Here is a 72,089-nt window from a genome sequence, read left to right on the forward strand (position 1 = left end):
TAGGTGATTAGTTTTATTTAGTGAGCTGTTATTCTGTATGAAGGTGATTAGTTTTATTGAGTGAGCTGTTATTCTGTATGAAGGTGATTAGTTTTATTGAGTAAGCTGTTATTCTGTATATAGGTGATTAGTTTTATTGAGTTAACTGTTATTCTGTATGTAGGTGATTAGTTTATTGAGTGAGCTGTTATTTAGTAGGTACGTGATTAGTTGTATTGAGTAAGCTGTCATTCTCTATGAAGATTATAAGTTTTGTTGAGAGAAAAAAAAATATCAATAGCAGCTCTCCCATCCTACAAGCAGCATGTACTGATTCGGTCATCACGATTTTATTGATACCTTTGTTTAGTTTTATTGAGTAAGCTGTTATTCTGTATGTATGTGATTAGTTTATTGAGTAAGCTGTTATTCTGTATGTAGGCTTCGGAACATATTGATTAGTATGGCAAGGCAGATAATTTATGACAATCTAAAGGTACAACTACGGGTGATAAGTTTTATTGAGTAAGCTGTTATTCTGTATGTAGGGGATTAGTTTATTGAGTAAACTGTTATTCTGTATGTAGGCTTCGGAACATATTGATTAGTATGGCAAGGCAGATAATTTATGACAATCTAAAGGTACAACTACGGGTGATAAGTTTTATTGAGTAAGCTGTTATTCTGTATGTATGTGATTAGTTTATTGAGTAAGCTGTTATTCTGTATGTAGGCTTCGGAACATATTGATTAGTATGGCAAGGCAGATAATTTATGACAATCTAAAGGTACAACTACGGGTGATAAGTTTTATTGAGTAAGCTGTTATTCTGTATGTAGGGGATTAGTTTATTGAGTAAACTGTTATTCTGTATGTAGGCTTCGGAACATATTGATTAGTATGGCAAGACAGATAATTTATGACAATCTAAAGGTACAACTACGAGTAGCCAGATGTTTGTGGGGGTTATATGTCACATCAAATAGCGCAGTCATAGGAAACACTGGCTAGGCTCCTCCTATTGTCAAACAATTACAAGTAGTTATTTGAAACAATTTCTTCAAGTTGGTAAACACGGATCCATGAAATTTAAAATACATTTCAGCAAACAACACGACACTTCTATTACGAGTTCATGTTTCGACTTTTCTACGATAACCCTTATTGTAAATAGAATATTTGACGTCATTGACTCTAAGCCGCTTTAAATACATAGTATTATGATGATAACAAATCATGGAGTACTAATTTTGCTTATAATGCCGTGTTGGCTTGACGCTGAATTTGAAACCCTTCCCGTCGTGAGTCGTCACTATCCAACATACATCGAAGATTAGTAAACGTTTTATGGTAAGCCGTGACGCAGATCAATGCAAAACTTGATTCTAATGTACGTTTGAAACAATCAACCTTTATTTACCTATTGTCGGATTTGAAGACCTACATGTAGTGATGCTATTATTGTTTCTAGTCGCTATAAGGCTATTTTAAAGCGTTTGAAGCAAAACAAATCATGTGACGGCGAACTCATTTGTTCTGCTATAAATGTTCAAAGATAAAACATGTACCAACTGAAAAGATTGAGATGAAATTCTTAATAACATATCTATATAAACAAAATCCAATTTCCAAAAAGTACACACAATCTAATAAAATATCAACATAAACTTTTTTTTCCAATTTCCAAAACGTTGATATGAACGATAGTGGCATTTGAATGTCTTTTTCTTTGCAATTTTCAGTTAATTGCATCAGAAACGAAAAATACTGGTTGTTTTACAACATACCTTTCGTTACACCTATATACTATTTGATAGGTCAAATGTCAATTTTATTTAGCTGAACTTTAAAAAAGATACTGAATTCAGTTCTTATGGGTAATGGTATATGGAAAGGCTGTCTTGTATTAATGTTTCCCTTCTATACATGAAAGTTGCATATTTACCGTGCCCTCGTGCCTTGCAATGCTTTAGTAAGAATATTCTAAAGCCCCAAAAGGGCAATCGAAGGGCACACATAGCGATTGTTTGACAGGCTAGATACAGTCCCAACAGTGAACTTTGTGTGACTATTTCAATAAAGGGTGGGTGGTGTCTCCTCTGGTCTTTTCGTTATGTGCTCGTATCAACTTAGAGGTACACTCATTTCCCTTGTGTATGTTTGCTTTTAAGAGACCTATGTATTGGGAATGCAAAAGATGTTTGCGTCAGACTATAAAACTAATCTTCGGTGTACTTTCTCGGAGTTTTTACTAGATGTTTAACCTTTTAACAAACATTTAGTTCTCAACATGCTTAGGATACTATTTTAGGACTCTCGTTCATTTGGTATCTGATAATGTCAGCAAACGACAACTTTATGCATGGATTAAGTACATGTACACTGTTTAGCTACGTATACGTACTTGTTTACTTGAATCGTGCTTGTAGGGTATCTCTAAACATTTTCGTCAGGTTAGTACATGTAAGTATGGATTATGAAATGTTTCTTGTCACACAACCAAAACGTGTTTCTATGTAACGTTTCGATGACTAGTACTGTATGTACTCTGTCACCTTCATCAGACAAATGACCAGTGAAGCGTATATACACAAAGGTGTAAAATGTTACAGCGTAGCCGAACCGACATCGATTTGTGGACAACTCGTACACATTTACACCTTTGTGTGTATACGCTTCATTTTTCATTTCAACAAATTTTATTGACAAAGTTGATACAAGTCAATTGGATGGAATAACAGGCAAAGCCTATATAAATTCTCTCCAGCGGTGGCTAAATTAACGGATTCTGTTATTTTTATTTGATTTAATTAATACATCAATTTTGAAATGAAAATTATAAACAAAAAAAATAAGGGATGAACTCCTTCTTAATTAACATAACTGAAAAACAAATACATTCACACCTCTCACATCACACACAAAACACTTCCACAGGTATCATTTATTGTTATAACATTTTACAATGTATATAAGCCATATAGCTTTCAAATCACACAGATATTGGCAGACATTGACCAAAAATGACGCTTCACTGGTCATTGGTATGATGGGGGGGGGGGGGGGGGGGGGGGGACGTGACAGAGCGTCCAACCTTAACAGAGCATGTTTTCATTTCAAACAAAAAATTATATAATGTTTCAGTGACAATGTATCAGCGTCGATGAACCATTCCGTCACAAAATCGACTTCGTGAGAAATTGATAATTTACATGAAATGCTTCCTACAATGTACCAGATATAATGACTCATTTTTTTGTTGGTACACCATTTTATGTTTCATTGGTCGCAATTTCTTTCAGTGCTGTCAGTGTGTGAAATTGTTTTGTCAATCATTCTCATCGTGACTTTTAAATCACGAGAAATAATAATGGAAATTTCAATATATGATTGAATGTAGCAATCTGTCAACTTACATCAATTATGTATTTGTGTTTACAGTAATGAAGTGCCTGTCTGTCGTACTGATGCCTCGGGCGTTTAGCGACGCACTCTGCTAATGGTATATTGATTTGCTCTAATCTGGCACATGGAAATTAATTAGCAAATGGTTGATGTCTAGGCGATTGACATTGCTATACTATGTGTTTAAATTGTAGTTAACTGTACATTATGCGATTAAACGTCAGAGGTCTATATTTTTAATAAAGCAGTTCGTTTAAGAACTCATACGATTGTAATCCCTACCAAAAATGTGTTCCGGTTTAATACAGTGCCTCTGAGTTATTTAAATAGGTAATTGTTGACATATTTTACATTGAATGAAATCTACAGATATTGGACTTCAGAAAAATGTATAGTTTTAGTAGATTTTAAAATGTGATGGCGGATTGATATGGGGTCAAATGTCAGAGAGTGTTCCCGTCCCACTTCACCGGTTTGGCTTGTAAACTTCCGGTTGTCAAACGCAGACGCCTGTAGCGCTCTTATGTCACTAAAATCACCAAAAATGCCCTTTGAAGCCTTTGTCAGGTATTTATCTGTGAATCTAGACAGTTGTCACTAATGTTGAACTTCAAATAGTAATGCTATTAGCTCAAAAACTTAGTAACAACATATAGTAAGTAAATGATTTAGTTGTGTGAGTCCTTAAATCGTCGTGTGTTTACATTTGACAATAAACCAAAGCAATTTGTTTCAATTGTTGTAATATTTACAACAGCCTACAAACAAAAATACAATTCTTTCTCCTAACAATAAACTAAAGCAGTTTTGCTACAAATCCAAGTCAATAATATAAATTATCGTATTGTTTACATAAATCAGTTAACCCGAGCAGTTTGTTTAAACGTTTACCTGATGCATTTCAATTTATAGTTTGTTTTGCAAATTGTTCAATGACATATCACTTTTTAACAAGCCTGTTGTCTTATCATGTACGTTTCAGTCAACGCAATCACATTTTAGCGCATTGTCAAATTATGATAGATTAGTGCACGGATGCCGATCTTGAATGCAAAAGAAATTAACATTACAAAAACTTCAATAAGCGCAATATTTAAATTACGAAATGTGCTAAAATCAGATTACCGCTAAAATATTCACGCGTACAGTATTTATACGTTTCGTCATATGCTTCTGTCTGCCTCGCTTATCTACATGTCAATCCTTATACGGTATAATAGTCCTCTCTTCCATCACCCGATGTTCTAGCAGACAATATGTCACACCGATCAGGAATATATTTACATATATTTTGTGTCCGTAAAGGAACGATATGTTTACTGATATCTCCTATGTTATGTGTTTGTACTCTTCCCTGTGTCTTGTCATCTGTTCCAGCCAGAGAGCACCGCATTCTTTTGTTTCAGCAGTTCTTTAGATCAATTTAGATTTCCGCCCTTTTGGCCCCTACGATCTCATATAAGTCCCCAAAGTACAAACAGATGTATGGTGAAGTGTATTTCATTTCTGCATACTATATCTAATAGCAAATTGTATACATGTAGCTCTGCAAACACGAGTGTGTCTCCAATCCATATTTTTATGTTCGTATGTTCGAAATCTTCTGTTTTATATTAAAAATGTTTTGTTTTTACTCAAAAAAAATTGTATACGCCATGTAACTGTCTTTATCTAAAAATAATATTAGGGGGAATAATATTGTTATTTACTAACTGGTCAAACGGAATCTTGTTAATGACGGCAGGAAATAAATTAAGGAAAGATTTCCAACGAAATGAATCGAAATAACAAAATACGCAAAAACACTGAGTAGGTTACACCATTTAGATTAATTTGACCGATTAAAACCATCTTTAAGTATAACCACTGGTTACAGAAACAATGCGTTTTACAAAATACAGAACGAAAATTATTAAAAGACGGTAAAAGTCAGTAAGGGATATACACCAAGGCTTAGAAATAAACGGTAAGACCAAAAAGTGAGCCTTAATGTATAGCCAAACAAATTTAAATATGATGGCCTAGATGTTCCAGTGAAGGATAGAAAATTATAGCTCAATCAAATAACCAAAAATATTGTATCGAAAGTATGTATACAAAACATCTCTATTCACAGATATTTGATTACCTTATCTATTTTGTTTCCAAAACTGATTTATCCGCAATATTCTGAAATACAGGTTTGACAATGTATAATTAATCGAAAGAAAATCTGTCTGTCTTTCTATCTATCTACCGTTCGTTCATGTGATGCCCTTAACAGTTATTGAATTATTACAAGAGCAATGTATGCCTATGGTGTATTACATCTTAACAAGACTGTCAACCCTGACGAGTATCGTTGGTCCTGTTTACGAGGAAAGATCCATTCTATTTCTGACAGCTCCGCATGGATTTCGTTGAAACACGACTATGTTTTTAATGGAAATAAAACGTGACAGCAATCCTGAAGGGTTCCGTGTTTTATTTTTCAAATATACGGTCACTCACTTATTGATAACAACTTCCAGTCTCCCATTTAAAAAGCCTTGTTAGCTCACATCATCATTTTTTTTTATTTCATTTTCAAAAGTATTACAATTCAAAGACGATTTTACTTCCGGTCGTTTAACACGATTTTTTAGATAGAAACTAAACACATTTTTGTATATTTGATGAAATTGTTTTCTCAAAATTATAATTTTAAAGACATGCTTTAGCGATTCGTTAGGCTAACCAAGCTTTAAACAGCCGAGCCAGGTCGACGCTTGTTACGTCACAAATCGTCCAATTCCCTTGTGATATGGATTAGCGAATTCCTATTGGTATATTTTTATGGAAACAAAGAGATAATTCTTTTGGATTTACTTTGAAACTGTCTAGTAAATTCAAACGTACATTTACCAGATGTTGTTTCATGTTGGATATATATTGATTTGCTAATGGAATGGTGAGGACAGAATAGTCCTTCAAACAGCAAGATATATATTAGTCTCCGTATTCAATGACATATGTCTTTTAAATCAGCTACATGAACGAAGGCGAGTTTTTTATTATAAGATTTGTAAATTTCCATTTTCAAAATAAAATCACTTGAATGTTCTTACAAGTTCTACGTATTATTTAGTAAAATAGATAAGCAAGACGGACCAATCGCCTCAGACATCAAACACGGATTGTTTTTTTTATAATATTTGAATGACATCAGACAAAATGATGTGGCATCGTTTGATTCCACGGTGGAAAAATTAGGTAAAAATCTTAAATAGTTGTTATCAAGTAGGGAAATGAATAGATAAATCAGAAAGTAAATGTAGTCAAGTACAGCGTACAGATTGTCAAAGAAGGTCTATTTTCGGAGATGATTTCTTAAATCCTGATTATAAAGATTACGTTTTGAATGTTTTTAATGACGCTTCTTTTCATAGGAGTTTTGTCTTCTTTGCATTCTAATACTCGTTTCCGTGCTCACGCTTTCTGCCACTATCAGCTGAACGCTACTGTAACAACTAGCTCAATGGACTACAGACGATGTAACGGTATTTAGTTCCACGATTTTCTAAAAAGTGAACTGCTTTCGTGCTACCCAATTAAAAGCCTCAGTTGACTTATTGGAATCGCCTTTTCCGTCGTTTTGAGCTATCCGTTGTCCGGACATTTCACATTCGTCGTCAATCCGCAAACGTTTCACATTTTCGCATCTTTTGCAAGATCCCTAAATATATTCACTTTTTTTTTAAACATGGTAAAAGGCAAACCAAAATAAAGAATTATGTTCATCTTACTTTGAAAGGGCCGGATGGGTGGAACCACATGGGTGAAATAGGCTAAAAGTTCGTGAATTATAATTCTCAGAACCAGATATACCGGAATCAAATATTCTTCGTTAATAAAAAAAAAAGGGGGCAAAAGTTGCTTCATCAAACTATGAAATGCATTACACCTTCTTGGTAATTAAATGCAACAATTTTGAGAGCCACCTTGTTTGAATTACAAATTATTGTCATGTGATTTGTTAGTCGATATTCTGACTCAAACCTAGGGCCAGAGGGGCATGACCCAAATGGGTCATACGGGCTAAAATTTCAACAATCTTCTTCAAACCAAAAATAGTCTTGAATTCAACACTACACATGAAAATATTCGGAGGTGATTCATCAAATTTATGAATATATTACCCCATAAGCCATATTTGGATTGTATGTACTAATTTTGTAACATTGAAATAACAACTAACCATTGTTAAACGTGTACAACTTAGTTGACCGTTATGGTGAAGGGGCCTCTTGTTGTTGTGGTGCTGACGTTAGCGATGACGGTGATTTATATCGCCTACCCCGCTCCTTTGTATTGCTCATACTATATCAATATGTTTGCAGCGCGACTAGTAATTTACGCAAAGGTCTGACGATCGCCAAAGATAATCAATTGGTTTCAACAACAACAACAACAACAACAACAGCTATGGGAGAAGAAGGCGTGTCCAAATCAGATTGTTTACTTCCGCAACAAAGGGAGTGTCCAATGTATTGAGCGAAGATGCAATCGATTGAAAGACGGAAAATGAGTGGGACACCATGCCCCACATGACGTCACATGATATAAATTGTTAGAATCACATCGAAATTCTTTTCAGATCTCAACCAAGCCTCTTATTCATAATAATACATTGACGTACTAAATTGTAACCAAAGAGCATTGCTGTAGACAACGGATGCAAATGGTCCGTATCACGAGCCTAGACCGCCTAATGTAATGTCAAACTGCCTTTGTTGTTTCTATTGTAAGAGAAAGTAGCGGTTAATTCACCTCACTAATGACTGTGTTGACTGTTTATCGCTTTTGATTCTTATAAATTAAATGTTTAAAATTGCGATCAAAATACATTTTGTACCTTCACACATGTTTGATGTTGCGAAAAATGTTTTATAATTACTTGAGCTTTTTTTTCTAACCTTTAAAATAGTGCAATAAGTGTATAAAATACTTTATCCACACGAGTTCCTTCTAAAAGCAAACACTAAAATTCTGTGGTAATACAGTACGGTAATATCTTATTATATTTAGTTATGGTGTATGGCAAGCTTATAGTAAAAGATGGTTTTCCAGGTCATGACGTGACGATAGCTGTTCAGCCTATACTTTGAACATCAGTAGTAATGTATAACAAATGACGATATCTGGAATGTAATGTGAAAATCTTGCTATAGTGTATGACCTAACCATATCCGACCTGCTCATAGAGTGAGAGTTGAAATATGATAGAGTCATCAGACCCGTTACTCATACAATAGTATCTTGTAAAGTCGCTGTGCAGGTTGCTAAATTATCATGATCGGAGTTATGCGTTTAAGATTTCATTGTCTGTCATGGAATGTAGTTTTGGAGTAACCCTCCCCCTCCCCCCTTTAATCCTCTCAGAACACTGCTGATTTTTCTTCTCCTTCAATTCTTATTAGTTTTCTATCATTTTAGTATAACTTTTCCATATGGTGTATGTTTCTTTTCAGAAAGGATGAAATAAAGCTAAATATTGAAGCAGTAGCAGTTAAATGGATTTGACGAGTAATATGTTGTATAGGAAACAGACAAAGCACAAAACGTAAGACAATCGATTGTCTCGAACAATGTCTTGCAAATCATGTAACAGAAATAAATGACCTTTAATGATATCTAGGAATATTGGGTTTCGATGTTTTGCTGACCAACTCTTATTCTAAATATTTCATTTAATATGTTGCTGATTGTTGGTTAAAAAAGAGTGTGAACAAAATAAAATTTTGTGTATGTTTAAGCTGACATTTTTCATTAGTTCAATTTAAAGGTTTCCCTGACAGTACAGACTCGTTTTTCTTTTCACATTTCTTCCCACATAAATATCGGTATTTTTATGTACATAATATAGATCGTTTTCTACTCAAAGTACCTAATATTGTTACTATTTAAATTCGGTAAAATCAACAGTAGGACAACCCGACTGTGTCAATTTTGGAAAACGATGCTTGTGCATGTCGATATAAATATGTACATTGATAATTCAGGTGATAAAAAGGTCCCATAAAGGTATTTTTTTACTTCTCAAATTTTGCTTTCAAACTTGGGTTTGGAAGAATATGCAAGTCGTTGTCTCCAGTTTAGAGAAAATTGGAAGCACCAAATAATTTTCAGTTGAACAATTTTGGAGCGATATCTTTAGTTTTCTATCTTATCTATTCTTTCTAGTGATTGAAAGCATTGCCTTTTTAGGTACCTGTCATCAAATAACCTAGGCTGATGTGATGACCCGTATAAACACGAACGAACAAACAGGTTTAATACTGTGTTAGAGTTCAGAGTCAGGTCAGTGGGTGTTATTCTGTATAAGTGTATCTGTGAAATTTGATAGAACATCCGGTTAACGTGCGTCATACCTGGTAATAATATTTAAGCTACTTTCTGATTCTATATACGACTATAATAAGGGACTTGAACATTTAAGGATAGGGATAATAAACGTCCTTATTTTACCGCACCCATATTTATGCGTATTATCAAACGTTGGCAGATTAATTAGCGCATTGCTGAATTGACGCACCAACACCTGCAGGAAAGAACAGTATTTAGGAAGTTTTTGCGCACATTCAGAATTAAGCGCAAAATTTAAATCTCGATAAGTCTACCTCTAAAATGTGTACGCTAATAGTACGCAGATTGTCTGATAACTATTATAATAAACAAAAACGACGATTTTTAATTTCACTTTTTAAGTAATTATTTTGTTTTTATCGAGATTATGGACTAGTGTAGTAATGCTTAACTAGAAATGAAACTCTTACTCTCGCTGATATGTAAGTCACAATTTACACAGACGTGGTCCCTAATTATATTAGAAGACTAACTTCTATTTTTTGAATTTGTTTTATTTCTTCTTTTAAATTCATTTGATAAACATGTTGAGAGTAATGTCTTTATACATGTAACTATCATAGTCCATTTGTGATGAGTTAACATGTGTCACATAAGGTTTGGTAATTACATGTATTAATAGCTTGCGAAGCTTAATATGATATTATAAAATATGTAATGTAAATATACTACTTGTTTATACTATACTACGTTGCACTAAAATAGTCAGTCAAGCTTTTGATGTGTTGCCTTGTAAATATAAATACACAGTATTTAGTGGTTTTTAAGTATTTACTTCTCCTAATATGACTTTTATGTAACAAGTCTATTATGTTAATAATCCATTTTCTTCTTCCATTATTGAATTGCACTTTTCATTAAAGGTTACCTCATTTGTGTTGGACATTAAATTTATTTTATATAAAGTGTATAATGTACATGAATTAGTGCGTTATATTTGGACAGAATATCTCACTACAGCAAAACATGCATACAGAACAAAAACGGCCCATATCACGAACCTAGACCGCTTATCATGTTAAACTGCCTTTGTGGTTTCTATGGTAAAAGGGAGTAGCGGTAATTCCGCCTGGCTAATGGGTCTCTAATGACTGTTTACCACCTCTGATTCGATCGATTATTTGTCGCAAACGATGCGATCAAATTACATGTTGTACCTTCATACACGTTTGAGGTTGTTAAAAAAGTGACATAATTGTAGTTTTATTTTTTAAATATTTTTTAACCTTTTATATATGCAACTAACTTGGATTTATCCTGTAACCAAAACAAATATTACCATAAAAAATTAATGCAAGTAAATTATCAAGTAAATGAATTCAAATTTAACGCGGGTTGGAAGTCTCCCCGAGTTTTTTTCTATAATTTGAAACTGATTTGTACCCCTGCATACATGTATCATATGCCATTCCCATCAATGAACAGCGATTGTGTATAACACGAGTTTCAATCAACCGGTTATATAGGGATTGAATGGAATTTTTTTCGTGTACATTGCGGCAATGAATAGCAGTAGCTGATCTACATATCCTGTGGAGCGCGTTAGCGCTCCTCAGAAGATATGTAGATCAGCTACTGCTATTCATTGCCGAAATGTACATGACAAAAATTTCCATTGAATTCATATATTTACGTTACGATGAACAATAAAAAAAAAGTTGTAACACTTTTTGTAAATTTAATATTTTTGATATCAGTATCGGACAGAAAACCATAAAAAAGGAACAGCCAGAACTCCAGCCTGCACACAAACTTCAAAGGTTCGACTTGCGCCGATCAGCTGATTTGTTAAAACGAAAAAAATCCCTATAATCTCATAATAAACAACGCTTGGTATTTCCTTTCATTTTTGAAAGTTGATCTTATTTCATGTTTTTTGCATTTAACGCCGCAAATTACATATTTAGTAAAAGTTTATGTCCGCACTATTTCAGACAACGGTCACCATAGTAACTATCCAGGGCATTCGTCGGCCGAGCATCCCGTCGGCGGTGGGCAGTGCTCATTTAAAGTTGAATGAAATCCGTGGGAATGGGCTATTTGCCTGAAATCCTGCTGAGGTAAATGAAGATAACTTGGTGAATGAAGTGCCCTGTGTCATTACAAAGTCCTGATGTACTAGTTGATGTCACGGGGACTACCCAGCCAGACGTGTCGGTGTTCGAAAATTCGTGACCACGATCGCGAGGAACCGATGGCGAGTCGCCATTACACATTATGATTATGTCCCGCGATGGAGTAGCCAAGATAGTGTGAGGCACTTGTGATACCCGTAGGTGTTCTGGATAACCGTCTGAGTGCATAGATAGTGGTTGAATAGTTTTGCAGCGACCGAATCCGGTTTTATTGATCAACATTTGAAGCCAGTGGAATACATGCGTTTTGTTGGGGCTTCACTAGAGGAAAACCCACCCTGATTTTGTTTTTGTTTTGTGTTATGATTGATTGTTGCATAGGTCGTCTGAAATAAATTCAAAAGAATTAACTCGCAGCTGTTCGTGGAACTCAAGTCCCCTGGTCACAAAATGGATAGCCAGGTTGTACCATACGTTCTGTCGGAGGATGTAAGGGGAGAAGGGGAGAATACCAGTTCTGTATAACAGAACGTATTACACGGATCGACAAATTCAACCATTTCCAAATCTGATTTTTTAATCCATTTAACTGTTTAATAGCTGACATGATTCATTTATCTTGGAATATTTTCAATTCCCAGATTGTATTTCCCTTAGTGACGGCAGATTGGTTGGCCCCTTCTAGCCTTTTCTGTGTCTCAACAGAAATAGGTTTAATGATAGTACAATGGTGCACCATTTATGATTTTTGTAATGTTTATTAGTATTTCTCGCAACTACGTTATCTCGGAGAAAGGGATATAACTATTCTCAGAAACGGTACTATGCGTAGTAATATCAAGTGGAGTTTGTGTGTAAAATCAGCTGACCGTTACATGTGACTGGTTGTCATTCATGATGTTTTCATGATGTTTTCATGATCTAGTGCATGCTGTTTTGAGTTGGTAGGTTCATGTAGAGAAGAAACATTGAGAATGTAAATATATTCCGTCACTTTGATTGGTTAAACTCTTGAACCACGGAATGCGTCTGTTTGAAAATCGGCGCCCCTCAACTTCATGGTTCTCTATTGCGTTTATTAATTTACTATGAAATACTGTGATAAATACTTATATTTATCAGTGATCAGCTTTACCAACACTCATAACGCATAGGAGTCGAGCAATATCAAAATAGTATTATATGGTCAAGGTAATGGCTTTAGAGATGTAACAAGTGTCTGGCTCCCCAGGAGGTCAAGTCAGTACAAGCTCTGCCCACCTTCCACTTGTCTGTTTCGTATGTGTCAATGTGTAAGTTACATGTTATGCCAAGAAATTTACTCTACATCCCTCATAAAACTGACGTGTGATTTAGTCAGGAGTGGTTTACATGTCGCAATGATACACGCCTGTACACTCACTCCCCGGGTAGCAGGTTATGAGGGATTGGGATATACTCAATTAAACAAATTACGTTATACAAAACAAATGAAGTAGATTAAAATAAAATCAAAATTTGGTAAAGGGATGTAAAATCGCTGTCTGAGTATTTTTGCTGCCAATAATCAAATGTATCACCTAAAAGAAATACAAATTCGTAAGCGGATTTAATCGTTATTTGTAACACAATGATATTAGTCTCCCAAAATTTTCATAATTCAAAATGTGTTTGAAAGAATTTTACAACTCTGGTGATTATGTTTGGCTTACACCTTTTAGTTCTTATACTTGTTACACTTTAAAAACAAAAACAAAAAGGAAATATTTAAGATGAAAACAGAAAGTGAAGTATCACGAGGGAAATAACCATAAACAGTAATTTTCTGTGAAAGCTCAACATAATTTCTGGCTGGTGTTCTCTCATTTCACCACTTTGAGTGGTCAGGTTGAACTGTAGATGACACAATATCTTTACAAAGACGACTGGGGTTTGTCTCTCGGATCGGACCGTGAAACAAAATCAAGCTACCTGTCAGACAACGTGAATTTACTTCCGGTACTCCGGGTTCTCCGGTTTCCTTCCATAACTATACACCGTGCGATCCTTCACCCGGTGATTCATGTAAGTAAACACTTATTTCATAATTGTTGTAAAAAAGTTTAGTAAATCAATGTATCAACGCTTAACTGTTAATCTCCCAATGGGTAGAGTACACACAGTTAGAGACAACCTTATACCAACTTACCCCGGTTCATATTACACTTTGCGTCACGTAGAACGATATTTTGATCCATATTTTTAATACGCAAGGATTTAATTCGAAACATATGACTACACCCCACACCTCAGTTCACACGACAATATTACAATCCCGATATTATGTAGGAAAACCTTAAACCACCATATTTTAATCTTTATCATATCTATATGTTTGACGCATCCGTCATGAGTGTGAAAAACATCATATACTTCAGTGTAACACGGGTGCGTATTCCAAATGCAACATTATTGCGGTCATAACCTGAAAGTCTCTGTATAATCACCTTACAAAACATTTAGGACGGTGAACGTAACACACGTTTACGTAATGGGCCAAAAAGTTGTAAATATCAATTGTCAAGACTACTGTTGAAATAGAAGGACATGTGCACAAAACTGTTTTATTTTAGATAAAATAATCTGTAAAGTGTGTATACTTTTAACCATTTCACTACTCAAAAACGTTAACTGTGGCTATCAAAGTTTAAGTAATCCAAGGGCAGAAAAATCCACTAGCAAAGTGTATCATCTTGTATAATGACAGATAAACATAGCACAAACTGAAGAAACACAATAATAACTGGAATCATCAGCCTACATGTAAGCTTGTGTAACAACAGGACATGAAGAATCACATATAAATGATGAAAATAATAAGGGACCTAAAATTGAATCCATGGGTATCTTTTAAAGTTTATCCGATGTGAACTTTATATCATTAATATGTTGGATGAACAGGTTAGCTGTGGCTTTAAGCCTTCTACTGAACATTAAAAGGGTAAGGCACCAAAACAAGTAGAACTAGTACGACTTATGGAAAGCGACTACATTTGATACAGCTAGGTCTGCTGGACCCCAGTAGGGGATCTACTGGGCAAATACATTTGGAAGAACACATGTTTAGGTTATAATCCTTTGTTAAACCTCAAACGTAACCAGGACCTTTGCAACTGCATATTTCTGTATGTGTTAACAGTGCATTTACTTGACCATATTTAGTTAAAAGATGTGCAATTAGTCCTTTGTCGTAATCTCAGATTAATCCACTACACTCAATTGTACTGCGAACTATTGTAAGGAAAAACATTTTATTAGATAATATTAAATTTAGAATTCCAAAACTAGAACTAGAAAATGATTTGATAAGGTGAAACGGTCCACATTTAGGATTAGATTTACTGACGTAATGTAGAACACTGTACACGGAGAAGGCTTTCTAACGTAAACCTGTACACAGAAATGGCTAACTGAGGTAACGCGGTACACATAAAGGTCTTTCTCAAGTAGAACGGTACACTGTAAGGGCTTTATGAAGTAGAACGGTACACTGTAAGGGCTTTATGAAGTAGAACGGTACACTGAAAGGGCTTTATGAAGTATAATGGTACACTGTAAGGGTTTTCAGAAATAAAGCGGTACACAGAAAGTGCTTTAACTATAGTAAAACGGTACACAGAAAGGGCTTTTAAAAAAAAGGGTTACACAGAAATACAGCGGTATATAGAAAAGGCTTTCTAGAGAAAAGCGGTACACAGAGAAAGCTTTCTGAAATACAGCGGTATATAGAAAAGGCTTTCTAGAGAAAAGCGGTACACAGAGAAAGCTTTCTGAAGAAAAGCGGTACACAGACAGGCTTTCTGAAGAAAAGCAGCTCACAGAAAGAACTTTCTGAAGAAAAGCGGTACACTGAAAGTATAATAATAGTTCCGTCGATAAGCCGTATCATGAAAGAGTTTTATGCCATACATAGCTAGCAGAAAATCTTAATAACTGTATATAAAGGGGTTTCCATCACAACAAGCATACTACATCAGCAATACAAAGTATGTGTCTAAAGGTCGACAAAGAATCTGGTATACGCGAAGAAACTTCCTGGCTTAGAGCTTTATAAAATTGGTTTACGGACCTGGAGTAGTACCAAGGGCTTATGGACATATAACAAAGTTCAGAAAACGCTTATTGAGATATCGGAGAGTAGAGAAAGAGCTAAAGTATATGAACATTGAACGGAGTACAAAAAAACATATACCTTATGAAAAGCAGAGTACAAAAAGGTCTTACCTATGTTAAGTAGTATGAAGACGGAGCTTATTGACAAAGCATTGTACAGAAAAGGATTTCATATCGGTTAAACTAATGCTGTATACATGAAGAGCGTCATATCTGTTGCTAAGATATTGGCAGCAGAGACTTCGGTTTTAATTTCAATAAAAAAAATCTCGTTAGATAACATGACGACATTGCGAGTGTTCTTATGTAAGAATTGAATTGTAGATTTATATTTAGTTTTCAAACGTCAGATTTACAAAGGAAATAAGGTTTAACAGTAAAGTTTAGTAATGTATAACGTACTTCTGTGATTGACAGACTGATGACACGAGACAATAGCTTATTATCGATCTTGAGGCGCGAGCAACCACGCACGTTCCCACTCTCGATGGACTCCAAGCGCAAACACGAGCGAAGGTGATTGGACGAGCATCTGAGTCAGTCAAAGTATTGATAATTAGCTCGATTGACTGAAACGTGGTCACGCTGTTGATAAGCGTTCACATACATATAAGCGAGTGTTTCAGTGATTTTGCAAGTAGTACGTTTCTGTGTTTGAATAGATACGGAACGTGACGGAAGGCCGTTCGGGAGTATAAACATTACAACCAGGTATGTTATTCTCAAATCTTTTTTGACATTTTATTTATATATCATATATAACTTTATGTATTCTAATTCACTTCATTTCAATTCCTATTTTTTTAGATAGATATTACAAACACTCGGTGTCACACATATTAGTTCGTCTAATGTTCCAAGATTTATAGCAAAAGGAAGAAAACAAAGAAACTGCTTAGGTAGACCGTCTCGAAAAGGTTTATCGCAGAGTAAATTGTAAACAAGGGGAAATTGATATATTCGGTGTGAGTACAAAAATATTCTGTGAATATTACTTGTAAATATTATCTTTCAATTTTCCTTATGAAAGCTCCGAAACGACGCATGCTCAAATTTAAAGTAGGAAATGATGCACAACCATTTGAGTGTTTTTAAATTATTAAGCTAACACTCTTGCAAATCACCATCATCACGTTCTTACTTTCCTTTTTATTTTCAATTTCCACACATTCATTCCTGCATTAGTTTTTACTGTTTGCAATGTTACTTACCGACATACCTTTTTTTTCAATTTTCACAAATTCATTCCAACATTAATACTGAAACGTTACTTACCAACTTACCGAAAAACCTTTCATTCTGTCTGCACGAATAGCTTGTTTCTTCAATGTTTTATATGTAAAAATTTTGTCTGTATGGAATTCAGTACTATAGAACAGCTATTATTATTTAGTTTATCCTCGCATACAAATCAATGCCTAGTCTTAATTAAAGAAGAATAGCCTATCCGATAAAGAAGTCACTTCAACATTGTATGAGTCATTGTGTAGTTTTTCTCCAATGGTTGCAGAAATACGTCTAGTCACGTTATTTCTGTTTATAGTCGTGTTGATAGGATCAGGCTTGAGGTTTTGTAAATAATATTCGTCAAATTCTTATATATATGATGCAAATGATTTATTGGACCACAATAATATTGTTATTGTAACATTCAAAGAATGTCTTTGTTAAGCAATAAACGGCTTTGATAATGGCGTTATTGCTTAAGTATGGATGTAAAGAAATGTATTGACATTGTCGGAAGTTAGTTGGAGTTATAAGAAAATTCTTTGGCATTGTAAGAAGTTCTTGGATAATGGGCGGGCGGTTGAAGAAAATGTATCACTTCGTAAGATAGTCTGTGTTGTACGATCGGTTGAGGGAAATGTTTTGATAGTGTCATACGTTCTGTGACATGGGGACGGTCGCTTTCTCCTGGTACATGTACTTCAGCTTTCATCCACCACCAAAACCTGGCATGTCCTCGAACGACCAAAGCTGTTACTAGAACGTAAAACACTAACGAACCAAATCTAAATTTTGTAATGTACGGACGATTGAAGAAAACTTTATGACATTGTCATAAGTTTTGTTACTTATGGACGGATAAAGGAAATGAACTGACATTGTCAGAAGTTCTGTAATGTGTAGACGTGTGAAGAAACGTTTCGGTATTGTTCTGTGATTACGGACGGGTGCAGCGAGTTACTGACATTGGCAAGTTATAAGCTATGTAGTGAACATGTGTGGACGGTGTTAGAAAACAACATGAGATCTTTGATAGACAAAGGTGAAAAAATGAATCGCATTGTCACTATTGCTGTGATGTATGAATGGCTGCAGAAAATCTAATGATGTTATCTAATGTCTTTGATACCGGTTGGTTGAACTAAATGTAATAGCAAATCAGAAATTTTTGTAATAATGGGCGGTTGACGAAAATATATTAATAATTCGGAAATATTTTAACGTTTTCAGTTTTTTGATGTTAGGACGTTGTTATTGTATGTGGATTGTTCATCGAAATGTTTTGATATTTTCATAAGTTCTGTGAATAGTAAACGATTGCAGAAAACATACTGACATTGTCAGAAGTCTGTGATGTATAGACGGTTAAATGTATTGACATCGTCATAAGTTCGGGGATGTGGGGACAGCGTAAGGAAATGTTTTGGCATTGTCTATTAGAGGTTCTGTCTCTGTGTACGTTAAAATGGTTTTACACTTCTGTTGCTTAAGCCTTCTAGCTGCCTCTGCTTAGACGTGTTATTAGTCATTACGTTTTAAAGTGGTTTTACTGGCTCTGTCTGCACAGATATTTCTTATATGTCGGCCCTGTCGGGCTGATTCTTCAAGATATGACGTATATCTTCTCGTTTAAGCAATATAATTTCTTCTAGGACTGAAAAAGAACGTTTATGGCCAATCCCTTATAATCCTTACGGACATCAATGTTAATTTATCAGGTTTCATATTTCCTATGCCAGAAATTATTAAACTAAAATCGTCTGGCGAGCACTTACGCCATACGAAAAAGGCCATTTTTTGTCAAAATGTGTGCACGATTTTTTTGCATCAAAAGCCATATGCATTTTAAGTGTACTCAGACGGAAAGGTTTTATTGTGAATAAAGCCGATTTTTATTAAAATAACGACTAAGACCGTTGTATTGCCTTCAGCCATCACACTTGATTGTATTTGAATGTCCTCGTAATGTATCATGGGAGCGCAACGTTTTATTAATTGACAAAATACATCACTTCTTAAACCAATCATATGGTGTTCTCGTCACTACAACGCCGAAACTGGATGAGAAGCTTCTCTGTTTATGATCTCAAATGATTAACACTACATAATCATTACGCATTTAGTTATAACGATCATATTGTTCTTTGGAATAAACACTTTGTTTCCCGTAGCTTTCTCACTAAGTGCTCCTATAGGGAGACACTGACGTTATGACGCCGGCGTGGCTGGGATAACTGTTGAAGAAATTGCTTTTCTCAGCTGCATTTTTCAGTACGGTCAATATATACATGTATACAATTTATAAAGATCTCACGCATCGTCTGTTGTGTGAACGGAAAAATGACAGGCAAAATAACGCTGCTGTTTTCTGTGTGATAAACATAAACTTAAGCTTTTTATCTTGACGTCATGGCACAATAGAGTATGAAATAATAAGTTAAGACTTTTGTGGACTTCATTTATTTATTCTATGATTATTTTTTGTTTCTAAATAGCGAAATGCAGTATCAATTCGCATAAGAGTTCAATTTAAGTTAAGTGTATATTTGTATCTAGACAGAATTGTCACTTTTTTCTTAATTGGCCAATAGCGTTTTTGCGATATCTATAATAAAATAAAATGAAATCTTACGTAATTTATACGCCTATTATAACTAATTCATTTGATCTTCTTCAGTAGCTTCAATGCTCTTTGGCAAATATTGAAAACTTTTTATCCGATCCCCAATTATATAAATGTTGCTCTAAATACTTGCAATGCTTAATATATATTATGTATAGCATGTATTGGTGACATGCTCTTAGCTGTGGAAATCCATGAAGGCCTGGAATCGAGGTCAGCGTGTCTCGGTAGCAATTCTGTAGCAGGAATCAACAAAACGGCTTCCGTGCTTGCCTGGCATTTAGCTTTCAAGATTTGTGTAAATATTGAATGTTACGTTACAATTTGCCATTCGTCGCCCTTGTAACTGTATGCCTCTGAAGTAGATACATAAGCGGCAGATAGAGGAAAGTCAACAAACCTCGAATGGACTCCAGTTAAAGATGTTATGAAACTGTTGAAACATCCGGCTATTGACAAGGTCCAGTAACGGATGTGATGAAACAGACAGAATCTCCGGCCATTGAGAGAGTCATGTATTTATTATGATGTAATACTGAAAACCTCCAGCTATTGATAAAGTCCAGTACATGGAATAATAAAATACTAAAACTTCCAGCTAGTGATAGGTCCAGTACATGGGTTAATAAAATACTAAAAACCTCCAGCTAATGATAAGTCCAGTACTTGGGTTGATAAAATACTAAAACTTCCAGCCATTAATAGAGTCCGTATAATTCCTTTACTAGCATTATTGTTTAATGTATGATTTGCAATGTAAAAGTCCTGACTCGTTAACTCAATTTATTGGGGTTTCTTTTTTTTTACAAATATCAAATTTCGAACAACTATTTTACTGTTAAATACATCGCAATATGCTTCTGATATGGTTACCTTTAGTTAAAACGAGTTTGTACAACTATTTAAGAATAGTGATTATAATAGGTAGCAATGTTTTTAGATATTTTGATACCTTTTACTGTAAGTTGGTGCGTTTTTCGTCACATAAGTGATACTTACCAATGCAAAAATATAAGTTGAAGAGTATCCATTGGCCAGACAGCTTCGAGAAACCAGGGCTCCGATACATTTAGTAGGCTCGACTTCATTCCATAAATGAGGATACAACTGGTGTAATAATTGCTAACGATATAGGCTCGTACCTGTTCTACCGTCATCTATCTGGCGTAAGTCATCTTGTCAGCAATATCTGCGGAAACGGTCGAAACAGCCGGCGTGTTATAAACCGGGATAATTGATTCTTAAATTTCTCGTTACTCTACGTATCAGCAGTGTGTATTCATGTCACCCGGAACTATTAGCCGGGGGCTTTGTCTCCTACAGACCATTACCTAGCATAAAGACTACTTTGAATCCGGGGTAATTTAATATGTCTTATCCTGCATTAACGTACAAGGCTTTCGCATTATCCTTAGTGCGTGATAATATATGTTCTGGGCTCCTCAACTTTGTCTGAAACGTTGCCACTGTATCAATGGGTTTATTGTAACAAGTGGAGTGGTCATTCGTTGAACCTCTTTTACTTCGGTGTGTATCAGCACTTTATTCCTCTGTTATTAATTACAGGATGTCCTTACTTACAATTATCGATACCTTTTATAGCTATTACAGCTTTAATGAAGTTCCCCTGATCGTTATTGAGTATTATAAAAACACATATCATAATTGACTCATATAGATAAATACAACTTTGTATAACTGTGATATTGATTATATGTCTGGATTAGCATTCCGCGCCGGTTGAAAACGTGTATGTATTTCACAAGAAATTAACACTTCAGTAAAGAGTAGTAGGGCTGCAACGATATATCGTTCTTGTGTATCATATCGAATTCTTTTGTTTGCCTGTATTGCGATGCAGAACTGAAATTTTCGATCAGTTTTTATCAATCTCTACAAAAGTGAACTTATTTGTTTAATCCTTCAGTAAAGATGTAAGTCCAATGTGGAGCCATAACGAAAAATACTAAAAAATATACAAAAATATATTTTGATAGTATTTACTGTTGAAGTCTATGATAAAACTTCATAAAAGCATGCATTGAATCAATCTGAAGTTGACCATTTCAGCAGATGTTTGTATCGTGATAAGTATTTTATTTTGAGGTATGCTTATCGTTGCAGCCCTAGTAAAGAATGACGTTTCTAACAGCAACTGGTTTACGAGTATCGCGTTGGTTGCTTGAAAGAATAAGTTAATAAAACGCAACCTCTTGTTAAGAGGCATCTGGTCGTAACGCTAAGCAATACGCTCAAGTCATATAAAGGTATACGAACAAAAGAATAAAATGTCTTTTTATAGCAGAGGCACTCCTTGATATAAAATTGTATCTCTGTAAGCCCTCCATTATTAAACACATAAGCACGCTCTCTTTCGAAATGAAGTGGCGTACAAGCCCTCAATCTTATTTAGTTATCCCTATTTGAGCATTTAGGCTATCTTGGGGAAACTAGCGCATGAATTGCTGATGCAGATATTTTTTACGAAAAAAAACCCCGACCACACGTATATACTAGCTTTTGGCATAACTCGATCAACTAAAGATGTATTATAACATATATGTATAAAACTTGATACAATGAATACAAAGACGTGTACCTGTGGACAAAATCTCTCACTGCTCTTAGAAACCTTCAGGAAAAGCGACATGCTTTGTTAATGTGTCTGCATCCTTTGGCTTTTTCTATATATGTATTCATACCCAAGGACACCTGACGATTGTGTTTCAACTCCGTTACGTAATTTAATTTTTGCCCGTCTAAGTGCACGTAATAAGATATAATTCTTGCATACGCCCAGCAGTAAATCATATATATGTCACGCAAAATATTGATTCCTTTTCTAATTCCCATGCTTCTCAATGTATAGGGCCGCGATCGATACTATAAACTAAACATTCGTATATGCCACTTAATATTCTAAAACCATGAGATCAGCGAAAGAAATAGCCAAATAAGTGCACTGTATATTTCAAATTATCATTGCTACCTGTCGACTGTGTGTGTTGTCACCCGCTGAAATCAGAAAGGGAAATATATTCCATCATTGCTCTCACGCATGACATGCAGATGAGAAGCATTATAGACAAAGCAAAAAGACAACACGCAAAACAAACACTGAATTAAAGGTCTGTGTTGCATTTTTGGCTTTATTTATTTTTAGAGAAAACATAAAATAACTATAACCACTTTCAAATGATTTTTGAATATACGCGATCGCACAACCCTGTTACGTATAAGGTACTTCATATATCGAGCTAAGCCTACTGCGATTTGATCTATTTCTATAATCCATTTCTGATTTATGAGTTGAGTTTCTTTCCAGCTCAGTTCTGTCGAGTCTATGTTTTATATAACGTTGACTCTGTCAAAACTAGATTTAAGTCAGGTGAGGTTCTTTCAAGTCTATACCTTTATTTGAGCGGTTTGACAGATTAAGGTTGATGGAAGCTAAGTGCAAAGTTTATCACTATCAGGCTCTCACTGATAAGTATGCTTTTCCCTCCATATGAAGGATTAAATCCTGTTTTGTTGACGCTATGGCGTATTATCCTCAATGTGTCTTGAGAAAAATTCAATATGAACTGCACCGCAGTTTTGTCTCAAGACCCATTGAGGTTTATACCCCATAAACCTCAACAAGACATGATTCTATCCTTATATTTACATTCAGTGCGATATTGATATTTTTTTCCTAAAATATCGGTCTGGTGCAAGTCTAACACCCCGAAAGGTACCGAAGCTAATGACGTCATCACTCACTGTAAGATGTTGTCCCGTTAAGATAAATACATTGTTTGCATTGATAACAACGAAAAAACAATTTAGGATGTAAAAAAAAAATGAAAATGAAAACAATGTATTAATAGAACTACTTCCCACACTCAGCTAAATAACAGATTAAAACGCTTATTGGAAAGTTCATTGAAAAAAAACCTTTAAAATAGTTATATAGGTATATTGAATCCAAATTCAGGAAATGTAAATTTGTGAATATTTCCTTTGTTCATTTCTTGTCCTATTGCTATCGATTTTGAAAGTTAATGACGAATTTGTTGATTTTCAGGTTTTCTTAAATCCAGGTTGTTTGTAGTTTTGTACCTATATTAGGTACTGCAAAATCTTGCTTATATTTCGGCGATTCAGTTAACTGATTCATGTTCATATCAGCACAAAAATTCTTCTTGTAGTGTTGATTTTAGAACTTTTACATTGTAGCGGGAATTTTAATATAATAAACTTAAAATGAGACACGGTTTCTCTAATTTAAGATAATCATTGTCCCTGTAATATTACTCTGATGCTCGCTTCTATTACATGTAAGTTGTATTAGGTAAACACAATGCGTATTAATGCAAGAACAAAGAGGGTAATAATTGCTGTACTCCTGTGTTAATACATACACACATTCACACACGTTGAAAAAATGAAATTCATTCCAGCATCATCATCATCATCATCATCATCATCATCAACAGCATCACTATAATCATTATTCCATCATCAGCATCACTAGTGTTCCATATATCAATTCATCATCATCCATATATCATCATCATCCGTACATCATCATCTTCATCATCTCATCATCACTATGGTTAATAGATAGGATAAAGCACTGATAGTTAATTACGAAAAACGTACAACGATAAATATATGCTTTATATTGCATTACTTTTATTAGGTAATATGTCAAGGTACAATATTTGTACATGAACCGAAGTAATGATGTTAAAATATGACGTCTGGAAAAAGCTATATGAAAAGCTGCAAAGACAATAACCAGTAAACTATTGCTTTCTCCAGGAATTATTTTTCCCGTGGAGTTGCAGTTTGTGGGTACGCCAATTTCCAGTTCATTGGAGAGGAATATTTTGGAAAACTGCAAGATGGTGACCGTCATTGAACATTGTAGAGTTGCAATTTTTTTTAGTGGATATTAAAGAAATCGTCTTTATTATATAATCGTAGATATAGAAATTCTCCATCGTATTTTACAAATTGTGATGTAATTCCCAAATAAGAAACATCTCTCCAAATCAATTTCATTTTAGAGAGCTTTATAGCAGTCATTATTTAAACTCATATGATAAATATATTTGGTGCACAAATATTCATCACAAATATAACAGCAATTGATTCAAAATATAAAGCGGGAAAAATAGGCACAGTATTTGACAAAAGTTTGACGGACTTCGTTCTGTATAAGTTTGGCTCTCGGTCCTTAACTAGTCCTTCCAGATCCAATAAAATAGAGGTACGATACAGTTAGAGCCATATACTATATAAGCTTTGCATTGGTGTAGGTGTTGTTGTTTATTTGGTTTTATTTGTACTGATTTAAACACGCCCGTCATTGGCAGTAGCGGTGAATGTAGGGAGTGGAGAAGATTAAACATCTAAAATGCCTCAGACTCATTTAAAATGGATTGATATCCCTTTATTTCTATTCTCGAACTTAACTGATATAAAGTACTTTCGAACAAAAAAACATATACGATATAAAAAGCATTAACGATAGCAAGCAATGGATATTATGTACTTAAGCAGCATCATCGCCAATATAACATACAAATGTACACCTGTTGCCATTGTAATCATACCCATTGACAGGGAGACGTATGTGCTTGACACAATTTCAAATGTCACAAATACTTTTCAATCATCTGGTATATAAGACATGACACGAGTTGAACCCGGCATTGTCAATCTAACAGACACTTTTGGCATGTATACTACTGGGTTATATATATATATAAGTCACGGCCTGAAGGACATGTCCAGAACTAAATCACGTGCTGTCTTTACCAGACGTCGAAATGTAAGCTGAGAAGATTGCGGGTGTCAATTGCAAATATAATGTCACGCTGTCTTGTAATTGCATTAGGTTGCTTTATAATTTAGTTGATGAGTGCAGTGTAAAACTATATTTCGTTTGTGCAGGAATTACGACTTTGAGTTCTCATTTTGTCGTTATGGGATGACGCTTTGGTATATTTTGTCCTATGGTGTTGAAGCAGTATGTAATTAATGTTATCTTGTTGTTGCCACTGTGATATATATTGTCATTAAGGGATAACGCTTTGGTATGTTTGGTCGGTGTGTTTTGACCCTGAGCTACAATTTGTTGTCGTTTGTTGATATAGTGGTATCTTAGCGTAATTAAAACTAATTACTATTCAATACATCTGTCTCATGAGATCATCATTTGGCGAATGCTCAAATAATATTCATCTGATTATTTTATTGTTCACATAAAGACTTTCCAAAAAAGCACAAACAAATTTGAAAAAAATGCTTCAAAAATCCCAATCTACATATGTATTTTTAGAAAATCATTCATATAACGTCAGTTAAGCTACGCACATAAAACTGAATACTGAGCCCCAAAAGTATTGATATTTCATCTTAATATATATGGATATTTTGTATGACTCGGCGAGAAAGAGATAACTTGGGGCATAGCTCAAAAAGCCTGCTAAATACAATGTCAAATAATTATGAAAAGGCAATGGTATAAATTGAAATATAATATTTCTAATGTAAACATTGTTCTATAAAACCTTGGTGGAAATATGATATAAATGTTTTGTTCATAAGTCATACAGAATTGAATAACGCAGAATAACAAATACCTTTGTTTTGTGTATGCAACTTACTATTATGCAATCGCGTTATAATATAATACAAATGTTTTGTTCATCAATCGTAATATTTTTTATACAAATGTAGTACGCTATGATGCAATAGTTTTTATTCGTTAATACTCAGTAAAATGATACAGATGTTTTGATTATTAGTTTGGTAGATAAAAATATCCTTTTTTTCGCATAATAAAGGGAGGGGTAATGACCATGATATTACGGATATAGTATTTTATTTCATTGCATCTTTGCTACAAGATATCCGCATAAGGTCCACATCTTGTACTTCTGGTAGCATTTATTGATAAATTACACAAATCGTAATTAAACATCTCCAACGCCGCTGTTTGTTGTAATTATTATTGCTCAGGGCACTGAAAGGTCACCACAGTTTATTCTCGCTAATAATTCATATTGTCAATAACATGTTTTTGTGTCAAAGTGAGTTGATCACTGAAAATTGACAGTGGAAGAATAGGACGTAATTACAGCCAATAATCCTCTAGTTAATCAACAGTCCAAAGGTCTGATACCTAATAACAATCAAATTGCTCTTAAGAAGAAGTATGTGTATTGCATTTTTGTTCAATCACAAACAGCAACAACCACATACATCATTAAAAATAAAAGAACATACTGTGCTATTTTACTCTTTAATAGAACGATAAGCTACACAAAACATGAGTTCATTCAGGGATCCTAACATACGGCTATGGTTACGAACACTCAGTCAGATAAATCCTTCCCTAACACGCGGACAGCTTTACTTAACACGGCGGCAGGCTATAGAAGACAGCCAGTGTCAAAAGGTCATTGTGGGTGACTTTGTAAGAGATAGTCCGGTGGGGGCCAGGTCCTTTGTTAAGTACACCGAGTGTGTTATGGACCCGAACTGAGTGTAAGTGACCCCGCACAAAGTAGAAGTTTACGTAAGGATATTGTTTATCTATTTTTCTTATATATCATTGTATAGCACACTTTTATCCAAGAATTACACCAGAACACAACTACAAACATCATATTTATCACGAATAATTTCGGTTAAAAACATTTCTTCTTCAAAATAGTACAACTGTGTTCCAATTAAGGTTTAATAAACGTGTTTTTCTCATTTCAGATCAGTCAGAACACTAATTCAAATCAACATGTTGAGCATACAGAGTGTAATATCTAGTTTGGCTATTGGCGTAATCCTGGTGAGCATCGTCTGCCAAGCCTTTCCCGGAGAAGAATACTACAGGAACTTAGGACCAGAAAATACAGATTCCACATTGTCTGTGTGTGACCGCTGTTATCTTTACGTTGACAAACAAGCTTGTCAGCTCTGTGACCTACGAACGGAAGATTTAGAGGAAAGCGAAGTGCCCAGAGTGCCGGCAAGTGTGTACCAGGGCATGAACAAAAGAGCTGGATATGTCCGCCATACTCGTCTTTTCCCCTGTCAGTGCTGCGCCATATCTAGGAACTTCCATACCAACTGTTGCTCGAGATGCGCCGCATACAACGGGAAGTAAATACAAGTACTTGTTATTTCTGACCGGAAGTAGCATGTCCATTGGGAGAAACGTATGGCGGTGCCCTTGATCAAAAGACCTAGGACTATGAAAATGCAATTTTGTCCTGCTGTTGTGAGTGTTGTCTACCATCAGAGCAAAAAAAGAGTAACGTCTATTAAGGAGGGTATGGTAGTGAGAAAGGGTTATTTTATAATTATAATTCCCTTATTTTTTTATTATAATTCCCTTATTTCATAATTATAATTCCCCTATTTTATTAAAAGAACAATTTCTAACCCCTATGATGTGTGTTTGTTAACATATGTTTGAGATCAGAGAAATTCCTAATAACTTCGTCTTATCTGACATCCTCGTGGTGTTAGGAGAATGTATCATTTTTAGTTTGAAGACACTAACAGATATATTTGAATATTGAAATTTGTATTTCCTTCTGTTTTGTTAACATTTCTTTCACTTGCTTTTACATTTCCATAACTAATGTCGTTCTAAAGGAATGCTTTGTTTTTACAACAGAAAATTGTCTGTTCTCGAAATCGTTCTTCTACGGTTAGGACAGGGATGATATAGCTAAAGCTTGCTAATTGACGTAATACGTCTTTATTTTAAACGATAATTCTTTAAAAAAAATACTAAACACAAAAAAAAGTCATATTGTTGAGAAATGCTTATCGATCGTTATTAAACTTTAACGTCAAAGGTTCCTTGTATAACACATAGTAAAATTGTGTCATTTGTTTCTCCTATATTCTAGTTGAAATTGTCTATTTTCTGAACCAAACATTATTGTTTGGTCATAATCATTTAGATATAAATATCTTCTTGAATCACAGATCTCATTAAAAGAAGCTTTAGACGAACAAAACCGGAGAAAAACTGCCAAATAGTTTCCACAAACATCCCTGCCCTTCGAGAAATAGAGGCTCTCAACATGTGGTGGATATTTATATGGAGTTTGTTGAAAAAACAATGTATTTAGACAAATGTTTTTCAAGTGTTTCTTTTAATGCAATTATTAACTTATGAAAGTTAGATTATTGTAACCAGCCATCGAAGGTTTTGTGGCTTTTTTTCTCCCATAGCGTTCATATATATCTGGAAAACCATTAGTTCCTCTCCAAAATACATGATTTCTGTTGCCAATCTCGGAACAGCTGCCTTGAATTATGAAGTTACATGGAAAACATAGTTACGTGACGTTGATACACTGATTTGCCGTCGGGGTTGTTACCAACACGTAGAAAACATTTAAATATTTTCAAACGCCTTGCATTTTTAGTCAATGCTTCTTCAGTGAAGAAACACAAAGTGGTAATGAAAGAAACGTTGAATTGTTACTATGACCATTCCTGTTTTTCACTGTACAATTGGCGATATCATTGTAACGTTACGTATATATCACGTTTCTCAACATTTGTGAAAAATATGGCTTTCCTCAAATAGCTAAAACAGTGATACGTGTTTTAAAAAGACAATAATTTGCTTACATAAATACACTAAATAGCACATTTTTGAAAACCAGACGTATATGCATTGAAATGAATACATTTTGTGTATTATAATATACATTTTTCGTGTATCATAATTGCACATTCTTTGGTATTTACATTATACACTTTTGTGAATAATGATATAGCTTAATTTGTTCAAGTTTTAGAATTTCATTTTGTGATTATTGAATTTGTATTGTTCAAATGTATAGTTCATTGTTTAGTATTTAAATGTGTGATTTGAATTAAATTATTTTCATATTTAATTTTGTTGTTACTTATATGTGAATATTCATATTATTCAGAACATCAACTGTGCTTCTTGCGAAATGAAGCGAGTTGGTCCTATACTTCTCGAGCCTTTACGCATGCATATGACCGGTATTGGAAATAGGACGTGAAAACAGCATTCTCATCAGATGAATATTCTCCGAAGCACAGGATTTTTCTTATAGATTATGTAATTAAAGCTCATCTTCAATGTTGCTTTTGCCTTTGCATTATTTTTTTATTTAGAACGTCTGTAACTCAACGTTTAGCAAGCCTCGAAAAAAATTAATTTAAAGCCAAAATTAAACAAATGAATTCAGATACCGAATATATTTAAACTTTTCCTTAGTTATTAAATGGTAAACTGAGATGTTAATTCGGTCTATGATAAGACAGTAAGACCGATGTCATCATAAAAATAGTTTATACCGGAATTATGGCATGTCATTCTTTGTTGCGGCTTCATCGAGTGCTACGAAATGATGACATGTTATCCAAAGTTTATCTGTTTTAAGAGTAAATAAGACAAATTGTTTTTCCAATTTTGTGGCCCCTAGCATCACCGATGAGTCCTAGAAGGACGAATCAGATGTATGATGAAGTGTTATTCATTTTTGGCATTCTATGACTCATCGGTAAGGACGAAGCAGATCTATGATGAAGTGTTATTCATTTTTGACATTATGTATCTAATCCCAAAATTTGAACGTGCAATCACATGTTTATATATATATAAGTGTGTGTAACGTTCATCTTCCAAGATGGCAGACTATGATGATGGAATATTTAGTTCCCGAGGTTTCTACAACCTTGCTGGCCTCAGTTATCTCTGCTGAGGAAAGGCGCGGATGATTAAGATATACACACTTTACAGATTATCGAATTTGAAATTGACAAGTACTCCTCAATATTTTTATTTTCATAAGTACTGGGGTTTTAATCACCTGCCCCTCTGTTTCAACAATTTATAGCTCTATATCTATTTAATGCGAAGGTTTCCTCTTCTTTTACAAGCTTTTGAGAAACATACATTTACTCAACATGGTTGTGGCTATGTGAAACCACAAAAAGTCATGGTACATTCAACAATTAGTCTACTGCAATTTGCATATGTTTTACCTTTTATTTTGATTCTTCTGGTTTCATTGTTATTTTTGTGTCGAATTCGTGTTCCATTTGCGTTTTTTGTTGACGCTATGGTATATTTTCCCGGTTTATTAAGGTTATGGTACGTGTTGTCATTGTCTGTTGACACTATGGTATATTTTCCCGGTTTATTAAGGTTATGGTACGTGTTTTCCTTGTCTGTTGACGCTATGGTATATTTTCCCGGTTTATTAAGGTTATGGTACGTGTTGTCATTGTCTGTTGACACTATGGTATATTTTCCCGGTTTATTAAGGGTATGGTACGTGTTGTCCTTGTCTGTTGACGCTATGGTATATTTCCCCGGTTTATTAAGGTTATGGTACGTGTTGTCCTTGTCTGTTGACACTATGGTATATTTTCCCGGTTTATTAAGGTTATGGTACGTGTTGTCCTTGTCTGTTGACGCTATGGTATATTTTTCCGGTTTGTTATGGTTATGGTACGTGTTGTCCTTGTCTGTTGACACTATGGTATAGTTTCCCCGTTCATTAAGGTTATGGTACGTGTACGTGTTGTCCTTGTCTGTTTACGTTGTGGTATAATTCGCCTTTTTTGATGAAGTCCTTGTGTGTTGATGTTGTAGTATATTTTTTGTCTTTTTTTTCCTGTAGACGCGACGGTATATGTTGACATTATTTATTAAAGTTATTGCCTTTTTTGTCGTTATGTACAGATGATATCTTATACTTTGTTCTTTTGGGGTGGTGTCGTGGTACATATTTTGCTGTCTTTTCAGTCGACGTTACATTCTGTTTTATGATCGCTGTAATACGATATCAACGATACGATTGATAACAGAGCTTAATCAAAAAAAAGTATGTGGGAGTTTTTCATCTAGTTTAAAGCCAATCTGAACATGAATTTCCCCAGTTAAAACCGCACCCATACCTAAACATGTATAGCAAAAGATATACCGATATGTCTACAGCTATGACGTAAAAGTAAATCATCACGTTGTATCAAACGTACCAAAATGTATGCTGCAAATTGTAAATCATTTAATGATTATTTACATATGGAATGATAACGTAACGTTTTCACGTTTGTACTGTTTTGATTCACGTCGTTGTCACTTATGTTCCAAATTGAGTTTGACGTTACACGTGGTCCCTTTTGATATCTTGCCAAATCTATATTGGTGAATCGCAACTACTGAGTTTGCATATTTTGGGTACTCATTGGACAGTGTTGACAACTTTATTGTTGCTTAGCTGTTAAACAATTTCCTCTGGTGTCGTTATGTTCTTTGAACCTAGTGCTGAACATTCCTGCTGTATCCCCGATTGTATACAATTTGTGCTTCAGTCATTGTTTTGGATAATGTACCCTAGCCAGAACGTGTTTTCCTTAATTAGGTGAAGGGTCTTTAGATGACCTGCTATATTGCCTTTAGAAGTACATTTCTTTGATATATATCCTGTCAATCATTTCTCAGTATTTTCCATCTTGCGACCAAACATAGCACATGCCACATAACTGTGAACACTTTGAAGTTAAGGTCAAATTCTTTACAGGTACTCCAGGTTAAAAGCTTGTGTCTTTTGATGTATCCTCTTTACCAACAGCCCAGTGCCTGTAGCGATTCATTGGGTTGGGAGGAAGTTAGAACTGCATGAGTCCTGACAGATCAATTATATTACTGTATATTTAAGCATTGAACTATTTTTGTATGGTATTTATGATCTATTTGAATGACACAGCTTTGCAAGCAAACAACATAATCCACTAGCAGTTCAATACTTATATTTACGTTTTCTCTGCCTCTTATGTTCTTTTTTAACTTATAATTTATATTTAAAATTACAAATGCCCGCCTTATCGACAGTCCACACAATTTCGTTCAATAGTTTGAACAGCGTATTGTCGCGTGCTGATTGGCAAACAAAGTAGTACTTTGAAATTTTAACAACCATTTCAAGTTTATTCCACAATACAGTATCAATACAATTGCGTATGATATGTATATAGGGTGATTTAAGTTTATCAATAGAACTCTGAGCTGAAAGTTAGATTTTAAATTGTTTCGATTTTCTCCCGGAACAAATTTCGCGCATGGACAAATACAGTGAACAACGTAAATCCGTCCTTTCCCTACACGAGGGAGTTATTTTTGGAGGTTTATTCGAACTTTTCTCTTTGCTCATTTTGTGAAGAATCCAGGCGTGAATTTATTTGTTGATTGTATGGGGACCTGACAACAGTCGGTAGATTCTATAACAGCCTTGTTATTTGACCTGTCGTCAGAATTAAACTGAGGAACCGTAGATGCGAGACGCGTGATAAAAGTGTTTTTTATTTTATTTTTTATTTTGCACATAAATTTACAATGCCATTATCAAATCTCACAATGCCCAGCGATATTTCAGCAGCCGTCATGTTTATTTATATTGGATATTGTAGTTCCGGTCAGTGTTGTATTAATACGCTAAGAATTGTGTCTCGTGCTGCATGGTAATTAAAGTCCCATCAACGACACTGCTTTCAAAGAGGCTATATAGTGACAATGCCATGCAAATGTAAATATATACATATAATGTTATCAATTTCCTACACGGGCCAACCTGTTTCACCTACAGGGGCTCATTCTACCAGCTGATTATTGTTGTGATATAGTTAGTTATTATTTTCCATCTTTTCAAAACTTCCAGAAAACGGTTGCTTGGTTTTCATGGTTTTCTATCTCGATTAAGCTAGTGTTCAATTTGTATTTAAACATAAGATTCACCAATGTTTTTGAATTTTTTTTCTTCAATTTGAAAATCAACTATAGATAACTTGATAACCAGGAATTAAATGTTTGAGGCCTAAATATTCAGAACAATATTCATAATTTGAAACTATATGATTCCTGTTTCCAATCTGAGAAACAATTGATCATGAACCATGATGACATAATGAAAGACGACGGCGCAAATCATCATAACGTAACGTCATAATCAAAAGATTGGTTAATGAAATCACGACCAACGATTCTAACCACCGTCTTTTGTGAGAATCAAAACCTACTTTTCACAAACACTAGTAACATCGGCTGTTAACAAAGAGAAGGAGTCCGATTGATGTTGAAGGATGACAATAACAACATGTACCAACTCTTGGTTTTTCAAACTCCTCGTTGACCTTACCTGAAGAAAATGAATATTCGGAGAATGTCACCAGAGTTTCTTACATATCTTACTCATTTCAGAGTAACTCACATTAGTTCTAAAAACAAAACAAATCTATATTTATACCTAAGCTCCAAACACCACCAGATCGCAGTGTAGCGACTATGGAAAATATAACATAATTGAGACAACAAAACCGTTATAAGCCAGTTTAAAGAAAGATGGAAAAGTTCGCTTAATATCTAGTTAGATTGACGAGTCATTAAAGCAAATATTTGAAATGTGATTTTTGAGAAATTATTTAAAAACAAAAACGAAATTCAAATATTTTTTGGTGTTTGTTGTCTAAAGATAATGTCTTAAAATCGTTATAAATTCATTTTAAGTTTTGAATTTCGATCTTTTTGAAAAAAAGTACATGATGTTTAATTGTTTGCGATAAGTTCACGTTGAGCTAATTAGGGCTTTAACAACTGGAGTGCATTCATAACAGTAGTAGTAAAACATATTGATTACAATAAAAAATGGGCGCACAAAAGACCAAACTAGTGATAAAGAAAGATAACACTTCAAGAAGAGGAATGCACGAGGTCATTGGAATCCAGTGCTTAGCCCAAATCCATAACAGAGACTGTGCTAATGAGCCCCAAGCGACCTACCAGAAATTTATCAAGTAAGGACAACCATCGTTTGTCACGTGACGAATGCTAGTGAATACCATTAAAGACATCGTGATTGGCTTGGTTTCGTTTCACTTAGATGGACGTTCCTTCAAAAGTTAAGGTCATTTAAAGACGTGCCTTAATGTGTGTAATGAACCACGGTATGTGTGTGCTGGAGGTAGGAGTGTGTTGATTTATATGCCTCCTTGCGATAGCACGTATATAATGCCGACTGTAGAGTGCTACCTCCTTCAGATACCATGTCGAAGGTACCCAGCACAGAATTCGATCCGGGCATATTATGTTGACAACCAGTTGTTGCGATTACCTGAAACGCTGAACGTTAAGCAGAGAATAACCATTACCATTCCAAAGACTTCGATATGTCCCGGCCTAGGGACTGAACCACATGGCCGAACGTTCAACACCAGGACAACAAGTGAGGTCACTAGAAATCAATCACGATTGTAAGGAAATAGAGAGATAATAAATAGGTCCGTAATATTGCAACATTAAACATCTACATCTGATAGACATGCTATTGCCAATATGAACTCATAGGATGAAGGACTAACATGATAACTGATTTATAAATTCTAAAACAAATACCTTAAAACTTACATAAGAGTCTCTGTTGTGCATTCTTAAATTGACGATGGTCAAGAAATACTGTAACAGTTTTCAGAATATTCTTAATGATATGTTAAAGAGGATTTTAAATGCGTTTCTATTTCATATAGGATATACGTAATGAGTCTAAATTTTTGAATGACATATGGAATAGACTAAATAGGATATATACTATAAATATAAATATTTAAGTAGTATTTTGATTTAAGCGCTCTTTAGCACTTTAAACATTGAGCTAAATTATGAAATGACTGTCATTTAAGTTCCTACATGAAGCTTTCCAATGCATATTGTATGGTGAGTCAATTAATCAATGAGTTTATTTGTTAAAATGTGTTAAAGCAATAAAAATTGAATACCCTTAAATAAGTCTGTTTACAGTTAATATACATCTATTGATAGCATCCATTGTAAATCATTTCAATCGAGATTGAATTTGTATTACTTTTTTCGTTTGTGTGAGTTTATTTATGGAAATGCCTAAGTAATGTTTTATTTTAAAAACAAAAACATAATTATAAGGATTCATCGAAGCATTATAACAGAAATACAATAAACAGTTTTCAATTATATTCAACAACTACAACGTAGAGATTCGATATATCTGGAATGTCGATTAATACAAAACATCAAAACAAATAACAATGCGGCGTCGTCATGATATATAATGAATATCAAACCTAACGCACATAGACAAGAAGGAAAAACCGAAACCAATTAGTAACAACGTAATCGATCAAGATATGTGGCCCTTCGTGTAATCTAGAGGTTGTTCACAGGATTTCACGTTTATGTTTCATACAGATGTTACTCCATCATGACGTAGTTATAAAAATGCTTTTATAATTATTTATTACACAAATACTCTTTTTCAATAACAGCCAATAGCTTAAAAACAAATATTAATCCAATACAGTAGGAATTCCATTTGACATAAAATCCATTAAACTTAATATTAATCTTGTACAATGGTACCTCCAATATATTACGGCTGACAACTCGATCAACTAGCTGCCTTATAAATATTGCATTAGAAGAAATATCTGACAGTTTTGAATCAAAACACAATTGTCTTAAACACGAAATTACTTAAATATTTTAAAGTTGTCATTAGTGATTAGCTTTTATGCAAATGTTGCATTGATCAAATATTGAACAACTTCACATGTGCTGGTGTATTTTAATAAACAAAACTTGGAGACAGTGAATAAATGACAGGAAATACTGTAAATATGGGTTGTCAACGGAACGCCATTGTACATTTAGCTGCTTTGCAACACAAGCACAATCGATAGGGTAATTAATGAGTATTCACTAAATAGTCTATTAATAAACAATTGAACGACAAGGGTTTCTTGGAAATTGATTTTGTTTTCTCCGGAATGACTAAGGCTTAGATAAATGATTCCTTCAATGGAACCTATACTTTACGGGACTTTTTAAGAGGAAATAGTTAAAGTGAACAAATCAAATTAACAACAATGGTTTGAGAGTTAAAATTAGCGGGGCTAGACCGGGACTCGAACCCTGGACCTCAGATTGGTATTGTGTCTCTCTAACCAGCTGTGCGTCCTAATCAACGGAACTGTGCTACAAAATTATCAAAAAACGGAATAAGGGGCGGTTCCTGTAACGAAAACTACAAAAAAAATGTTTCCTTGCCGGGATTATTTGGAGGACTGACAATGCATTATCAGTTACAGTGTTGTGTATTGCCGATATAATTTCAATGTACAAAGCTTTATCCAGGTGCATATTTTATACAAACTTTGCATATTTAATACAAACGTAGATAATACAACAATGATTTTTTTATCAATTAATTCTCTTTAATACACAACCTTACGACTTCAAGATGGATTCTTCGCTGTAAATAGCCTTCTGCCACCAGTCTGCCGAAGAGAGATGCGTTAACATTAGCGGATAATACATGTATCAGTAATAACCAGCTTTCTGTAATGTATTTTGTGATGTTGTATTGTTTCTTGGTGACTGTTAATCTCTGTGGTGTACGCAATTGTCTTGATAAAAGGGTGATTTGATAAATTTGACAAATGCTCTTGTCCGCACTCTCAAAATAACTCCTTTGCTTTTTTATGAAGTAGTAAAGAATTATCCTGTTTAAATTAACTTCCAAAGTATATTTCGATCACTACAATGTAATAGAAATTCGGCATGGTGTGCGAATGAAGATATTCAGAACACAGTGCTATTGGAATTTACACCTTTTTCAACAGTGGATTGTAAGTTATATTTGCTAGTCGTTCAATACGAAATGTTGTACAGATATGACATGCATACAACATTCTAAAGCGCATAAAAATATAATGTGAAAAAGTGTATTTAAGTGACGTTAAGATGGCATGTTTATCGCCTTGAGATATATGTACATGCAAAGGTGATACAAATAATCAAACGTAAACAACTGTTGTTTGATATGATGTTGATCATTTGTGATAAATCTATCGTGTATCATTTATCTGTTGACATGTACAACTGACTATGGAGGTTGTTACATACTATGTAAATTATCACAGAGCCACGAATTAAACCAATACAAACGAGTCAGCCTTATTTTAATTTTGAAAAGATATGGGGCAACCTGCCCAACCACTTGGTTTCTCCCAGGGTGTCACAATAACACGCCCTGCACCCTTCCGTCCAGAACAACAAGAGATATTGATATAAGAAGGGAGAACTAATTTTGCAATAGATATAAAAAAGATAAAGTTTAATTTTGATTAAAATGGTCTGTTGTGGACGAATATTTCAAAATGCTGTCAGTATTCGAAATTAGCATAAACCTTGACAAATACCGTAATTTCTATTTCAGATGTACAATGTGAAATAACATGATTTTTTTACACCAGGATCTTACATAACCTTCTTACGACTTGAATTATATAACGCTACAAACTCTTCTAAATATGTCGCTTTCCGTGATCTTAACTTACGCTGTGACCAACAGAGACGGCTAACTGCGGCGCTGAACCAGAAGTCTTAATACTTCGGTTTCCAATCATCGCCATAATATGATCATGATTCAGAAGAAGTTGTTCAAAAGTAATTCATTAGAACAAACTTGGTAGTCTTTCATCCTAGCATGCTGTTGAACAGATATCATCGCCCTAGGCTTATTGACTATTGCGAAGAAGTTGTTTAAAGAAGTCAACGCCGGACGGACGACGGTCGATGGATGCAGCGCCACCGCATAAGCTGACTTTGCCCCTTGGGTGAGGTGTGCTACTTAAGGTCAAAAGATAATATCATAGAACCCAACGAACTCATATTGGTAAAATATCAAATATTTACATAATAATGTTATTTATACAGTAAATGCAAGATGTTGAAGCTTCTGTGTATCAACTTTACAGGGGCGTAGCGTCAATAGAAAAAAAAACGGGCTTACACATAAAAAACCTTGTGTGCCATTTGTCAAAAAAGTAGCCACTGAAACAAAACAAAAGATGACACCATGTTATCAAAATAATATCTTAATTGACCTTTGTATTAATTATTTTCTAAATCCCTGCCACGACGTCGGATACTAAAAACCCGATACATGCAAATATTGCTAATAATCTAACAAGTCCATCCGCAGGCCCAAGCAGCACACAGCAAAGCACGTGCTTGGACCCTCCAAATTCAAGAAAGACACTACAAGCAAGAACCATCGTACATTGACATGGGATTTAAATCCCAGCAAGAAATCAATTCAGAACAAGTTGCCCACAATCTATTGACGACACCGTCTCAGTGACAGGGCCTGGACACATATGAATTTCCTTCAATGTAGTTAAGACAGTTTTGGATTTAACGATATTGTCGATAGAAACTACAAGAATTTATTTTTCTAATCGGATGATCAGATGAAGATTTCTTATACATTATCGCAGTGAAACTATGAATTAGCATTATTGTAAAACAAAGTGGTACCCAGACCTTCTCCGTCATGGTATTCAGACTGGTTAGATAGAAAATAAACTTCTGGTAGCTTGACTGAAAAATAGGATAGATTGGTCGGGATTTATATACTTTTCTCCCACAATCATTATAGGTTTCCTCACTCCCGATTCATTGGATAAACATGCTAGGAGTTGGTAAACTGTTTTGGTAACGCACTAGTGAGTAACACCCGGGACGTGATTTCATTGGTCATTTTTTTACTGATGACGTCACGTAACAATGTTTTGCGACGTCATCTTCCATTGTGACGTCAATATTCACAGCAACTGTTTCAACCATCGGATGCATACATAGTGTACTTTCAAGGGAAAGATATGGCTTTCCAGATAAAATATGAACATTACGGGAGAAAAAGGATCCCAAACTCGTGATGGTAGAATTTCATGTTTATCTAACTTTCGTTAGTTAATTTTAAAAATTGTAAAAGACACTCGGTAAACATTGTGTCTTTATACAATTTGAAAATTAACTAACTCGAGTTAGATAAACATGATAACCAACCATCACTTGTTTGGGATCCTCTATATAACTTATATAACTGTTATTTGTATATTTTTCTCCTTCTGTTTTGAGGGGGGTGGGGCTAATTCATTTGATTTTATGAGCTGCTTTTATTAACGTACTCAAAAGGCGTCTGATAAGCAATGTCTAAAATCATGATTAGAAAAATAATTAATTCTATATATGAATATAATTAAGCGGACGTCGGTTTTACTTTATACTTTTTACTAATTAGTACCAAGACAAACCAAGAACGTTTTTCCTCGCTAGTAATGCTATATGTCCACAGAAAAAATTCTATAAATACGGACAACGTAGTACAGACCTTCATAACACAAAAGAAAATGAAAGTGTCTTTTATCTAGACATTTCTAGCTGTAAGCTGTAAATTGCATGTTGGCTGGACAACGTGTAGTGTAAAATAAACATAATAGCGAACATAAGTTATGTGATGTTCTTCATATCAGCGCATTTGACTGTAAAATAAGTCTTTTAGTAACTGTTTCGGATAACAATTTGAATGCTTCGTCAAATCTTAAAAGTCATTTTCCGTCGGCGGGCTTTGCCCCCCTGAACCCCCACCAGGGCCCTGCCATGGACTCGCCGGGGGCCTGGGCTTACACATATCGATGGGCCTAGCTACGCCTCTGGTTTATGCAAGCATCAAAGACATGTGTGTGGAATGGATTAATTGTTCTTGATCAGAATATGATAAAAGACAGCGCAAAATTATCCAGTTTTAATTTATTAACCAAAATATTATTTCGAAGTCTAACAATAAAAAGGGCATGGTGAGCTAAGATATTATTCTTATCGAGATGTTTAGAAAATACCCTTTTGGCATTTATATATTCAATAATGGATTGTAAATAAAAAATGTCCAGCCATCAGATATGGAATGCTAAATATGAGTGATAAACTTGTAAGAAACAGAATTTCAGAGCCCATGAAAAATATATCATAAAAAAAAACTTTAGTTACGCATACAAATGCTTAAAAGTAGCGGTTTAGCGCATGACGATATATCAAGATGGCACAAATAAGCAGAGGTAAACAGCAGATGTTTGATATGACATTTATATTGTGTGATTAAGCAATCAAACGTGCGTCATTGACAGGCACACTTTACAATTAAACCTGTAACACACTGTAGTAACTGTCAAGTACAATTAACAATTAAACCTGTGATACACTGTAGTAACTGTCAAGTACAATTAACAATTAAACCTGTAACTCACTGTAGTAGCTATCAAGTACAATTAACAATTAAACCTGTGATACACCGTCAAAACAACACGCTTCATCCAAAACAAATAATGCACATGTGTCAATGGCCACATGCTGTGAGATTGAGGAAAGAATATTTTAAAACGCTCTGTATTAAAAAAAGTACTTACATTTAACATCAGGATGTATCGACGATCTGCTGCCTCTAAATAGTTTATTGGTCATGTGGATCAAAAATACTCACCTGAACCTGGAAATCTTCTAATTCAGTAGCTTTCCTTCAGCATTACACGCAACATGACCAACGGGGACGGTTGATTACTAAGCTGTCACATATGTCCCTTTTTAGAGGATATATATCGACTGCTGACAGACAAACTAACAATACCGGGTTTCGAAAGATGCAGGTTGATGAAGACAATTGATATATTTTATTTCTGACATCATGATCTAATTGGAGACTATTCGAATTCCTTGTATGATATAAAGATGAGGTTTTTTTCATAAGCACAACGGTGTATTGTTGTTTCGAGCCATTATCTTGCTTTTCGATGTGTTGACGTGACACCACTTTATCTTGGCGGGAGTTTGGAAAATTGGTTTTCTCTTTCTGGAATACATGCAACAAAATTCATGAAACCGGTATCATGCGCAAACTCAGTTTTTGTACTCACGCCCAACTGCTTGCTCTTGTTCCTCTTCAATAAAGCCTCCCATTTTGTCAAAGACTTTAAGAACTTAAGAAGCACGTAAAGCATAAAACTTGTGTTAGTGATTACTCTTTATATTGTGCCAGTGATACATAATTTAAGCTTGTTACAAGAAAGCTGTTTGAGCACAGATTCTGTTTTTGAGCATGAGTACGGCTTGATGAATATGGGACCCTGGTCGCTTACCCTTTTTTTTATTCGGGGTATTAATATAAATATTTCCTTTTTTCATTGATTACCCCCTAGTTTTTGGTAGGGGTATGTTTTTAACTCATCATGGCTACAGGTGAATAAGCTAATTGCATTAAAGTTACACAAGAAAGATCAAACTTGTAAACTCGACAAGAATCAAAAGGAAAACATCAAGAAACCTCAAGAAGATAGGAAGGCAAAACCAAGTGACCTAAAATATTAATCGTTTTCTTTCTCTTATGGTGCACCTTCCATTCCATTCCAGAAGATGTAGAACTTTGAAATTTAGCGGCTCTCCACTTGGCGCTGGTAAAAAGATGGCTGCCGTAGACTCGCAGCTGAGCCTGTGCATCGCGTCTAGACATCATTCTTCTGCGATGACGCATTATATAATTTGATATATTTTGATTTCATCAACAAAATTTAAATATGACATTTGAAATATGCTTTTGTGTTTTGTTTCTACATAATTTGGTTGTATTGAACTATCAGCGTACACCTCAGTTGCATGATGGTCCTTCAATGACGGACTATATTTTTAACATTACGTCAATACGTAGATTTGCACAAGCTCCAGAACCTCGGACAAACGATCATAATGGACTTCACAAGTTCCAATTATCAAAAAAACACGTTGATTGAAATATAGGGATTGAATCTTGCTTTGGTCGATTTCATGGGGTGATGAATCGAGTTGGTCTTGAAACAATTTCAACATGAACTGCAAAGCAGTTCATTAAATTTGTTTCAAGACCAACTCAATTCATCACCCCATGAAATCGTCAAAAGCAATATTCAATCCTTAATTGGATGAACCTGCTAAGAGTTGGTAAACACTTTTGGTTACCCACTAGTGGGTAGCACCCTGGACGTGAATTCATTGGTCAATCTATGATTGATGACGTCACATAACAATGCTTTTTGACGTTATTTTTCTTGTAGCGTCATGCTCTATGGTAATTCCCCCATTGGAAACACACATGATGTATTTTCCAAGGAAAAAATGTGGTTTTTCAGATAAAATATGAACATTATGTGAGAAACAGGTCCACAAACTCGTGATGATTAGTTATCACGTTAATTTAACTCTCGTTAGTTAATTTTCAAATTGTAAACCTCGGTAAATTTCGAGTCTTTATACAATTTTAAGTTAGATAAACATGATAGCTAACCACCACTCGTTGGGGAACTTCGACTTATCACACAACTGAACCATTTTGACATGACATACGGCCATGTTATAAATATGGTTATACATGTACACAAGTAAAATAAAATTTAAAGATGCTATGATTGGTCAAATTTGTTAACTTTATTAACTGCATCTTTTAATAAATTTTATCGTTTTGGCGATAAAATGAATTTGAAATGTTTATTATGACATGACTATTTTCCTTGCATTTCAAAATGTATATTTTTTTAAGAGTGAAACTACTTTGCACTGTGTGAAACGACAATACTGTTAACACATAATAGGTGGTTTTTTTAAATAATGAATATTATGTGATAAAAATAATCTTACATTCGTGTCAATGTCATATTAAATTTATGAAACTCTTCAGTAATTTTACATGACACGAGTCTTAAGACATGGACACTCATGTAAGATTCTTTATATAGTATATAGTTTAATTAAACAGTTGGGAAGAAAGTCATATTGCATACTTTCTTCTGTGTCTATGTGTCCTTTCTAATAACACTATTGTAGATTTTGACCTTATTTGTTGATACTATTGTATAATTTGACAATATTGTTGACACTATTGTATAATTTGACAATATTGTTGACACTATTGTATAATTTGGCCATATTGTTGATACTATTGTATAATTTGACAATATTGTTGACACTTTTGTATAATTTGACAATATTGTTGATATTATTGTATATTTTGATCACATTGTTGACACTATTGCATATTTTGACCATATTGTTGATAATATAGTATATTTTGGCCATATTGTTGACACTATTGTATAATTTGGCCATATTGTTGACACTATTGTATATTTTGGCCAAATTGTTGTCAATATTATATATTTTGACCATATTGTTGATACCATTGTATATTTTGGCCATATTGCTGACTTTATTTTACATTTTGACCATATTGTTGACAATATTATATATTTTGACCATATTGTTGACACTATTGTACATTTTGACCATTTTGTTGACACTATTGTATATTTTGGCCATATTGCTGAATTTATTTTACATTTTGACCATATTGTTGATACTATTGTATATTTTGGCCATATTGCTGACTTTATTTTACATTTTGACCATATTGTTGACAATATTATATATTTTGACCATATTGTTGACACTATTTTACATTTTGACATATTGTTGACAATATTATATATTTTGACCATATTGTTGACACTGTTGTACATTTTGACCATTTTGTTGATACTATTGTATATTTTGGCCACATTATTGACACGTTTGTACATTTTGACCATATTGTTGACAACATTATATATTTTGACCATATTGTTGACACTATTTTACATTTTGACATATTGTTGACAATATTATATATTTTGACCATATTGTTGACACTATTGTACATTTTGACCATGTTTGTTGACAGTATTGTATATTTTGGCTATATTGCTGACTTTATTTTACATTTTGACCATTTTGTTGACAATATTGTACATTTTGACCATATTGTTGACACTATTGTACATTTTGACCATATTGTTGACACTATGTATATTTTGATCATATTGTTGACACTATGGTATATTTTGGCCACACTGTTGACAATATTTTATGTTTTGACCATATTGTTGATACCATAGTATAAATTGGCCATATTGTTGACACTATTGTATATTTTGACCATATTGTGGACACCGTTGTACATTTTGACAATATTGTTGACAATATTATATATTTTGACCATATTGTTGATACTATAGTACATTTTGACCATATTATTGACACTGTTGTACATTTTGACCATATTGTTGACGATATTATATATCTTGACCATGTTGTTGACAATATTGTATATTTTGACCATATTGTTGACACTATTGTATATTTTGGCCATATTGCTGACTTTATTTTACATTTTGACCATATTATTGATACTATAGTATATTTTGACCATATTGTTGACACTGTTGTACATTTTTACCATTTTGTTGACACTATTGTATATTTTGACAATATTGTTGATACTTTAGTATAAATTGGCCATATTTTTGACACTATTGTATATTTTGACCATATTGTTGACACTATTGTACATTTTGACAATATTGTTGACAATATTAAATATTTTGACCATATCGCTGACACTATTTTACATTTTGACCATAGTGTTGATACTATTGTATAATTTAGCCATATTGTTGACAATATTATATATTTTGACCATATTGTTGATACTATAGTACATTTTGACCATATTATTGACACTGTTGAACATTTTGACCATATTGTTGACACTATTGTATATTTTGACCATATTGTTGACACTAATGTATATTTTGACCATATTGTTGACACTGTTGTACATTTTGACCATTTTGTTGACACTAATGTATATTTTGACCATATTGTTGAAACTATGTATATTTTGACCATATTGTTGACACTATTGAATATATTGGCGAAACTGTTGACAATATTTTATATTTTGACCATATTGTTGATACCATAGTATAAATTGGCCATATTGTTGACACTATTGTATAATTTGACCATATTGTGGACACTATTGTACATTTGACAATATTGTTGACAATATTATATATTTTGACCATATTGCTGACACTATTTTACATTTTGACCATATTGTTGATACTATTGTATAATTTAGCCATATTGTTGACACTATTGTATATTTTGACCATATTGTTTACACTATTGTATAATTTGACCAAATTGGTGACACTATTGTACATTTTGACCATATTGTGGACACTATTGTACATTTTGACAATATTGTTGACAATATCATATATTTTGACCATGTTTGTTGACACTATTGTATAATTTGACCAAATTGGTGACACTATTGTATATTTTGACCATATTGTTCACACTATTTTATATTTTGACCATGTTTGTTGACACTTTTGTATATTTTGACCATTTTGTCGACACTATTGTATATTTTGACCATATTGTTGACATTATTATATATTTTGACCAAGTTTGTTGATCCTATTGTATATTTTGACCATGTTTGTTGACACTATTATATATTTTGACCATGTTTGTTGACACTATTGTATATTTTGACCATGTTTGGTGACACTGTTGTATATTTTGACCATGTTTGTTGACACTATTGTATATTTTGACCATTTTGTTGATACTATTGTATATTTTGATCATGTTTGTTGACACTATTGTATATTTTGACCATTTTGTTGATACTATTGTATATTTTGACCATGTTTGTTGACACTATTATATATTTTGACCATGTTTGTTGACACTATTGTATATTTTGACCATTTTGTTGATACTATTGTATATTTTGATCATGTTTGTTGACACTATTGTATATTTTGACCATTTTGTTGATACTATTGTATATTTTGATCATGTTTGTTGACACTATTGTATATTTTGACCATTTTGTTGATACTATTGTATATTTTGATCATGTTTGTTGACACTATTGTATATTTTGACCATTTTGTTGATACTATTGTATATTTTGATCATGTTTGTTGACACTATTGTATATTTTGACCATTTTGTTGATACTATTGTATATTTTGATCGTGTTTGTTGACACTATTGTATATTTTGACCATGTTTGGTGACACTGTAGTATATTGTATGCTTCCATATCTGTTGATCCTATTGTTTATTTGGTTCATATTGTTGACGTTATTGTATTTTTTGTAGATTTTAACCTTATTTGTTGACACTGTCATACATAGTGTCCTCATGTTGTTTGTTTGGTTTGCTACGGTATTTTTACTTAACACTCATTTATTAACACGCTACGTCAGTTTGTTATATATATTGATTGATCTGTAAACACGTCTAGTAAATGGTAAAACAATATTTAAAAAACAAAATTTTGTTTATATCAAAACGTTGTACCGTGGTTAGCTCTAGTGGAGAGACGACAATACCTGGCAACATCCCCAAATCTATAACTTACGTGGTGCCAGCCTGCCTATGATTCTTTCTTAAATAATAACCACTCTCCCCGCTAATCTACGTTCTCCCAAGACGACTGCATGCAGACTTGCCATATATCAAGTACAGCAGACAGATCTTTGATAATTTTAAAATTTTGACAAGAAGATACCACAATTCTTCACTATTTTGCGAAACGCCATTTTTTTCGCATAGACACAATTTCATCGTCAAGTTATAATTGTTTTACACGCAACCCTGGCTAGAACAGCAAATAATGGCGTCGAAGCATATTGCGTTTGTCTCTTATCGACAAAATATTGAACTTTGGTGTACAAAACATTGTCTTGCAGTTGAATTAAGGGGTAGGGACAGTTGGCCCGGGCATTTAAATCACTTTACAGAACTTGCATTTGTTTATAAAGGAAAGCTGTTGTTGATCATTTTATTTTATTAACATTTTTAGTGTCTATTATCTATACCGATTTAATTATTAGATTCATATAAAAACCAGTTATCTAAGGAAAAGACTGATATTGGCTTAGCCTGTTACATGCGTATCTCATCTGATAATAAATGAATTGCTTTATTTCTTTTTTACTTTGCGTTCATGTGTATTATTTTAACTTTCATTATGTATTATTAGTAAAACATTTTTCAATTAAAATAATCTTTGAAATACAGAAAAAGGACAAATTTTAAAATTCAGCACTTTGATTGAAAAAATGATGAGTTTTCGAAATCGTAATGATTATCATACAGCTTAATAATAATGCATCGTACTTTAGCTATCACTGTATTCTCTGTTCACAGGGACGGGGGGAGGACAGGCTTTTTGTCAAATTCATTATACATGTTTTTCTCTATTCTCGTTTTTGCACTTCCATTATGTATATACATTTGAGAAATCAATTTATTTTAACCAAATGAAAATATGGGAAGATTTCGTCTGTGCTGGGGATGAAATTAAGTTCTATATAATTCAGTAAGTGGTAAACAGGTTAAGGTTTCAGACGTTGTTAAAGACCCAGAGGGGCTAACAATTACTGATCGACTTCTACACTGCGTTCCCATTTGACGTGCAGACCATACCGACATTTGAGATGTCATAGAACATACGTCGTCCGCCGTAGAACCTATAGAACATCGGCTGTCTAGATGTAGGGGCTCGATATGGACATAAGTGGAAGTTGATATGTTTTATGTGACGATATTTTGACAGTCGCCGTCTGGATAGTTCCCTTATAAATTATAATATTGACTCTAACAAGGTAGCCGACTTAATGGTCTTCATGCAACCACAAAGAATAGACGACGTTGATATTTTGGTCTGCACAGGAATTGCGGCATCGATATCCCAGGCAACACAACAACGTAGAGAACTTGAGTCAACTTCGTAAGTCTTGAAAATTCCTATCACGTTTTTAATTAACATGTCAAATATGGAAGGGAGAGTTCCAGATGATATGAAATCTGCCCGCGTCAAACCTCTTTATAAAAAGGCAGTAGTCTGGATACTGGTAATTACAGACCAGTAAGTATATTGAGCATTGTCTGTAAATTATTGGAACGAACGGTGTTTTCGCAGATGGAAGCATTTCTGATAAAAAATAAAATAAAAAAAACATGCTTTATGAATATCAATCAGGGTTTAGGAAGGCATACTCCACTGATACCTGTCTTATACATTTGCTTGACCACATTAAATGTAATACTAGTAAAGGTCTATACACTGGTATGTTGCTACTAGACCTACGCAAAGCTTTTGACACGGTTGACCATGACATTCTGTGTGGCAAGTTGAAAATGATGGGTGTGACATCTGTAAATTAGTTAAGATCATATCTGAGTAACAGACATCAGACAGTCAAAATTAACGATACCTACTCGGACCCAGCTACTATTACGTGTGGGGTACCACAAGGTAGTATTTTAGGCCCTCTTTTATTCTTATGCTATGTCAACAATATGGCAATCAGCATTGATGGGGAATGCAAATTACTATTATATGCCGATGACAGTGTTATCCTTTTCGCACATAAAAGCCCTGAAATAATTTCCACGAAACTTGGTGCTGTACTTGAATCATGTGCAGAGTAGTTAGTGGATAATAAGCTTTCTTTGCATTTAGGTAAAACAGAGAGCATGCTATTTGGAACGAAAACAAAATTAAATCAAATTGATCATTTTGAAATTGTCGCAAACTATCATACCATCAAATCAACTAAATCTGTGAAATATCTTGGAGCTAATATAGATTGTTGTATGTCTGGCGAAGAAATAGTAGAAAACATCGTGTTCTGCACTAATACAGTGTCACCTAGATTATGCATGCTCCGCATGGTACTCAGGATTGAACAAGAAAATGAAGAACAAATTACAGGTTTTACAAAATAAAGTTGTCAGATTTATTAGCCAATTAGAACCCAGAACGAGTATCACTCCCACTGAACTGTCAAAGCTTAATATGTTAAATATAGAATATAGAGTCAAACAGTTAAGACTCAATCATGTGCACAAGATTTTTTATGGAAAATGTCCATCCTACTTAAACCTAAACTTCATAAAAGTGTCAGGTGTTCATCAGCATAACACACGATCATGTCTTTTTAATTTTGTTGTTCCACCATGTAAAGGGAAAGATACCTGTACTTTTTATTTTAACGGGATCCATGACTGGAATAGTCTGCCTGACAAAATCAAGGGTATAAAATCCATATATGCATTTAAGGCAGCAGTGAAGAAACATCTCGCTTTTAAATTTCAAAATTCATGCTGATAACACAATTATATGTGATTGCGGTGGCACAAAACAAGTAGACTTTGCTGGTAGGGGGATCCCCAACCCTAAGAAAACAAACTTTGTGTCACTGCAATCCACGTGCTGACGACATCTGTACCGTATTATTTTTTTTAAATATAAATAGTTGGAAAGTCACGTTACATATTTTAAGTTGGGCTAACTATTTTAACCTGAACATATATATATGTGTGTTTTTTAGATTATATAGTCATTACGGAATTACTATAGGTACTGACAATAAAGTTAATATGTTGTCATTCATTCTCTTATGCCAAAATCTTTCCCCGTGATCAATATAACATGAACCCCGTTGGAAATAAGCTTTCGAGCTTTCATGGGCTATCCTCAGGTTTATAGATCAATGTTTGTGTTGTATTAATTGTATAAATATAATTACCTATATCTTAAAATCAGTTATGAGTTTTGGTTTCATATATAACATAATATTTTAAGATAATACAATATTTTATTACTGACGATAATTTAATGCATGTAGGTTCATTAATATTTGAGCGTCCAGAGAGCTTGTAGGAAGGGGATGCGCCAATCACCTGCTCCTTGGACTGTCCCAAAAACCTGTGATATTCTGTTTAATATTTATAGTAATATATATGTATGTTGTACTGTTATATGTGTGTCAACTGTCATGTTACATGTGATGTCTATGATCTATTTCCTGAAATAAACATTATTATTTATTAACCAAGAAACCACTCTAGTGATCCATCCTGTTATATGCTTCAATATTGAGTGGTTGTAATATGTCGTTGTTTGTTTTCGTAGGTGACGACTAAATAATGACCTTTCGGAGATAAGGTTAATGTGCTGCTGGAAGCGAGTCCAGGCCTCTGGGAGATTTTATGCCTCCCAGTTCATATTTGGTTGCGGTAGGTCTTGAGAGATCCCACTTCTTACACCATGTACTGTATCGTTGGTGACAACTCAATAATGGCCTTGCGATGCATGATGATCCAGGAATGCTATTGGAACGACGACCCGTGTTCATCATTTTGTATTAGAGCGATACAAGGTAGATAACTACATAAATAAATAAGTTTAGGTAGCGCGACACTAAACATGAAACATAATGTTAAAGTGGTGGAATCAATTTCTTGATCATCAGCCAGCAACAATAGAAGAGGTCGTCTGTATTGTCAATTCATTTCAGAGTGGCGAAGTTGTATTCTTGATCACAACAACACCGTAGAGTAGCGAAGTTGTATTCTTGATCACAACAACACCGTAGAGTAGCGAAGTTGTATTCTTGATCACAACAACACCGTAGAGTGGCGAAGTTGTATTCTTGATCACAACAACACCGTAGAGTGGCGAAGTTGTATTCTTGATCACAACAACACCGTAGAGTGGCGAAGTTGTATTCTTGATCACAACAACACCGTAGAGTAGCGAAGTTGTATTCTTGATCACAACAACACCGTAGAGTGGCGAAGTTGTATTCTTGATCACAACAACACCGTAGAGTGGCGAAGTTGTATTCTTGATCACAACAACACCGTAGAGTGGCGAAGTTGTATTCTTGATCACAACAACACCGTAGAGTGGCGAAGTTGTATTCTTGATCACAACAACACCGTAGAGTGGCGAAGTTGTATTCTTGATCACAACAACACCGTAGAGTAGCGAAGTTGTATTCTTGATCACAACAACACCGTAGAGTGGCGAAGTTGTATTCTTGATCACAACAACACCGTAGAGTGGCGAAGTTGTATTCTTGATCACAACAACACCGTAGAGTGGCGAAGTTGTATTCTTGATCACAACAACACCGTAGAGTGGCGAAGTTGTATTCTTGATCACAACAACACCGTAGAGTAGCGAAGTTGTGTTCTTTCCTTCATCTCAAATCAAATTATAAGCAAATGTGATCAAATAATAAATTAAATTCATAATTTGATAAATGTAACTTGCCACTTTTACCGCATTAATATCATTATTATTACAAGCTAACCGGTAATAAGATTTATATATATATTTTAAATGCCGCCGTGACTATTCTTAATAATTATGTTTATTGAAGATTTAAAAGAAACTGTGGTTAGGTATACATGTAGCAAACACTAGTGAAAGCAAGTGTTTTTTTTATAAAAGCTCTGGATAAATTCTTGAGTGTAATCAGCCCAACAGAACTCAAAATATAAGTAGTGCATTTTATAAACTGATTTTCTATTCATAAAGTAACAGTGATAGAGGCCTAACCCCCGGGCCTGGAAAGTTATCCCAAGCAGGCACTTTCTTTGATGAAGCACTGTATAAAGTCAAGAGTGTAATCAGCCCAAGAGAAATCAAGATATTTTGCATTAGTGCATTAAACAGATTTTCTATTTATAGTGATCCACTGACATTTGACCACTGCACCTGAAAAGTTATCCCAAGCAGGCACTTTCTTCCAGGAAGGATTCGATAAAATCTGAGTGTAATCAGTCCAACAGAACTCGAAATACAATGCACAAATTGATGTTCTATTTATAGTAAGTGACCTTGACCTTTGATATCAAAGGCTGAAAAGCTATCCAAAAGCTTAAGCAAACATTTTATTACACTGGATAAAGTCCATGTATGCACACACACAAGGTTCTACACTTAAAGTTGATAAGTTGACTTTAATATTTATATGTTTTTTTCTGTATGTTATTACTATCTCCATAACATATTGAATGAAGTTGCTAAGTGTTTAAGTTGAATCAGTTGTTGATTTTCTAAATATAGCAACAATGACCTTGGCCTGACCTTGGAACCCTGAAACACAAGGGTATACCCATATTTGACTATGTATAAAGTTTGACCAAAATCCGTGAAAGAATGAAGTTGCCAAGTGTTTAAATTGAATCATTTGATGATTTTCTATATGTAGCAAGTGTGACCTTGGATCCCAGAAATACACAGATTTATGAAGTATACTCATACTTAAAACTGTCAAAGAATGAAGTTGCTAAGTGTATACATTGAATCCAGACAGGACGTGACGGGACGGGATGATTTTCTATATATAGCAAATGGGACCTTGGCCTTGACCTTGGATCCCTGAAATACAAAGTTGTCCGAAGTATACCCATACTTGACCTTTGTACAAAGTTTGACCAAAATATGTCAATGAATGAAGTTGCTAAGTGTTTACATTGAATCGGGATGCGATGCGACGGGACGGGACGCCGGACGCCGCACCAGGGCAAAAGCTCACTTGTCCTTGGCAGGTGAGCTAAAAACAGATAGAAGGACAGACAGACGTAAAATCTGATTACTCACGATGTGCAGGGGTCCTAACAACAAATTGTGTAATTGAATTGGAGAATCCCCCTTTGGGACCCCACTCCTCCCCCTAGGGAGCCAGAGTATTATGAGAGAGACCCTCTGTTTAACGGCATTCAGTCTTCTTAACCAAGTAATGCTCCAGACCATTGGTTTGAAAACATCATCAAGCCATACAGAAGGACTTCAAAGGATGTACTGTATCAGGTGACTTATGTCCTCGCAACAGCCAGGGTCATATGAGGACGGGTGTCACCTATAGAAGAAAACTGCAATTTGAAGGAAGTGCATGTGTTGACAGAAATAATACAGTTACTTATAAGAATTTCCTATGTGCAAAGGGCTATAACTCCAGAAAAAATAGAACATGGACACTGGATTCTAACTCAAACTGTAATCCATTATACATGTATACTAAGTTGCAAATAATATGGAAAACAGTTAATTATGAGAATTTCCTATGTGCAAAAGGGCCATAACTCCAGTCAAAAATGGAATTTTAATACATAGTTCCAACTCTGTAATCTATTATGATAAAGCACAAACAAAGTTTCAAATTGATATGGCAAGCGGTAGCGAAATAAGTCCAAAAAAAAGTTTATTTTGATAATTTCCTATGTGCGAAGGGCCATAACTCCAGCAAAAAAAGGAATATTAACACGGGGTTTGAACTCAAACTGTAATCCATTATGACAAAGCCACATATTAGGTAACAAATTGATGTTGCAAGTGGTAGCGAAAAAAAGTCTGGGAAAACATTAATTATGAGATTTCTTATGTGCGAAGGGCCATAACTCCAGCAACAAATGAAATATTGACACAGGGTTTGGACTCTAACTGTAATCCATTATGATAAAGCCACATACTAAGTGGCAAGCGGTAACGAACAAAGTATGGCAAACAGTTAATTATGAGAACTTCCAATGTGTGAAGGGCCATACATGTAACTCCAGCAAAAAAATAAAATATTAGCATGTGATTCAAACTTAATCTAATCTGTAATCTATTATGATTAAGCCACATACAAAGTTACAAATTGATATGGTAAATGGTGGCCAAACAAAGTCTGGAAAACTTAAATGTGACTGCCGCCGCAAATGACAATGTGTGATGACGGACAGACTGATCCTTAAGTTTTCGCCATGCTTCTCAGGCGGCACAACCAAGGAAAGGCAGAACAGTGAAGAAAGAAAGGAAAGATTTAAGATCCCAAGTGTGTTGCAATGGGGGCAGAAGATCTATTTTGGTCTGTTCAATGTCCCCCAAGTAGTAGACATGAAAATAAATCCCCGATTCTTAAGGGGGCGAACTTTTAGCCCCTCCCCCATGTACATTGTATGTAAATTATGTTTTGATAGATTCGATGACTCGAGTAGAAAATTGTTTGATTCATGTAATCTTGAAAAAGAAAGTAAAGGGACATAACTCTTTATGTAGACTCCAATATAAGTAATTTGTGCTGATCTGACAGATCTGTCAATTCAAGATCTATCTGTACACCAAATTCAAGAAGAATTACACATTATTATATGTTTCGCATGTCTGAAATTGTCTGACATTGTCAGTATGGTAAGTTTTAAGCAAAACTTCAAAACTTTCTAAAATTTCTGGATGTTTTTTTCCAAAAACAGCGGGAAGAAAATCTACATTTTAAAGAAAGTGGTAGCTATGGGAGCACCCTATATATGTTATAAACAAAAAAATATTGGTACCTTGCAAAACAAAAAGCAAATTTCGCAAAACCACCAATTCTCAAAAATCACCTAAACATGACATATTTTATCTAAAAGGAAACTTGGAACTTACAGAAGTAACAAACTATATCCGATATATAACAGAAAAAAATGTGAGGAAATCATGTGAGGGACACAACTCACAGAAATATTATCCAAAGGAAGACAATCAATCATAACCGCACAAATACTTAGAGTACCTAGCAAGTGTTCCTAGTTTAAAACAGAGAGTATGAGTATTACTTGAAACAAATTTTAAAATTATATAAGAAATAATTCTCAGGGACACCATCTAAATGAAAATTAATTGATTAATATAACAGTCGAGATGCATTAAAAATCCTCCCCACATGGAAAGTAAAACAAACAATACAGTAAAATGTTCAAACCCGGCGTGCATGGTGTCAAGTTTCACCTTTTGGCCTTTTGTAACTTTCAGCTTTCTTGGCGAATTTTGTGCATTTTTAAATATCTCTCATTCTCATCAGATGTATATGAAGTGCATAACAAATGGAAAAATAAAAATATGAATGATAAACTGGCAGAATAAGATGTATAGGAAAGCAAACAAAGGGGCACAACTCTTCAAGTTCATGAAAATCCAGCCCTTACTTTCTTCTATTTTTAGGATGATTCCATACCAAAGTCAAATAACTTTGCCTACTGCAACTTCTGACAGGTCAATGACCCTTGATGAGACTTATTTAGCTGTCAAAAATCAGACCAAAAAATACTGCAGTACAATTTTATGTCAACTTACGTATTAGTGGATTTTAACACCACTGTAAATATGAATGTTGAACAGAAATATTTTAACATTTAAGCGAACACATTTTTTTTTACAATCCTTTTAATAACAGATTTAGGGAATGAAGGGTTTAAATGTTGTTTGTTGATGTTTAGTGGATCGAAGAGATACATGTATAACATTTTTTTTAAACACAGATTTCTAAAAGATATGATTAAGGTTTCAGACTCTTTTCGATTATCAGCATCTTGTGAGGAAATTCCATGTTTTGTAGCAGAAAAATGTCAACAAATAATATGATGTGTAGTGCAGTTGATATAGAAAGTTCCATTCCTGCTATATATTTGTAGTAAATTAGGATTTATAAAACCCAAAAAAACAAACTGATTCCTATCCCTTATACAGAGAACAGTGTGGAAATATAGATAAACTGAAGTATTGAAAATAACGACAGGTAATTCGGGTAAAATGGACTTCCATCATGATTTTACATATTCATAATGTGTTTATACAGCCTTCCTTAAGAAAAACACATTCCATACATGTTTTCAGCCTGTTTTTGTTGTCATTATCTGTCCAGCCTGTAACATTTTGTATTCACATATTCATGTAATCAACCTCAGCGGATTTAGCCTTGTTCTCCAAGCTTTCAAATTATTGAACACAATACTTTAATAACATTGTACCCATATGAATCCATGATTGACGTGAAGTGGTGCTTTGTTTGAATTTAATACATTTGATGCTCTATTACCTGACCTGGAACGCATTCGTAGCCATACGGAGACAATACAATACTGTGGTATAACTGAATATATATTGTGTACATAGTTTAAGCGTCTGCGATACCAGTTCTAACTTACAAACGTCCAGGTGACGAGAAAGAACATGAGAGGAATGTTTTTGACTTTTGACAGGAGCTGTAGGCAATTCACACATTTCAATTTGTATTAATCTTCTTTTTGGATAACGACGCCCTAACTTGTAAGCAAAAAATACATCACTGGCGTCACGAGCAGCATCAATACTAAAAACATCTTTTAATATTAACGGCTACCAAACCCGTGCTCCTGGTTACAAATAAATAAATTACAATCACCTGCCCTCTGGACTGGTTTTTAAGTAAGTTGTTTTAGCGCCAAATTTTGTACAGCATGATTATTCAACCACTTTATCCTAATCCTTCCAACGTAGGTATCTTGTGATAACATTTGTTGTTTGCCTTACACTGTTACAATGTTTTACCATTTATATATATATATGTTTGTCGAAATACAAGCCCCTGAGAGCTTATGTTAACTATGACATATATTCAAGGTAAAATAATGGTTCTATGCTTTTATCCGATAATTTTAAGATACAAAAACAACACACACAAGCTTTTAATCACGAACTTTTCCTAGAATGCGCCTATGTATAATCTTCGGCACGATGAAGGACGCACGTTAAGGTATACTGTTGATGCCGACATGTACAAATGTATGTAAACTGTAAAATGAAAGTAGGTCTGCGCGATCGCAAACATTTAATGCTGATATTTTCGCTTAAATGTCAGTTAGTACTTGATGTGATAGCAATGGATTTAACGAGTGTTTCTTTGTGTTGTATTCTAGCACATCAATGTCTCAATACATTCCTTATTAATCTGTTAATGTTCGATAAACGTCTGTTTATTATTATTGTCCTGATTATGTTGTCAGGTATTTCCGGGTCACGTTCTCGTTCAAGTGCGCTTCCGGGTACGTCATAAAATGCAATTTTTCAATTCACAAAATCTTGATGTTTATTAATTAAAGATAGTTTAAAGAATAAACGAGTTAATAAAAACAATATCAATACATTGTAAATATCATTTTCTTGAATGTTTGCGAAGCAGACGACGTTTGATCAAAATATCGAAACTAGAACATTTTTTCAAAAGAAATGTGTTTTAACATTTGAAAGAAAAAAGTTTGAAGGGGAAAAAATCAATTTGTTCTTTTATGAATTAATGAAAGTGATACAAAAAAAGATTATAGTAAATAATTGAAAGTAAATTTATTAAAAACATCATCCTTAGAGAGTATAGTCTGGGCATGATCGTTTAGAAGCTTTGCAATACTTCAAACTCTTTCAAACGCGCATCAGCTCGAGATTAGGTCCCTGTTTACAAAATGGCGACTGTAAGTAGCAAGGCGTATTAAATTGGAATTTCAATTGTGAATATTTCGTCAAGTAAACATTGTTCACAAAGCCCATGTGGTCTGTTCATCTAATTTAGTCAAGATGTACTCAGACCAGTCGTTGTTTAGTCGGTAGGGTCATTCACAAAAAAAATAGTATTATTTTATATAAACTTATTGTAATTATTCATTTTAAATTAAATGTTTTATTGGATGCTTCCTCTCTATTTGCATCTTTTACAGCATGAACATATTTTGTTTAATTAATGAAACCGTGTTTTATGTGTGTTTTATTTGTTATGTCGATTGTAAAAGCTCACCAAACGAGCTTGTGTTTATCTTTGTAATCATATCGACGTTAAATAAAATGTACTTGACTTGACTTGACTTGACTTGACTTGATCACAACAACACCGTACATTAGAGTGGCGTGGTTAGTTCTTGAGTAGCGTGGCTGTGTTCTGGGTCATGACACTACCGAAGAGTAGCGGAGCTGTGTTCTGGGTCATGACACTACCGTAGAGTAGCGGAGTTAACTCTCTTTCCATCCCAGAGACAAAGCGGATACAGCCTACTTAAAAAACAATCTTAGTCGAGGTTCGACATGCTTTCGGGCAAATACCAAATGATAGCAACACAAAGTGAGGCATAACCAGATGCTCTTTTACCGTTTGCAGTTCTAGACTAAAATGTATAGTTCTTCAAACATCTGTGAAATCTGTGAAAAATACTGAACAAAACAAAAGAACATTTTGTTTTGGTTTTCTTTGAATATAATTATATATTTAAGATAGTAGTACTGTATTTGATATATTATAAACATTAGATTTAAGTGGTTGGAGGTTGAAAGACATAACTAAATAATTTAATCACAGGTAGCATCAAAAAAATGTATCTAGGTGTTTCGATTAGACTTTGGCATGCAAAGAACATAAACAGGGGAATCGGTATGTTGCTACTGAGAAAAGGAAAATTAATGATTCTGAAATTAGTAATGAGATGACAGACACTTTGAAGTTTGGAGAGCGATTAAGAGACGAATATACACTTTGTTGTAAGGGCAGTGGTAACATAGCTTTATTTCATGGGAACCACGATGGAAATCCATGCCTTCCTGATAATATTCAAGATGGTTGACAGATGACCTAGCTCATTTTACCTACCCCATTTGCATTGTCTTCCATACATGCATACGGTATTAAATCTATGAAACATCCACAGAAGGAATAAGACATGAACGAGTAAATATAAAAATGAAAAAGGAATCCTAAGCGGACATGACGGAAAACTTTCCGGCTTTACACTAAAAATGAATATTTTCAGAAATAACAGATTCATGAGGTGTGAAGGTTAACAAAATCAGCAATTAGCCAAGTTCATTGAATTTCCATTGAATTTAATCATTTAAGCAACCATCGTTTCCCCTTTCATGGAATCAAATTTACCGTTCACATGATGGTAACCTCATTAATTATATTTTAGTATGCACGCATCGAATTGACAAATGAACTTGTCATGACACTTGCCAATATAAAAGTCTTTCCAAATGTTGTTGAAATCAACCATTTTGGGGAGTAATTGCACTGAAATCCAATTACAAATAAAAACCAAATAGCGGAAGTGCAATGTTGCTTGCTCCCGGCATGCACTCTGTCTCTGTGTCCTGTTACAATGGGGAGTAGTCTGCCATGTTTGGTAATTATGTGTCTTACTTCATTTCATATACATTGTATGTAAATGTAATGAGCAATGTAATTTGATGTGAGAGTGTCTATTCTCTTACCCTGGACAGGGGTATCTGCACTTTTACCGGTGTGAGATTTCCTTGTCTCACCCTAGGGTTGAGATGGGGGATTCCCCTGAATTTAGCCGGATACGTTAACATTACATTGTGTATATGATACACAATGGGAGAACAGGGTAAGAGAAAAAGAATCATTCACTCATTTTACAGCTAAAACCTCACACACAGGGGGAACTCCATGCAGTTTGCGTATTATTATTCCCTTCACCAGAGATTTAATCCAGTGAAGGTGATACTCACTTAATTCCATGGTCGTAGCTAGTGTCATACCCACACGACTTTTCCGTCCATTTTCTCTACTCTCCATTAATTTCTTTCACTGTAAAAGTGGGGGTTTTTGCGGAATACTAGTTAAATCATTTTTGCAGTAAAACAAAACCTATCCAATTAATCCATCCTTACCCTTGCACTTTCTCACATGGTCCTAATATCCGAAATCCGCTAAAAACAGAACCTGTAAAATTACCTATTTCAACAAATCCTTCAAAAGTGGACTTGTACACTACATGAATATATGTTATGTGTAGATAGACAGGACATTGATCGATCTTTCTCATAATTACAAAATGCAGTCTCATGCAATGATTTTTTATTTTAACAGTTGATGCAAATACAAAAAAAAACAAAAAAACATTCTACGCAGATTGGTGTTTAAAAATTAGCACACAAGAACATCAATTCTTTCTCAACAAATCACACGAGTTAAAACTCTGGTTTTCTGAAAGGGAGTGATCAATGCCTGACCTGTTTCGCCTTTTACGTCTAAAAGTCTGGTAATAATCCTTACGGTTGTAGTTCAGTTTCTGTACAAGACCAAAATTAAGTTTATGACCAATTCCGTCAATCATGTTCCACAAGATCGGCCCTGTGGGACCGAAGTTGTTCGTTCATCAAAAAAGAAAGATTCTATCGTCTGTTGTGTTCTGATGAACCTTAACCAAAATATTCAGCGCCGTATTCACAATTACAGGTCCACCAGAGTTTACTCATATCCTTTATATCAGTAGACAAAGCGACCTTTCTGCATAAATGACAATTCCCTAGCACAGAACATATGGCGATGGAATTGTTTGTGTCACCCTGTATAATCACTGTACATGACAGTGTCCAGGTACTGAGCGTAAGGTCACATGGGTGTCCTGTCTCACATGATTACCGATAAAGAAACATTACCACAGATTACGTCGACCCTGGGAGACCCATTATACAGATGACGAACGTAAATGTCATTTTATTTACTGGAACAATCTACCGTTGAGCTTGTGTACGGGTTATCCAACCAATCAAATCGTCATTTACTAAGAGTGAAAGGCATACATATTCCAGATAACCAGAACATGTACGGGCATGGGAAGGATGCAAGACAATTTTCAAACAGCTAAATAGAAGCATTTTCTACTTCTCTTTTACATGGCGTCCCCTGCCAAATCAAAAATATGTCTCGCGTTATTAACAGTCGTAAAATATAAGTATTTTATATTCTTTATATAAGTTATTTCTGTCCTCTGCTCTCCCTTGACTCCCATTTGAAATCAATCGAATTGGTTCTGAACCCAATCGGTCATTCTATCTGTATGTAAGAATATGGCTGCCTCGCTAATCGTGATACGTAGTTTACCAGTCCACGTGACAGTGCTCACACGTGAAACGTCGTTTACGAGACCACGTGACAGTGCTCATACGTGATACGTAGTTTACCAGGCCACGTGACAGTGCTCATACGTGATACGTAGTTTACCGGTCCACGTTACAGCGCTCACACGTGATACGTGGTTTACCAGACCACGTGACAGTTCTCACACGTGATACGTAGTTTACCAGTCCACGTGACAGTGCTCACACGTGAAACGTAGTTTACCAGACCACGTGACAGTGCTCACACATCGAACATGTAGGCAAGACAGAAATGAAGTCAGTTGGACTAATCCATTCTGAATACAATGTACCAGCATTAAGGTATAAATTCCTCTATGTTTATGCTAGTACGTACATAAACAGTGGCGGATCCAGAGACCTATCTAGAGGGGTTTCCAAATTTCCTGGGGGGGGTTCCATGTTGGAAAAATTGAGGAACGTGATATAACGCTCAGTTGTTGATCACAGACCTATACATGGGTCACAAGAACTCTTGTATGCCCGTAAAAAGTCTAATAAACGCCATGTGACACGACATGTTCATTTGCCAACGTCAGAACATTACTAAACCATAAACTTTATTTCCAATTATTTAAAACGACTTTATTCAAGGAAAAAACACTTCAGTTTATATATTAGATATAAAAATACTAAAAACATGATTCATGAAATGTACATCGATGTACTTATCTGCAGTGCGACAAAAACATGACATAAAAAGAGCGTAAATACAAAATGTCCACATTTTGGGAATTGCAATCTAGCGAAACATGTATTCATGGAACTGAGTTGCTGAATCATTTATGAGAAACCTTATCAACTCCACAAAATATGTGTCATATACAGTTATATGGGCAAAGAAGTAATACCGACAGTGCAAACAAAGGAATTGGTCCAATTTTCAGAGCATTCCGCTACTTTATCAAAACAGAAACGTGAACACTTACATATCACAACGTATTACAACGTATAACGTGGATACAGTCCCTATGAACCAATACAACAACATAAAACACATAGTTAAAAAACAGTTATCACTTTGAAGAAAAAAAAATTGTAATCGCATATCCCCTCGTTTAGCCCAGATGCGAATGCTGATTGTTGTACAAAGTTCATCTTGAAAACGTGAGGTCAGGTGAATTAAAAGTAAAAACCCTTAATACATCTATCGAGAAAAACTATAACTGTAGTTGTTCGTGTAAACACGTCGTCGTATACGTAATATGCAGTTATATATTCTGATATCTTCTCAACAGAACAGAAACGTTTATACATTGTATGTCTCATATGTATTAGGACCGACGGTTCAATAAAAAACCAGATGACAGCTGAGTACAGTTTTTTACAACCAAAGCCTTACACAATGTATTATATCCTCTCAACAATGAAATCTAATGGGTTTTTTTAAAAAAGCATGCCACTCACAATGTTTCATAAGTATAAATTCAATACTGATTATCCATGTTGCATACATAAGTATTCGTTTTTGATAACTTTATTACCAAGTTATCTCTTTAAATCACGGCAACAAATCAAACATACATGTTTGTCTGGATAGTCGTACAGATCAGACAGAAATAGCTTAGTCAGTGGGATGTTTACTACGTTATTCGCTAAAGAGTGCTGCAATGAGACAAGGCCCGACTTTATCATTGGATACGCAAATGTCTGGTTGATTGAGATTTCTTCCGGAAGTAATCATAAAGAACGGATGTACTACAGGCAATAAATAACGTCTGATACATCACAGGATTGTTGATCTCAGACTTATTGTATTGTAAAGTGTAACAACAACATCCATTACAAAACTAGTGTATTTGTTGCATTTATCATAAAATCTGTTATGACGTCACAGAACAGGACGTGTAGTTATTTGCTTCCGGTTTTTGTTAGCCGTATCAGATTCGACAATTTTGCGATAGATATGATACGATCTTAAAGTCTTGCTTTTTCATATATTGATAATACCTGCAAGCCTTTATAAAAGGCAAATGAAATTGAATCTTATTGGTGGTCTATAATATATCATAACGATATTACTGAATTTATGTAAATTCCTTCTTCCCATAATATTTAATATTTAAGAAAACGAATGCATGGAAAACAATCAGCAATCTTTTTCCTTTTTTCTTAAGTCATTTTCAATAATGCTACTTCCATATTAATGTAAGTATGAGTTATGTATTAAAGTATTCATTTTTATAGATTAATCATTATCGAACTTCAACAAAATATCAACTTCTACATGTGTCATTTACAATGTAGTGTACTCCAACAGAAAAGTTTTGTATGTGTGGTATGTCTTATCACTTGGCCCACGCCATTCTCAGCGAGAACAATATATAACGATTAGGGGATTGCCCAATCACCTACTGTACTTACTCACGCTGTTTTCTGCCAGGGCAAACACTCATTTGTACCGCCTCCGTGATATATGTTATACGATATTAATTACTTAAATTGTTTTACATTTTTGTTGTTTTTGGCGTTATGTTTCCTGAAATAGAAATCTCAATTTAATCAAGTTGTTGATATTAAATAATCTTTTATGTGTTTCATTCTCCTGTATATAATGTTGCTTAAATATGCGCAATGTATTAAAATTGTCCAAATTGTGGATGTTAATAAATATGTTATGTGTTTTACAGGGCCATATCATTAACTAGACGGGCGTCTAAATAAATTACGTAGTCTAAATCAACACTTTTATGTTATTATTATCCAACACATGAATTCTGAGTTTGTACTTATTAAGTATTAACGTATACGCTAGACATGTAATATCAATAAAACGACCAATTCATTACATTGGTGATTTAAACAAACAAAAACAGATATGACTTTACTTTCTACACAAACAATGGACGTACATGTACATGTATTAAACGTGTTGCAACGTTTTTTAAGACTTATAGTGTTAGCTTGAGAAAGGGATGTCGGGCTTGAAACGTCGCGACACGTTTAATACGTATGTTGTTTATGTAAAAACTAAACTTTGATAACAGACATGAATGGATGAATGATATTATCAGTTATATGTATCATACAAGGAGCATGACGTACCGACCAGTTTTGTGTAGAATTATGACTTTACAAAGATAAAGGTAAGACACACATTTGCTTAATTTGTTGATAGTTACAGTATGACCATCCTTGATATCCAGGGGTTACGCTCACGTACGCTCTCTGCACCCCTGGAATATGTCATAGCAAAATTGAAGGCACAAAGATAGCTGTTTAATTGGTATCAGGTAAAAACAACCTGACCAATCGCTAGGCCGATACCTGTCCTTTGACGATTACAAAGGGGCGACACCCGACTTCAAAGTCAATCAATTTTTACCGTTATGCGACCGCGAGATTCTTCTGATGTACATCAACGGATCGAACTGGTGTTCTTGTCTCATAAAGAAGGTGGTGCACACTGAGCCTTCAATTTCACTATGACATATTCCAGGAGTGCAGAAAGCGTAAGTGAGCGTCACCCCTGATTATCGAGGATGCAGTATGACAAAGATTAATTAAACTACAACATACAGTCGCCCTTCCAGAACTTATCGTTGATACGAACGGCCAAAAAGTCAGAAATCAGATCTAGTTTTACAAATGACTATTGCAGTTGATCGTTTAACAAGTCGCTCAATGATACTCAGTAATCATGAGTTTGTCAATCTTTTTTAAAGGTTAAGTTCGTATAGCAAGATGGAGTAGGCGATACTGAAGAAAAGTAAACACAGGCAACCTTGAACATGGTTGTGTATTTACGTTACAGCATAGGAAACACAACAAATGAATGTTTGCAGAAAATGGCTACGATTTATTGTATGGCTTTATGTTAACCTTTACAACGGGTTAACAGGCTTCGCACATACTACTTGAATAACCTTAGTCACAAAGTCAATATTTTGTCACGTATCTCAATGAGTATATACAGTTTATTCCAAGAAGCATACAGAAAGAAAATGGCATCACATACATACTTATGTAGTTCACAATAACGACACGAAAACCACCCTATAATCTGGAGGATGAATAAGATCTATCTGACAGCTCTCTCTATATCGATGTTCTATGTCTGAATCCAGTTCTTCTGCTTTGAACGTCGTATATCATACAAAAATGTATCTCTTTCTGTCAGTATCAAATAAAACCAAAAATAGTATCACTTCCGGTTACGGCAAATACTTATAATTTCCCAATCAACGAGGAAGAATTTTCCTTAATTTCAAACGCTGTACCTTTGGAAAAAATCATTTGTAATGACATGGTATCCAAGGGAACATGCCGTCATTCGATTTTTCAGAACTTCCGATTACGGCAAAATTGTTTTAAAGATTAGTTCTCAATCTACGGAGAATACAGCTATTACGTACAAAAAAAATAAAAAATATTAAACTGTGAATCTGATGAACAGATGATCTGCATAACCATGGTATTAAAGGAACCATGACGTCATTCGAATTGTCAGAACCACCTGTTCCGGCCAAATAGTGATTAAAAAAATCTATCTGAGAGAAAACACACCTTTATATGTGAACAAAGACTTCTTTATTTAAACTGTGAATCTGATGTACAGATAATCGACATAAGCATGGTATCCAGAGAACCATGACGTCATTCGAATTATCAGAACCTCCAGTTCAGGCCAAAAAGTGATAAAAACTCTCAATCTGAGAGAATACACAACTTTATATGTAAAGAAAGACTTCTTTATTTAAACTGTGAATCTGATGTACAGATAATCTACATGTGATCCAGAGAACCATGACGTCATTCGAGTTATCGAAACGGACCACAATATTCGTTAAGAGTTGCATAGCTTCCATATCATTAATTCATACGTCAAAGACAGCTGTTCTGCAGTGATCGCAAAATGTCAGCAAGAGCGGTAACCATATCATACATTTCAAAACAACAAACACAATTTGTCCCAGTTGTGTACCGGCGACAACAACAGTTACATGTATTATATCTCAGTTGTATAATGTAAAATACTGCAGGATTAAATATCTCGGTTGTTTAACGTCAACACAGTAATCATATCCCTGTTGTATACTGTCAACAACAGCAGTTATTATATACCTGTTGTATAATGTCAACAACAGCAGTTAGTATATCATTGTTGTAAAATATCAACAACAGCAGTTATTATATACCTGTTGTATAATGTCAACAACAGCAGTTAGTATATCATTGTTATAAAATATCAACAACAGCAGTTATTATATCCCTGTTGTATAATGTCAACAACATCAGTTATTGTTTCCCTGTTGTATAATATCAACAACAGCAGTTCTTGTATCCCTGTTATATAATGTCAACAACAGCAGTTCTTGTATCCCTGTTATATCATGTCAGCAACAGTAGTTCTTGTACCCCTGTCCTATGATGTCAACAACAGCAGTTCTTGTGTCCCGGTTGTATAATGTCAACAACAGCAGTTATTATATCCCTGTTATATAATTTCAACAACAGCAGTTCTTGTCTCCCTGTTGTATAATGTCAACAACAGCAGTAAATATGTCCCTGCTGTATAATGTCAACAAGACCATACGTATTTAAAGGCATGTGTTATTTATATTATGACACACCTAAGTAATTGTATGTAGCATGAGGGATGCTCTGATCAGGGAATATACTATGTCAACTAATGTACATTGCCTGGTGCTTGTCGCAACTATATATCGTTTCTCAATATCAGCTTCTAGCCTCACACAATTATACATTTTACCATTGTTGAAGGAAACGCATTTCTGTACATCCCTTTGCTTGATAATGGTTTACGAGGCAATAGTGCGGAGTGTCTGTTGCTCAGTTGGAAGACATTTTCCTCCAAACAAGGAGAGTATGACCAGAATAACAACTACAACTACATGTACTTTGCGATCAGACAGCATGATATATACACGAGATTTATTATTGTTTATTTTACATAAAGGTTCAACATGCTACTTTCTCCATACATGTCCACGTCATTGTTTCATCTTGCAGTTGTCGTCTATTAAATTGACTTTAACACAAAAATGTCGTCGATAAATCGGCAATGTTTGATGTTAAGATCACAAAATAAATCGGAAATTAGGAACTCAAAAATAGAAATAACTCCCTAGAGGAGAGAAGGGCATGAGAAGGGCATGGCAGCTCAATATCCTATGAAGGAGCACTTGTTTCAGTTGTTAATCTAACATCTTATAAAACGTGAATTAAAGAACAAAAGAAGACGAATGCTTGGATGTAGTAAAGGGAGGGATTTATCGACCATGTAATCATCATTGTTATAGAGATCACGCTACGGGATAAGAGTACAGCAGGAAATAGAGAAACTTGCCGCTGCAAACGACCGCCTCTGGACACTTTTGGAGTGGATAAACATAACTATAGTGTGATTTTCGAACTTGAACAGTAGGTTGCTGTACTTGTAACGCATATAAAGTGGAATCCTCTTACAGGGAAATGCTCACATTAAGAAGTGAACCTGCTAAAGTGACAATCTTCAACAACAAAGACCAAGGCACATGTACATTGTAGTACTAAATTAAGGATGGATTGGTTTGCTATTAACTTCGTGGAATGAATTCTTACGCAAAAGAAGTAACCGCTAAAATGGTACTTAAATGACAATGTTATCGTCTAAAGATATCTCAAAGGAATGAATCTGTGCCTTGTTAACAAAACATAAAAAGTAAGCTATAGAAAAACATTCTATAATGCAAAAACAAAACATTGTTTTTTGTACAACAGAACACTATTACAAACTATTATTCATTTAAACCGTTCTAGGATAGATTTCACAAGGTAGCAGCAGAAAGATTCCTCACTGGAAAAAATACAAAATGACGAAATGTCGATGTAGATAGCCAAAGTAGCAAAGCAAACCAAATTACTGCACCAAAAAGTCATTTCGTCCCATTAAGGAGTCATCATAGAAAATTCGTAATTGGTCAAAGTGATTTTATAGCATAGGCGTTGACCACATATTAAATATATTTTTGAGCAATGAATTAATGTTTAAGGTCGGAGGTATTACATTCTGTATTTTAAGCCTATCAAATACCTTTGAAATACCTTAGTCAAGGTCAATTTATATTTGTTTTAAGATATTTGTTTACGTTATGCGTGACTTAGAGTATCAAGCGTCATTGTACCTGCGGGAAGGTTGAGTTAGAATATACTTTTTTTGTTTTTGATAACGTAATATTGATAAGGTAGGGGTACCATATAACGGACTGCAACAATTCTAGGCGAAAATGTTCTAGAAATGTGATACACATCACGCATTCGATGTCATTCAGAACACCGCGAATGAGGACACATTTTGGTTCTTAGTGAACTGCTTATCTGAGAAAATGGAAAAATAATCAATGTGTTTAATAAATGTTAGAATGGAACCCATGAACAGAGAGGCACTGACATGCTGATTCCCGTATCACTGCCAAACACTCTTAATTGTAAACTTTATCTTCATGATCATACAATGTATCTTTGATAAATTATTTCTGAATAAAAAAACACACATTGCGGGACTTGAATGATATGATACTAAATATGAAATAAAAATCTTTATAATCAAAAACAGTCTTCTATGTGTAAGAGGGAATCATGGACTTCAGATTGATATACTGTCGCTAAACCAGGAATCACGGACCTCAGATTGTTATACTGTCGCGTGACCATGAATCATGGACCTCAGATTGTTATACTTTCGCTAGACCGGGAATCATGGACCTTAGATTGTTATCCTGTCGCTAGACCGGGAATCATGGATCTCAGATTGTTATACTGGCGCTAGACCAGGAATCATGGACCTTAGATTGTTATACAGTCGCTAGACCGGGAATCATGGACCTCAGATTGGCACACTGTCGCTAGACCAGGAATCATGGCCCGCAGATTGTTATACTGTCGCTAGACCAGTACTCATGGACCTCAGATTGTTATACTTTCGCTAGACCGGGAATCATGGACCTTAGATTGTTATCCTGTCGCTAGACCGGGAATCATGGACATCATATTGTTATACTGTCGCTAGACCAGAAATCATGTACCTCAGATTGTTATACTGTCGCTAGGCCAGGAATCATGGACCTCAGCTTGTTATACTGTCGCTAGACCAGGACTCATGGACCTAAGATTGTTATACTGTCGCTAGACCGGGAATCAAAAGACCTCATATTGTTATACTGTCGCTAGACCAGAAATCATGGACCTCAGATTGTTATACTGTCACTAGACCGGGAATCATGGATCTCAGATTGTTATACTGGCGCTAGACCAGGAATCATGGACCTTAGACTGTTATCCTGTCGCTAGACCGGAAATCATGGACCTTAGATTGTTATACAGTCGCTAGACCGGGAATCATGGACCTTAGATTGTTATACAGTCGCTAGACCGGGAATCATGGACCTCAGCTTGTTATACTGTCGCTAGACCAGGACTGATGGACCTCAGATTGTTATACTGTCACTAGACCGGGAATCATGGATCTCAGATTGTTATACTGGCGCTAGACCAGGAATCATGGACCTTAGATTGTTATACAGTCGCTAGACCGGGAATCATGGACCTTAGATTGTTATACAGTCGCTAGACCGGGAATCATGGACCTTAGATTGTTATACAGTCGCTAGACCGGGAATCATGGACCTCAGGTTGTTATACTGTCGCTAGACCGAGAATCATGGGCCTCAGATTGTTATACTGTCGCTAGTCCGGGAATCATGGACCTCAGATTGTTATACTTTCGCTAGACCCGGAATCATGGACCGCAGATTGTTATTCTGTCGCTAGACCCGGAATCATGGACCGCAGATTGTTATACTGTCGCTAGACCCGGAATCATGGGCCTCAGATTGTTATACTGTCGCTAGAGCCGGAATCATGGACCTCAGATTGTTATACTTTCGCTAGACCGGGAATCATGGACCTCAGATTGTTATACTGTCGCTAGACCGGGAATCATGGATCTCAGATTGTTATACTGTCGCTAGACCAGGAATCATGGACCTTAGATTGTTATACTGTCGCTAGACCGGGAATCATGGACCTTAGATTGTTATACTGTCGCTAGACTAGGAATCATGGACCTCAGATTGTTATACTGTCGCTAGACCAGGAATCATGGACCTCAGCTTGTTATACTGTCGCTAGACCAGGAATCATGGACCTCAGATTGTTATACTGTCGCTAGACCGGGAATCATGGACCTCAGATTGTTATACTGTCGCTAGACCGGGAATCATGGACCTCAGATTGTTATACTGTCTCTAGACCAGAAATCATGGACCTCAGATTGTTATACTGTCGCTTGACCAGGAATCATGGACCTCAGATTGTTATACTGTCGCTAGACCAGGAAACATGGACCACAGATTGTTATACTGTCGCTAGACCGGGAATCATGGACATCATATTGTTATACTGTCGCTAGACCAGGAATCATGGACCTCAGATTGTTATACTGTCGCTCTTACCAACTGAACGACCTGATCAACGAAAGTTACTTGGCTAATTGAGTAACAGTTATATCCAAAATGAAATTAATGGCCTGTTATTGTTTGTACGAAAAAACACAATTGAATTATCGAATGTTTTGCCTGCAGTGTGAAAGGTATCATCAAGGTGTCAACAAATAAAAACACATCTTTACTGACATGTCAATTGCTGGTATTAAACTAGGTTAATACAAATCGATGTATGCATTGCCATGTGACAGTAGAAATACTCAAATGGAACAATTCCCATGGTGTTAACTCGCATTAACATTATAATTCAACTGAATTACCATTGTGCCGTTGTAAATTAAGCAAAGGAAAGACGCTTTAAATGATTTTTAAAAGAAATGTTTGGACATTTATTTTCAAATAGAAATCAATCGAACGATATCTGAAAATATGATGATATCCATACGTGTTGATGTGGACGATGTAAATATTGCAAATATGACAGCTTGGATTACGATAGAGCCACAAATGAGATATGATTTCAGTTTGTCTCTGATGTTTAACCTACTCTGACAAAACTAATAACCATGACCTAATCTACGCAACAAACAAATGCCCGAACCAAGGAGACATTGTGCGAGGCAAACTTGTTATCTTAATAAAAATGATAATCACACTTTTCATTCGTACCTTTTGCTAAAAAATCTGAGCAGTAGCTTGTACTTTCCCTTTATCAATAAATGTTGACTATATGTTTGTTATGGTTATATTAGTGGCTATACTGCTCCCGAATCGAGAAGCAGGTTCAAACTGGAGTCCAAATTACAAATGTTGATTAAATGAATCTTTCACTTGGACAAAATCCTTAATTTAGTGATACTTTTCATTTATAAATCAATATCCAAGTACATACCTGTAAATGAAACCGCATTATCGAATTTTGGCTAAGTCAGTGATCTTTCATGACCCTCATCCTGTAGACCTTTTTTGGAACCGACTTAAAATCATGTAACAAAATCAAAAGTGAAGTTCAAACATCAAAAACGGTTACGGGCAAAAGACTCTCCAAATTGTTTCCGGATCATTAACAAACTGTAATATTTTATGAATTTATCACCGGAATAAGAAATTGGGCTGGAACACAAAATATGAGTTAGACCATGAGAACGATATCGTGAAGTTAGAGCCTGTTTTGTGTGAGGCGTTTAGACAAACCTTAACATGAACGGTTTACGACACTTGAAGCTGACCATGCTTAAGACAATGACGCCCCTGTCGTATCGCGTGCCACACTGGAATTAACCCATTAGATTTCTGATGTTGAATCCATCACTGACAGTTCATGTTTGTTGTCTCCTATATAACACCAAAGCCATAGAAGGTAGCAAACTTTGGTCTGTAGGGGACTGTTTGACATCAAATTGATCACTGCGACGTTGATGCAAAGTTTAATCAATCAGAAATAACTCAAACAAACCAGTG

General features: G+C 34.7%; 1 long non-coding RNA gene across 1 annotated transcript; it reads left to right on the forward strand.

Moving 5' to 3' along the window:
* The first annotated feature begins 16,579 nt into the window (after positions 1 to 16,579).
* On the forward strand, positions 16,580 to 29,739 carry LOC110467044. The gene is made up of 2 exons (XR_002464796.1): positions 16,580 to 16,686; positions 27,587 to 29,739. It is a non-coding gene; the product is annotated as an uncharacterized LOC110467044 (long non-coding RNA).
* Positions 29,740 to 72,089: the final 42,350 nt, after the last annotated feature.

This window comes from Mizuhopecten yessoensis, unplaced genomic scaffold (genome assembly GCF_002113885.1).
Source record: "Mizuhopecten yessoensis strain PY_sf001 unplaced genomic scaffold, ASM211388v2 scaffold11155, whole genome shotgun sequence".
Classification (NCBI taxonomy): domain Eukaryota; kingdom Metazoa; phylum Mollusca; class Bivalvia; order Pectinida; family Pectinidae; genus Mizuhopecten; species Mizuhopecten yessoensis.